This window comes from Cervus canadensis, chromosome 15 (assembly GCF_019320065.1).
Source record: "Cervus canadensis isolate Bull #8, Minnesota chromosome 15, ASM1932006v1, whole genome shotgun sequence".
In the NCBI taxonomy this organism is placed as follows: Eukaryota; Metazoa; Chordata; class Mammalia; order Artiodactyla; family Cervidae; genus Cervus; species Cervus canadensis.
This window is the reverse complement of record NC_057400.1, coordinates 8,054,236-8,125,648: the sequence shown is the minus strand read 5'-3', so window position 1 is coordinate 8,125,648 and position 71,413 is coordinate 8,054,236. Positions and strand designations below refer to the sequence as shown.

Sequence of the window (71,413 nt, the reverse complement as noted above, 5' to 3'; positions counted from 1 at the left end):
GTCATCAGATACGCACACACTACCCCACTAACTCTTCCCAGGGCCTGACCTGCAGAACACCAGACGTCCATCATCTTTACTAAACTAGGGCCCAGTTTGACACCTATAGCCTGAGTGGGAATATCACCAAAATCAGCTTGTGGTCCAACTCCAAAATTACTGAATGCATGCATCTCAGCTAGCAAGTGTCTACAGGCATAACTCTAAGCCTAAATTGAATAAATGCCAATCGTCCACCTTTTAAAACATCACAAACCCGTAAAGACCAAAGTTAGACCATCCACTGACTCAAGTAATTCCCTTCACTTCTATTTCTGAATAACTTAGTTTACCAGGATATAAAATATTTTCTTATATTCTAATGATTCATAAAGGATAAAGAAACTATATTCACCTCAGAGATCTGTTGGGAGCATATAACAATGCATTTTTGTTTTGTCTTTACAGCAGAAGATTTTCAATATATGCCTTGACAACAAATCATATTCTCCAGTGGCCATATGTAACCTAAAAATCATTGTGTGGGCTGTACATACCCACAGGTGTCACGCACATAGAAAAATATGAGTCAAACATCGTTCTACCTACACCGGGTCATTTTAGAGTGTCTTTGCTTTGTAAAGAAAGCCATAACGATATGCAACATGCTATTTTATAAGCAGTAATTCATAATGGCAACTAATAATTATTCCTACAACATCACGCATTCCTCAAAAAACTCAGCTAAGCTTTTAACCATTTTCCCTGTTTGGTTCAACTTTTCTTTGATCAGAAGAACAAAGTACCATTGGAGACTTACAGTTGGGCTGAGAGACACGGCGATCCAAAGGGTGGCCTGCCTATTACCAGACTTAAAATTAAAAGAAAAAATCTGGAGATGGGGCAGTGCTAAGGAGGATTGTAAGCAAAATATCCCAAAGCCACCTCCAGTTCAATTAACTCTTTCACATCATTATTGGAAACGAATGTTTAACCCTCTAGAAAACACCCTGTGAAGAGCCTGGTGCAGCCCTGGCTTCCTCCAGCCAGGACCACGGCTGCAGAGGGTTTCTCCTCTGCCATCCAGGGCTTGTCAATGGTGCCCTTCATTTGCATGTCAATCCTTTTACATGATTAATATGTATTTATTGACCAGAAGGCCTTCCCAACCTAGGACAAAGGCAGACAGGCAGTCAGTCCCCTTTTATAGGGCAGCTATAACTTTCCTGGCAGGACTGACAATTGTGCACAGAAATAATTCTCTTCCAGATAGAAAGTTCCCACAATTCAGACACATGAAGTGATGGAAAGAAAACAGTCTAAACTGGGCACCATAAGCTCATGTGCACCCTCCACCCCTTCCCCCTAAAGTCATCTGTCTCCATTTCCTGCCACCTCAACTGGAGAGTACGGACAGTTACTTTGAAGACCAGGAAAAAAAAAAAATGACCCAGAGTCTGAAGTTTTTACATCTCATTGGGCCCACAATGGCCTCTGAGGCTGAGGTCTGCCCACAGGCAAGACCTGACCAGAACCCTGAGTTACCTGGGGGAGGAGACTTGCCTTCTTTCCGACGAACGTGAATCTAGAAACGGGACGAAGCTGCACCCACCACAGCCAATTCAACTCTTCATCAATCTTTTATTCACTCAAATAAGCGTCACATTTCCCAGACTGACATGTAGAGTTTTATTTATTAAACAGCAAATTCCATTTTTATAAACAGATCAGCCTTGTATCAACCATGAAAGATTCCCAGAAATTCCCTCCTCTTATATCTCCTCACTGGTCCCACATACGAAACTAAATAAATAACAGCCTGGATGGTCAAGCAGTGGCATAAACTTCCACTTTCACTCTGGCATCTGCCTGTCTGAATGTCAGAGATGAGACTCCAGATAAGTTTAGAAAAATTGTGCACAGGATTACGATGACTTTTTTGTCCTGACGCCAAGGATATTGAGTCAGAACATCCAAGAGGGTTTTTTTTTGTCTTTATCCTGGGTGGTTCTGGGACTTACTCAGTTTGATTGTTGGCTTCCCATTTCTGAGGGTATTAAGTTCTCCACCCCACAGGGAGGCTGACAGCTTACTGTCTAGGGTTTCCAAGGAAAAGTGCATGGAACCATTTCTTCTATAAAGTCCTTCACTGCAGAAATTAATAAGAAAAAAAGGACTTTCCCTTTAGGTTGAAGTAGTTCATAGGCAGCCTCCATGTAAGCACTGTAACTTCTTGAAGGAAATGCACACACATTTATGAACACCAACAAGAAATTAGTCACCTTTTCACTTCAAGGCCAGCTCTGAATTCCTCCCCAAGATTCATCATCCTGGGATTTTATGAAAGGTACTCATTAGAGGTAAACTCACTTGATTTTAAAGGAGAATTCTGGGGTGTTGCTCCTCCCCGTCTGTCCCTTACCTACATCCTCTCGCACTCTAGGCAGTTGGGAACAAATGGTACGCTTTGCAGGAGGACTGGTCACAGGCTTACTCTCCACCCATAGTCTGGTCTGGACAAGGTGAGGGAGGGAAGCAGCTTAAACAAACACACAGCTGTCTGTTTGACTTCAACCCACCCCTGTTTCATTCACGGTGTCATTTTTACTTAAACTGGTTTACATGTATAGACTGTGCCTAAAAAAATCCCAGAAAGAGTCCTAGAATTCCAAGAATGTAAACTTCAAGGGCTAGGCCTGCAATGGTGAACTTACCACAAGCAATTTAACATAAAATGGCCCCAGTAGGATGTTTCAAATTTCTGCCCAAGTTTTGCCCATACAGAAATGTGATGTTTATGTTGAAGAAGGTATTTCCCTTAATAATAACCTCAAAGAACATTGCCCTGAAATAGACCCGGAGTCATTTCAGAGATGCTCCTCTAGCTTCATACATTTTATGTGATGCCCAGAATCACAGAAAGGATGTCAGGATTCACCCTGCATCCAGCCCTGTTCCCAATTCAAGGTTACACTTTCAAAAGCTACTTGAGATTACTCCATAAAACCACATTTCCCAGAAAAAAAAATCCACCAAAAATTCAGACATGAGTGTGGATAGCCCCTGAAAACAAATACAAAGACAAGGAGGGGAAGTATCATGAGAAATAGAATATAATCTCTAAATTCTGTACATCTGTGATTTATTCCACTAACCTGAACAGATCTATGTGTTAAAAGTAGGGAAATAATTTTTTCCTGAAGCTACTAACATAAAAACTAAGGTAGGTGTACCTAAACCAGCCTTTGTTTTCTCTTTCACAGATCATAAATTCAGCTAAGTTAACCAACTGGAATCAGTCCCAGAGGTATCGACTCTGACATTATTAAAGTTAAGGGATGGATTCCGACGGTGTTTACAATATTCTAAATAACCAGCCTTCAGGAATTCACGTGGCTAATCTGGAAATCTGGGCTATACCATACCAACATGGCAACCGGATGCTAAGAGTGCAGCCCACCGATGCCCACCTCAAGGCATCACAGGCACTTGATTTAGGTCAAGTTGAGTTGATTGAATAATTTATCAGGACACAACAGCAGTTTCCCTCTGATGTTTGTTATCCTTAGGAGCCAATCTCTGTTCGCCAAAGAATACCTTTTTTCAATTCACTGACTCCCACTTCATGCATTTGGTGGGGTAAAGGAGTAGAAATCACAACCCCCCCCAAAAAAAAATGCCCTCTAAATTTGAAAGAAAGACTGAAGACTCCTGAACACCTCTATTCTCTCTTTGACCCCCTCCTCATCTAATATTGCAGGCCATTAATCCATAATGGGCACTAGAGCATTCTGGTATTTGCCTTCACATTAAAATAACTGAGCAAGTAATGAAAGTTGTCCACTGTTTGTGCAAGCAGCAAGCCCTCTCCCCTCCTTCCCCAACTTAGTGATGTGTCATCTTATCTACTCACTGTCGCATCCCCTCCCCATCCAGCTGGCTCTGTCGTCCCTTACTGTATCAGTGAAAACTCCCCAGGCTCTGTGAGGTGACTGCCCTCAAAGAACCATTAAGACTGCCCCTCTTGACCACTGAGGACCTTTATGGTAAAAAAAAAAAAAAAAAAAGTCATCATCTATTAAAGGCAGGAAGGACAACTACAGTGGCTTGACTCCATTACAAGCTATAGACAAGTCACCAGCCACCTAATAAGGGAAATGCATCATTTCCAGGATGGTCCATGTTGATACCCCAGGGCAAGTCTCACACACACACACTTCCATAAGGTGGCTTCTTAAGAAAAACAAGCTCCTCTAAAACAAAAGCAGAATTAACTTCCACTTTCCCTGCAATCTGTGAGCTGGATAAGGTGAGAGAAAGAAGGACTGACAGTCCCTCCTGGTTATCCAACCCCCTCGCAAACAACAGCCTTTGTGGTGGAGGGGCTCCCAGCGTGGGATAACTGGAATGTGGGCCTGCCACTGTGATGGAGTTAATAACACAGTGTCACAAAGGAATTTAAGCCTGAACTTGGGAAATTCTCCTTCTAGGAGTTTATACTTCTTCCTCTTCTAACTTCACTGCTCTGTCTCAAAAGAATAAGAAATCTTTATCATTCCCCACCCCCACAGAGGTCATTTCACTTCTTTCCAACTGTCTCTTTGTGAAATGACCAAAGAATCCCTGATTAAGGAGAAGGCAAATTGCCTGCAATGTGTGAGACCTGGGTTTGATCCCTGGGTTGAGAAGATCCCTGGAGGAGGGCATGACAACCCACTCCAGTATTCTTGCCTGGAGAATTCCATAGACAGAGGAATCTGGAGGGTTACAGTTCATGGGGTAGCAAAGAGCTGGACAAGACTAAGCTACTAAACCACAACAACCACCAAGTCACTAGGTGAGTTTTGTACATCAAAGGTAGAAAGGCTCTGGATCCACTTCCAAAAGGACCCATTGAGGCTGCATATATGCATCAAAATAAAACTGTGGACAGAGAGTTGACCAACTGAGCATGGAGAAGATCAGGGGGGGCTAGAGGGTTGGAACGAGAAACTGAACGAGGTCAGGACAGGGTACATGAGTCTCCTGGCTCTCCTGGAACACACTGCAAATTCCAAGAAACTCCACTGTAAATAGAAAAGGGAGGTGAAGCATGACGGTTACCAGTGATTTGCCCTGCTTTTGCGACCCATAGACTACAGCCCACGAGGCTCCTCTCTCCATGGGATTTCTCCAGGCACATACTCTCAACATCGCAGGGATCCTCAAGAGTAACCCTCTGGACAGCCCCCTTCTCCAATCTCAAATCCCTCAAGTCAGAGGTACGTAGCTAGGTCTTTACCCCAACCAGTGGGAGCTTGCTGGCTGCAGCCCCAGAGAACAGAGCTCTTCCCTTCCCCAGGTAAGCCCATTGTAGGGGCTTTTCCCGACGATGCTGTCTCACAGCCAAGTGAGCTTGTGAGCCCGGAGACGGCGGAGGATCGGAGACAAGGAACTCGCTTGCTGGGTCTTTGCCGGGCAGTGTTTGCCATTTGCGGGAATAAATGAAGCATCGGTAATCTCCATAAAAGAGCTTTCACGCTTCATTCTCTGAAACTAAGTTGGGGCTTAGACAGAAAGAAAAAAAGGAGGACTTTTAATTTAAAGTAATGATCATCAACACTCTGGCTCTAGAGAATCTCTAGGGGAGGGGTCCCCACCCTACCCCCAGGAAGCTGGAGAGAGGGCCCGGCTCCCACGCCTCACCAGGCAGGTCTTTTTGCTTAGATAGGTGGGCCAAATCCAAACGCGGGCAGCTCTCCTGGAGTAACCGAGGAAGGAGAAAAGCCCCAAGAGGGAGAAATATCCTATCAGGTTGTCCGAGAGAAAGGAGAGCAAGCCCTCTCCACCGAGGCCAGGCCAGGACTGGGGGCAGAGGCGTCTTCCACCCAAGTCAGCAGTCCGCACTTGAGTTGTGCGGGGCGCTGTGGGGGCGCCTCCGCAAAACCCCGGACATCTCTGGTTACTTTCACCAGTGGCAGCTTCGGTTTGGGGCCTAAGTTTGCACGTGGGCGGCATGGAACACAGAATCTCGCCCACCTGGAATCCCCTGATCCTGCCTAGTCCGAGAGCCCCAATAGTTCTATCCCCAAAGGGAACTTTGTTCACTTCAGCTGAATGAAAGTGGCATGGGGAGGCTTTGTCCTTCCAATTCTCTCCTCCCCCGACACCCCGGGTCCCCTCACTCCCTTGCCGGTCGGCAAACCCACAACCCTAGACTTCTCACTCTGCACCTCCAAACAGCTCGACACTGTTAGGGCATTTTGGAGAACAGATAAGAAACTGAGGCCCAAGGAACATGGAACGGGGGTTTGGCCGTCCTCCCCCGGTAGGTACCTAGCGATTCCGACGGAGCTCTCTGTTTCCGCCCGCTGAGGATAGCGCACTTGAACCGACCCTGAAGTCGTGAGGCTAGCGTTGATGGCCAGAGCTCAGTCCGCAAGGGGAGGAGGCCGGGGAGTTGCACCAAAGGACCGAAGATCCTCGCCCGGCCTCCGTCCTTCTCACGCCCGCCTAGCCGGCCGCGCCTTCCTGGAAGCTCTATAGGGCCTGGGTGGGCGCCGCTCAGAAAAGATGCTGACCGAGGGCAAGTGGACTGCTCTAGTTTTAAAGAAATTTCGTGCAAATTGTTAATCTGAGCGGGAAACCACAGCTGTGCCTAATAAAGCGAATTGGCCAAATACCTCCAGAAAAGAAGGAAAGGGAAGGTGGAAAAAAGTCTGCCACCTGAAAGTGGGCGCTTTATTGTGGGAAGAGGCGGCAGGGGGCAGGGCTGCTGCAACAACTTTTTCTCTCGCCCCCAAAAAAGGATCCCGCATCGGGGATTTCGGAAGGCGCTCACCTAGTCCAGGAAAATGCAGGTGGCGGCCCTTCGCGGGCCAGGTTCGCCCCAGCCAGGCACCGAGCAGGCGGGCGCCCAAGCTCTCGGACGCCAGGGCCTCCGGGCCAGCCGGGGCCGCGCAGGGCGCCGAGCGGGCGGGCCGAGCCGGGCAGCCGAGCCAGCGAGGGTTTCGGCTCCCGGTGACAAGTGTGCGCGAACGCGCGCCTCGTCTAACCCTTCAGGACAAGTTGAAACAAATAAAGTCGGGTCTCCACAGCCTGAGAGGTCCACCCCTCCTCCTTCCTGGTTTGACCCCAGGCCAGGCCGCTCAGAAACACGGTTTGCGCAGCTCAGATTGCCAGCCGCTGCGCGATACCGCCAGGGCAAGGGCGCACCGCCAAGGGAAGGGCGCTTCCCCAGTGGCCACGACTTTGTAGCCGGGAGTCAAGGGGGCCGGGGTGACTGGGGATCATGGTGGGAGGGGGGGAGCGTGGCCGCCTCCGTGGTCAGCCCCGGTCCCCACGCGCCGGCCCAGGGAGGGAAGCAAGAGGTCGGAACTCCCCGGCCTCCCTCATAGCCTCCCAATCCCGGCAGCAAACTTGGGAGCCGGGCCGCGGACCAGAGGAGACGGAGGGCAGGAAGCCAAAGAGACTCCCAGGCACACCCTCCGCAAAGGCCGAGTCCGAGCGGTCGGAGAGGTTGACCGCAGGAGGGCAGTCTTCTGAACGAAAACGGAAACGTTGGCGCAGAGGACCGAGGAGGAACCCAGAGGCCGGGAAGCCCATAGAAAATGACTGAAAGGAGAGCGAACCCGGCCTAGACACAAATCGAAACTGTACAGAGACAGTCGCTTGGGGGAACCCGGGTGGGAGATGCGGGAGCACTGGAGCCTGCGGGTGGAGGGCGGCGGGTCCCTGTCCATCGGCCCGGAGCCCGGCGCGAGCAAGCCGCCGGGGCAGCCCTCCCTTTGGCGTCTCCACCGAGCCGGTGGGCAGGATCCCGCGCTGGGCCAGCAGAATTGGGGTTTCGAGGTTCCCCGAGAGAGGACGAGCCCCAGATGCTCTCCGATCTCCAGCCTGACTCGACAGGTCAGCGCGGTCCAGGCCTACGGCCTTCGCTGCGCTGACCGGAAGTGCATCTGCGAAGCGCCCTCCGCAGACCGCGCTGGGCGCGCAGGCAGCTCCAGCCAGGCGGGAGAAGCCCAAGTCCGAGACGCCAGGGGCGGGCTGAGTCAGCCGGGCCAGACTGGGCTCAGAGGGGAGAGGAGATTATGAGGGTAGACACTGCTGATTGTGGTGGGAAGGGGTCATCTTGAAGACCTCCGGGGAACCTAATCTGAGACCAACCTGGGTGGAGTGGGATTTGAGAGCAAGAATTCGAGCGTGAGTTACTAACTTGAGGGAAGAGTGGGAGGTTGGAGGTGGCGGCTGAAGACTACTCCTACTGAAGAGTTTAAGAGTCCGGAAGAGAAAGAATAGCCTTTAACCCAAATCCACCCCTATCCCTACCTTATGCAGAAGTTCTCTTACTGCGGAAACATCACAGAGCGCCGGCAGAATCGTCCTGGTATTTTATGACATATAATTACGGTGTAAGCTTTAACGTGGTTTGGTGTGACCTTGGCAAGAACGTCCCTGGACCTCACTTTTCTTATCTGTAAAATGGGGATGATAATATCCAACTCAAAGAAGTGTGTGAGGTTGAATAAATTGCGTCAAATGGCTAGCAACGTGGGACACTGGGTAGTGAGTCTGTTATTATTTTTTAATTTCTCGATGTAATGATTAATTTCTTCTTGTAATGATGAATTTCATCTTGGATGAAGGACTTTTAATGGCTGCCTCACTGCAGCTGGATGGGGGTGTGGGGCAGCAGCAGGGCTTTATTGGTCATTTCCCACTGCATTTCCTTCACCAGCAGGCACCACTGTGGGCCTTCCTGCCTGAGTCTGCTGGCCTCTCAGTGAGGGCCCTACCCCCTCTTGCAGTGGCCCGTCCTTGCGGAATGTTAAATTTTAGTAGGTCCTTCTCTTCCTTGGATTCCTTCCATCTCACCTACAGGGGTCTCCCTCCTCTCTGCGATGTCATTGCTGCTCCTGGGGTGCCAGGAGTCCAGGTCTGCCCCCCCTCCAGGGTGGGTGGGGGAGGGAGGGAAACAGAGTGGGGTACGGAGTGCACCCAGGATGGCGTTTCTGACCACCCCTGCACTTGCGCTTGTGTGGCAGCTGGGTCTGGGAGGAATCTTCTGGCAGCTGCTAGTCCCTGAGAGGTTGCTTGCATGTATACCCCATCCCCTGGCAGAATTGAGGAGTAGGGAGGCTTGTGCTCACAGCTTCCCCCAGCACAGGGCTCCTCCTGCATCCTCCCACCGCCACCCCTCACCCCATTCCCACATCTGAAAGGCGAGTCTGGAGCATGGATCCAATCCTCTCCTCAGGATAAGCTGGGTGTGTTTGAGCATGCACACTGCTCCGATCTCTGCTTTTCTGCAATCCATTATTGCAACCTGAAATCTTCCCAAATGTGCTCACAGCAATCTACCCCATATCTTTGGGAAGAATTCCAGAGTGGAGGGGCCTGCTCCATCTCCAGAATGGCATCTCTGGGAAAGGCTGTATTTAGAAGCAAACTCAAAGAGCAAGTTATAATAGCCCAAGACTTACCCAACTCCCTGAGAAATCAGTTTCAGAAGTCTGCCCTTACCTTCCCTGGATCTGCTTCACCTCCAGGAGGTACCCCTGGGAAGGCGCAGGGTAGGTGGGAGGGAGGGATGGAGACAGGGGTAGCAGCAGCATATTTGTGTCTGAGCCCAGAGTCTCTGGGGAGAGAGAAGGGGCTGCCTTGACTCCAGTCTTTCCACCCCCACACAATCAATCCACTCACCTCAGTCCCAGTTCTCCCTGGTGGCCTTCACGAAAAGCCGTGGGCAGTCTGGTGTGTCCCCAGCCCTGGAAACAATGCCCTGTCCCTAACTGGATAGGAGCGAAGCCCACTAGCTGGGGCATGAAGGTGTGTAGTGGACACCAGCAGGTGTACTCCTGGGTCATGTAAAAAAATGTGCCAGAAATTTCTACATGGACCGTGGCCATGTGCTTGCTCGGAACCCATCTCTGCATGTCAGTTCTAGATATCTAGATACTTGTTTGTATATGTGCACATACTTTACATAGGGGTACACGTATTATATGAGTACATTTTTTGTGCATTTGGATGTGCAGAAGTGTGTGCACATGTGCTGTGTGTCTGTGTGTGCATGGGTACCGCCCACTCAGTGACACTCTCGAGGCCGTTGCTGGACTTAGAGGAAATCTGAAGACTTTGCCTCTCCTTCCAGTATGCTCTCACACCCTGCCAGGCACTTTCCTTCCCATCCCCCATCCCCAGTTTTTTTTTTATTCGAGAATCCCTGTGGATCCCCTGCAGCAATTAAATGACTGGCCCAAATCATTTAGGGAGGAGGGGGGGCCGGTGGAGTCCCCAGTCTTGCCCCTTTCCACAAGTTGCCACAATCCTTTCACCTGGGTTCAGAGTTAGAGAGAAGAGGTCTCAGGTGGGGGTGATGAGGGATGGAGCGGTGCTTGGCCACCTCCCTCCAGACGGAGTGAACATGATTTCCAATTTAAGCCATAGTGACATAGAGATTAAATGGGCCCCAGGCTGTGAGGCAAAGAGAGGAGGGGGTCTTCAGGCTCCCCACCCCCTTCCCAGCCTGTGCCTGTTGGAAGATGGGGAATGAAGTTTGCCTGTATTGCCAGAGGAATGGCTTTCATGAAGAGGAAAAGCAAGGCTGACCTTTGGAGAAACAGATGGCCACCCCCAGAAAAGCCACAGCAGACACCTTCATGGGGCAAGGAGTTTGGGGAGGTCAGTCTCCCTGACCCTGGCCTTGGCCTCAGCTTCTTGGTGTCAACCAAGGTCACCCCTACCCCTGCAGTTAGGCTTTTTCACTGAGGGCATTGGGGCATCTGGAAGCCCTGTCACAGGTGACAGGTGTGGGGGCCAGGTAGGGGGCAGGTTAGTAGAGACTCTTTCTCTGTGCCCTCAGCAGCCTGGACACACACACACACACACACACAAACACCAATCGCTATTGGTGCCCGTACACTCAAAACACATACTTACACCTCCCAAGCCTAAATAAGTATATTTATTTATCAATCAATAGCACCTCTATACAAATGCCCACACGCAATACAACCCACAAACATACAAGCTAACACAGACCTACAATGCACCACCATACACCCAAATACCTCTTCTGTAGTCCACCCCCATCCACACCTCCTCCTCCTGACCCTACTGAAGGAATGGGAGTTTCTGGCAAGAAAACAGAGACCTTTGCCCTCAGAAAGAGCCAAGGATCAATACTGTTTAGACTTGGCTAGTGTGTGTTTCCTCCTGGGCTGAGGAAGATTTAAGTTTATGGTTCAATCCAATCTTAAAAAAAAAAAATAGGTAGAATATAAGGAAGTTGGGATAGCACACTCTAGTATTTATTTCGATGCAGCCCCAGACTTTAATACAGGCAGCTGGCTAAGCCAGACCCATAAATCAGAGAAATCAATGCCTGTTTATGATTATTATTACTTTCTTTTTTTAGAAGGGGTGCATGAAAGAAGTCTGACTGGAGTCCTCCTTACCTAGTCTCTGCCCCAATCAGGAGGAAGGAAAATGGGGATGGGGAATAAAGAGAGAAGATAGGAGAGTCATACTGGACCATTACTTGAGGACCTCAGCCAGATTTCAGAGATAAAGGCAGTTGTAATGAGTAGATGTGACAAAGAGGAAGACACAGGGGGACAGAGGTGCCATGGACCAAATGCTTAAGTTCTCCAAGCTTTAGTTTCCTCCTCTGAGTAAAGAAGAAAATTCTATTTACCTCTAGTGATTGGAAGATAAAAGGAGATAAGGGGCCAGAAATCAAATTACATAATAATGACACATCCATGCAATTTACCAATATAATCCTGTAAAGAGGTGACCACCTCTCTCTCCCCCAGAGGGCTTGGCTTTGATCTCCTGGTACAGATAAAAAGGAGCCTGAAGGAACAGAATATTTCTTGGAGTTACTACTCAAGTTGGCCCCTGACTCTGCATCTGTGATCTTGAGGGGCACAGGTACCCTAAGGGGCCACACTAAGGAAGGGAGAAGGAGGAGTAGCCCAGTTTCCATACATTTGGAACAGAAAGATTCTCTGTAGAACTGAGCACCCCAACATCCTATCTGCCTGTGGCCAGATTCCAGAAGGGGTACCCACAGCCTCAGGTCTCAGCCCCCTAACCCAAAGCCCTGGAGAGCTTGAAGATTCCAGGCTCCTCCCCTGCATCCCCACCCCAAGAAAAGCAAAGGATATACTTCCAGTTACCAGAAAACAACTGGCCCCAGGGAAGGGCCCACCTCACTGCTGTTAAGTTTTCACTCAAGGATTGGGAGAGCATCTATTATGTGCAGAGGTTACTCCACACACCCCAAAAAGATGTGAAAGGAATGCAATAAAGCTGGCAACCCATGGCAATGTCAAATGTGCTCTGCAACTCCAGGCCCCTGAACCCCAACCCCCCAAGCCCTTCAACAGGGACTTCAACACCCCCTTGGTTTCCAAGCCCTGACACCTGGCACTGTCATTTCACATCCAGCACAGGCCCAAACCAAGGCGGATTTTTCAAGAAAGGCAGACTGATCGGTCATTCCCACTCTCACAATAATCAATCCTGCAAAAACAACAGGAAAGAAACCCAAGGAAAGAGCACAGAAGCAGGGTTCCCCTATACACACAAACACACCTGCAAACACAAATAAGCACACGTGCACACACTGTGAACTCAGAAACATCCAAGTGTGCATCTAATTACAGAGACATGAATATCCAATCGCATAATGTTCACATAATGCAGAAATACACAAAGCCCAGTGGGCACCCAGATGTACCAGTATCCATCTACACATGATCACATATGCACCCGAGTTTTTTGGGACACCTAAATATCTGGCCATATGAGTATAGCTGCATACATATGTACTACAGAAGAGAAGGAAAAACGGGGAGAACAGAATTTACCATTAAAAAAAAAATCCTGGACCAAAGGGAGATTAGAAGGGACCTCCCCTTTCTCTTCCTAGTCCCTGAATAGCGGGGCCCAGTGGCTACCCAGGAAGGATAGGCCCCAGGGTGTCTGGGGCAAGTGTCCAGACATTTCTCTCTTGGAAATCTGGGGGTTCTGAGGGCCCAGGGGGCTGGTGTTTGTGCCCCTCTCTGTCAGAAAGCAAGCCAGGCTTTGTTGGGATTGTGAAAAGAACCTTGCTTATTAGGCTTTGGGCAGGGTCAAGGCAGGCCTGTGTGCATGTCCGAGATCTTGGCCCCAGAGCAATCCCCATAGCTGACTGAGGGGCTGCGGCTCCACAGAGCTTCTCCGCATCCGGGCCTCCACTCCGGACTTTGCCCACCATGAGTCCTGCCAAGCTCGGGTGCTGCCCTGGACCAGCCCTCTAGACAACCGAATCACCTCCATTGGAAGAGCAGTGAAGTCCAGGCAGGCCGAGGTGGCCCTAGCTTAGGATTCCAGGCAGCCCCTCACCTCTGCCATGCCCTGGGAAGTCCTTCTGCTTCTAAAGGAGAAAACCTCCAGCAAGACTGGCATCAGAAAAAAAAAGAAAAGAAAAAAAAGAAAAAGAAGCAAGCTGGAGCAAGGAGCAGGTTGAACCAGAGCATGCTGCAGCCGGGCTGGTCCTGGCTCCGCGGGAAGCAGACCAGCAGCTCCGCGGTGTTTCCGAAGTCAGGACTGGGGTTTCCAGCCTTTGGTCTCCTTTGAATGCGATCAGAGACCAGACGTGTCCCGCCAGACCCTCCAAACCCGGGCCATCCCCGGGTCCGAGCCATCCCTAGCGCCGCGCGCTCCTTATCCCCTGTATTCGTTGTGCGGTGATGGATCTTAAGGCCTGGCTGAGCCTCGGGGCTCGGCGCCCGGTGTGCGCCCGCCTTGCGCAGGGCCGCCCCGCGTCTTCGCCCTTCCCCAGCCCGCAAAGAGGAGGGCCGTCAGGCGCTCGTGAGCACAGTGTACACTTTATTTCAGACTACAGGTTTCTGAACATAATAAAATCTTTGGCTTGTAGCGGCGGTTCAGTCTCGCAGTCTGTGGGGTCGTATTTCTCAACAAGTCTCCGGAAAACGAAAGGGTCGGGGGGCAGGACAGACAAACGGACAGAAGGGGCCGGGGAGATGGGGGGAGGGGGAGAGGCGAAGGGCAGACACGCGAGGAAACACACTCTCACGCACACAAAGAAAAGTCCCAGAGAAACGGAGGGCCAGCGATGCGGGACGGGAGGCACCGGAGAAGCAATAACATTCAAAAGAAAACGAAACTGGGCCGGGGGCAGCGAGGCGGAGGCAGGGGATAAAATAATTATAATAATTATAATAATTATAACAATAATAATAAAGGAGATTAATAAAAAGTCCAGCAAATAGAGATCGCTACACATAATTCTTTTCCTTACCTGAAATTAAATATATACAAGGTCGTAAGCGGTTTGGCTAAATAGAGCTTTAAGGAGTTCGTAGTTTTCGTCCCTTATACTGTGAAGAGAGAACTGATCTTATTTTTCGATAGCACCTGTCTGAGTCTTTCTCCCTTTTGAAAAAAAGAAATGTCTCGTTGCAATGTGACTCTCCATTCTGGGAACCTCTTTCTCTCTCTTTTCCCTGTTGCTGTCTTCCTCCTTTACGCTGATTCTTTCTCCCCGGGGCGTGGGGCCCACACGGCGGCGGCCGCGGTGCCAGGAGGGGGCGCGGGCGCGGCGGCCGGACCGCGCGGCCTCTGCCGGCGGCGGCTACTCGCTCTCGTCTTTGTCCTGGACCGTGGTGGTTGAATGGTTGTACAGTCCCTGCGCCATGAGGTGCAGCGCCAGGCCGTTCTTGATGCCCGTGGCTTTCTTGATCTTGGCGCGCTTGTTCTGGAACCAGATCTTGATCTGGGACTCGTTGAGGCTGAGCTCCTGGGCCAGCGTCTGCCGCCGCTGCTCGGTGATGTAGCGGTTCGCCTGGAACTCCGCCTTGAGTCTCTGCAGCTGCTCGGCCGTGAACGCCGTCCTCGGCCGCTTGTCCTCCTTCTCGTTCTTCTTCTTCTTCAGCTTCCTGGTGCGGGGACCTGCAGCGTCGGAGGTGGGGACAAGGGGCAGAGGGGAGGGGGCAGAGGGCAGAGGAAGCCGTGAGAATTGCGGAGCGGAGCTGGGGGATCTTGCCCAGCGCTTCTGGGGCGATAGCAGAGTCTGTGCAGCCCCTCCCGCCCACGAGCCCCTAGATCAATCTGCTGGCTACTAGGGTCGCTGGGTTCCCCTCTGGGAATCCTCTGGGATGCCAGAAGGGTCACAGAGGAAAACTGGCCGGCCGAAGTTGTGTATACAGCTCACATCCCAATTCAGAACAGACCCAGCCATGATAGGCTTAAATCATAGAGTCCAAGATGGAAAGATATTTGGAGACCTATCTGGCCCAACCCAGAGTTGGAGGTCAGGGGCCTGCTGTCTTCACAGCCTTGGAATAAAAAGAGGCTCAACACTGGAGTCATGAAGACTGGGCTAGGACTGCCCTGAGGGAATTGCCAGCCTGCAAACTATTTTTCTTCCCCTCCTCAAGAAGCATCTCCACCCACACACCTACAATAAGACCACATCTGCTTGTAGCTACTGACTCCAGAAAACAAGGGGATGAGGAGGGCAATCTGAGAGGCTTGCCTAGCTCTAAAAGATTCAGCATCTGTTCTCTCTACCTGCTCTTCTTTCCCTCTGGCCTAAAACGAAGCCCCTTATAGAGTCCCAGGAAGACACTGTCCACCTGCTTCCTGGAAAGCGAAGAAGCCTTCCCCCAGTTGTATGCCTTACTCACGTGCCCAGGCCCCTGGGTTCTCTGCTTTGTCCCTTGGATGGTACCAGTAAGAAAGAGAGGACCCTCCCCATCCTACACCCAGTGGCACAGGCAGGTCTCTCTCCCTAGTCCTTAGGATACAGAAGCTGCAGTCACAGGATTGAAAACTGAACAACAAAAGCAAGTCAGAGCTGTCTTTCCTGCCCACCTATGGTGATCTGCAAGAAAACTGCATCCCCCTCCCCACATCCAGGAGCAAAACAGGGGCAGAGGGACAGAAAGGGTGGGACAATCCCGACAAAAATCTGTGCTATGCCCTAAGATGGTTATAGGAAGAGGCCACAGGAAACCTTCCTAGGAAAGTGAAGTGTCCCTCAAAAACTAGCCCGGGAAGTGGGCTGGCTATGAAGCCCAGCGCTGAAGACAGGAGGAAAAAGAGAGGCCTCCACACGCAAGTCTTCTCTAGCATTTACTTGCTGGGCCCTGTCATGTTTATGGGAGCTTCCTGAGCTGAGTGAAGTCCCTGTCAGGCCTGTTAACCTCTAAAATTGTCTGGAAAGAAGGGCCTGCACCGGCATCTCCAAACCTAGCGACAGAGGGGTAAACCAGGCAGCTGGCCTCTGGGGCAGACCAGCGCCAGGGGTCACCAGCTGTCCTGTGACAAAAGAGTCCAGGCCTGGCCGAGCACCACAACTCAAGACTGGGTTGACGTTCCTCTCCTTGAACTGCCTCTGCAGGATTAGAAACCAGCACCCTGCCTCTCCAGGCTTGTGAGAAGGAAAGCAGCCAAGAACAAAGACAAGGCCCACTCCTGAGCCCGGTGCAGAAAGCACTGGGAGGTGGGGTGAGGGGCCAGGAAGGCCTTGGCTTAGCTTAGTAATTAGCTGGTCCAGTAGAGGTGGCCCAGGAAATGTGTGCAACCTCAGAAAGGCCCCATTGCGAGATGGGCATCCCTTAGGTTGTTAGAGCCTTGTCGCAGTTGTGTTGTTGTTGTTACTATATATATGGGTGCCCTCGCAGAGGCATGAACACTTGTAATAAAATCGTAGCCTCCTGGCCAGCCTGAGCCGCACAGCCTGACAGCTCAATCACTCTATCCATCAGGCGAGTCAATCAAAGCAGCTTTTCGGAGGTTCAGGGAGCCCGATGTGTCAATAACGGGGCTCGAGATGGCGGGGGCTGATAGCGCTCATCGATCCGCGCCCGGCCAGCAGCGGTGGGAAGTCAGAGACCAGTCGGAGTGGAGCGCCGCACCGCGACGCCAGCCCGGCCTCCTGCCAGACCCGGCCGCTGAACCCCAGTCGTAGGCCAGAACCCCTGCCGCCCTTCTCGAGGCGCCCATCAGCCTCCTGGGAGCTGCGGTCCCTGGAGGCAGGCAGGCCACAGCCTCCTCTCCAGGGGCCTCATGGCTGCCCCTGAGTACCTCTCGGCCTGGGGTTCTCCAAGCTCAAAGAGGTATGTGGGGAAAGGGCCAAAGAAAAATCGAGAAAAATGGGCCTATGGCTGGCAGAAATTTGCTAACTGGCAGATGTACGGAAGGAAGGAGTGAAAAAAGGAAGGGGCAGGGCCGGGAGGATGTGCTAGGCGGGCCGCGCAGAAGCTGAGGTGGGGGCTGGCTCTCTTGCCCTCGGCCCAGATCTCTGGCCTGAGCCTAAGGTATCTTCTGTCCTCTCCCCCGTTTATCAGTCAGTTCCAGAGAATCGGGAGCCAGGGGCTCTCGGCACCCACTGTTTCCGAAACTGCCTTTCCCTGGATTCTACCAGGCGGGTCAGGCCCTTTTGGCTGCCAGGCTTGGGGAAGGAGGACAGCGATAGGCACTTTTCCCTTCCTGTTTCTCCTTACATCTATCTCTGTGCAAGTGATCTCTCCGCAGAAAGTATCGATACGGTGTCTATGTCTGCAAGGACACAAAGCGAAGATAGTTTCTCTAATGAAAGCCTTGCTCAGCTTCGGCCTCGGCAGGATTTCAGACCCAGATCGCTAGGCCCACCTTCCAGCTGATTCTAAAAACCCCTTTCCCTGGAAGAAAAAGCAATGACTGATTGGCTCTTTACTAAGAATAATAAAGAAGTGTTTTAAAAATAAAACACGAAGCAGGCCAGAAGGGCTCTGAGTTAAAAATCGAAGGTTCCCACTCCCTGAACCCTGAGCCGTAACCTCCCAGGCGGGAGTCGCAGAGCCCAGGAGCGGAAAAACTGGGTCTAACACTCGGTAGTGACTGGAATCGAAGGTGAAAAGGAGAAAGCAGGCGTGAGAAAAGAGAACCCTCGGGATCCGGCACGCACGCTCTCCCCAGCCCGGCGGCTGAGAGTTCTACCGGCGTCCGCCGGGTTCACCGCGCCGCCTGGGGCTGGGTACTCACCGGAGGACGGGCGGTCGGAGTAGCGCGTGCAGTAGACCCAGGCGGGCCACACGAGGGGTTGCTGCGAGTCAGTTTTCACTACGGGCCCGCCGTTGGCTGAGCCCATGAGCAGGATGGCCGGGTTGCTGTGCTCCGGGTACTTCGCACCCTGCGCACCTGGACTCCCCACGCCGCCTCCGCTGCCACCGCCGCTGTCCGAAGGCTTGGCCGCTGCCGCCGCCGCCGCCGCCGCCGCCACAGCCGCTGCTGCCGCCGCCGCCGCCGCCACCGCCGGGTTCCCAGCTTTGGACGCGCCCGCGCCGCCGGCGGTGGCTGGCGGGGAGCCGTCGGGTGGGCCACAGTTCCCGTCCGGGGTGCACAGGAGTGAGGCGGCGCCCGGCGCCCTCGTACCCAGCGGGTGGACGGGGTCTCTACCTGAGCCGGTCTGGCCTCTGTCACGCTCGACCCGGCCTCCGCCTGTGCCTCCTCCGGCCGCCGCCGCAGCCACCAGGAGCTGCGGCGGCGGCTGTTCCTTTTTGCAGCCGAAGTCCGGCCTCAGGATGTTGTCGATGAAAAAGTTGGTGGTGCGGTGCAGCTGGGCCGCGGGCTGCGGCTGGTGAGCAGGCGCCGCGAGATGCTGCTGCGGCGGCGGCGGCGGCGGCGGCGGCGGGGGCGGGGGGTGCGGGGGGAGATGCGGGTGGTGGGCCAGGGGCGGCAGGCAGGGCGCCGCGGGCGGCGAGGGGGGCGCGGGCTGCGGGGACACCGGCACGCTGTCTCCATCGCTGCCGCTGCTGCCGCTTGCACCGGGGCTGAGACTCAGGGTGAGGCTGCCAGGGGCCGCCGCCACCGCCGCCGCCGCGCCGAGGCCCAAGTCGCGCTGACTTTTAGGTTCCGGCTGCTGTTCTTCCATGCTCGGCCGCCCCGCCGCCTCGGCCGCCGCGCCGGCCCCCGCCCCCCCCGCCTCGCTCCCCACCCCACTTTGCCAGCGGCCCGTGGGGGTGCGCGGAGGAAGGAGGCCGGCAAAGCCCCAGCGAAGGCACGGGGCGGGTGCAGAAAAAAAAGCCCAGGCGCCTGGCCTGGACCAGCTCGCTCTTATCGAGCAGATCTCGCTGTCTCTCCCTCTCTCTAATTTGTAGACATCCAGATATGGAGACACTTGGCTATTTCTTTTTTCTTTCTGCGACCAGAATCAATGATTTGTTTTAAATGGGGAGTAAGCCACGGCTAAAAAGAAAGGAAAAAAAAAAAAGAAAAAAGAAAGCAAGAAAAAATCTCCAAGAATTTTTTTTCTTAAAGATAAAAAAAAAAAATAGTCTTTAAAGTCTAGCCATCTTCCTAGGCAGTAGTGAGGGGTTTGACTTCCCCGAGTGTCACGCTCAGCTGTGCCCAGAGCGCGAGGCTGGCAGCGCCTTTAATCGCCTTTGCTTTTTTTGCAGGGAGAGCGCGTCTCCGCCAGCGCCGGGGCTGCTTTTTTTTTTTTTTTTTTTCAAATCTCTGACAGCTCGGATCTTTGCTCAAACTCTCTCGCTTAAAAAAAAAATCACCCAGGCACACTTTTTGCCTTCAAACCGGAAGCACGTGAGTCAGGGCCGCACGTGTGCGGGGCCAATGGCGAGCCAGGACTCGCGCTGACACCCGGGCCTCGGCCCAATAGGCGCGCGCGGGACTTTGCGGATAAATAATCCGGGGGCGGCGGCCGCGGGCGGAGAGGGGGAGCCGCGGCGCGGGCCCCGTGTGTCCGGCCCGCCCTCCCCTACCCGCACCCGAGCCCCTCCCCCTCTTTCAGGCCAGGACCGAGGAAGGGGCACAGGAGACCGAGAAGGGGTGGATTGCGGGGTGTAGGCAAATAGACAACTCCATAAACAACTTGTTGGAGAAATGCAGGATTATGGGTGCGTCCGTGCAGGCGCAGGATCAGGAGGCAGGGGCATCGGCTCTTTTGGCAACCCCCATGCCTAAGAGACAGCCTTTTATTTTCTCGCTCTGGCTTTTTCTTACTTGTTATTAAGGGTGAAAGAGTGCTATCACTGTCGGAGTCTGTGTGTATATGGTGTGTGTTTGGGGAGTGGGGGGAGTGGGGTGGGGAGAGGTGAACCGAGGATGGTCAGAGATGTGAAACAGACTAGATTTGGCTACTTTCCGTGGAGCGGTTTATTTTTCACAAGTAGCAAACGCCAGAGGCCAGCTGCGCCTCGCTAGGTTTGTAGGTTTGTAGTGCGTGTTGGCCGGCTGCACTGCAAGCCCTTCCCGGGGTTTCAGCACCCATGTCCTTCCCTTGCGGGACCTTTGACAACCCCTAGGAGCTGTCCCGCCGCCATTAAGCCAGGTCCAGAGGGCGCGAGAGAGTCCTTTCCTGGCCGCCGGAGTCGAGCGGTCCATGCATCTTATAGTTGTCCTGAGCCAAGTAAGTCAGGGTGCGGATACCCGCGAGGCCCTGGCTTTTGAGCTCAGGGCAACCTCCGTTTTAAATTTGCATGAGAAGTGAAATCTAGCGGATAAAAGTACTGCACTCTCAGTATTTGCCCTAGCCAGCTGGACAGCGAATTTCCCCCAGTGGCCCAGATTTTCTTGGGATTGTTCCTCAGTCCTTGAAGGCCTCTCACTGTAGCCCTGCGTTTTCTTATCAAGTTTTTTTAGGGGAGGAGGGAACGGCAGGGGCTCCCGCCGTTCCCACGCTCATGGAGATCTTTCTTCAGTCGCTGGGCTCTTTTTCGCTGTTTCCTTGTTGAGGCACCCCGAAGTTTTCCCACTGCCAGGGACAGGGTAGGGGAAGGTGAGGCGCTGAACATCGGCGGGGTTTGGTTTGTCTACCGAGCCTTTTTGGAGGGCCGGGATCCAACTATATGGTAAAGCGTAGAAAAGCTCAGGCAACTGAGGCCTCCGAGAGGGTGTTATCACGGAGCTCCAGCGAGCATCTAGCCGGGACCGCCATCCTTAACTGGGGCGACGGAGAAAGGATCTTTTTGAGGATGTTGTCTAACGGAAGCATGCAAAATAATCCCCCTGTGCCCAGAAAAGTCACAGAGGGTTAGGAAGAGAATAAAACGAAAATGACAATAACCGGAACCCCCGCACTAACCGAAGTTTCTCACAAGGGGCTAGTGGAGAGCGGGGGTTGGTATTGCTAGCTGCATCTCCGGGTCAGCCAAGGGTCTTCCGATGCTCGGGGCTTTCGGAATTCCTAGCTGGACTTTCCCGCCGGTTCCGGGGCGGCGAGAACCATTTTCCCGAAGCGCAGCGCTAAAGCAGGCCCGACGTGATCTCCTCAAACCTCCCAAGTCGCCCCCCAGCCCCACCTGAGGGTCTCCCGGGTCCTCCTCAGTTCTGCACCCAAGGGCTCCCCGAAATCTCTCGGTACCCCCACCCATTCTCCCCGAAATGGGGGTGGGATTTTATTTATATTTAAGTTCGCAAAATTGAAATCTTTATCCCGCAAGCGAGCGTGGGTACTTAATTAAATTCTAATTAGGACACTATCAATATCCTATTTAGCCGCGTAGCTTTTGTGCGCCGCGGTCCCTTTCAGCGCCGTAAATAGGGTCTCGACGCCTTATCTCGCCTGCAGGAGACGCCTCGAGAAGGGCTGCGGAAGATAATTTATAGGTTTTAATTACTCTTCATTCCGCCTGATCAGCTTGGCGTTCATCACAGGCCTGTGAATAAAACCCTGGTCAAAAGCTCTGTCACATCGCGCTGGCAAGACGCTTAATCAAAGTGAGCGGCCCCGCGCGCCGCGCGGCCCGGCTCCTCCACGTAATTTCCAGCCAGCTGATAAAGCCAGCTGAATAATGCGGCGGCCCTTTGGAGACACCATTTACAGAAATGACTTTATTGACGGCTTAACGTCGGTAATTCATTTTACCTTTCATGTAGTGGAGCCCGGATTTGTTACAGTAATGGGATGATAAATGCACCCGCGGCCCACGAGCTCCGGGCTGGATTAGGCGGTGCTCCTCGCACTGGTTCGCCCCCTCCACCCCGCAACAGCATCCTCCCCCCAGGCCAGGCCTCCGCCGACGCTCCGCATCCAGAGCCGCCTGCTCTCCGAGACCCCTACCAGGGCCCGCGCCCTCCTCTCTTCTTCCTGAAAACGAACATATTATTGGAAACTTGGTGTTAGCGGGTCGGTGTCCTGGCAAGCCTAATAGTAGGGTGTCACAGTGAGCAAATGTTGATCCAGGTGGGTGTGTGAGGGTCCAGAGGACTCGGAGGGCGCCCAAGACTGGACATGCGGGTGAGGAAATACGGGCAGGATGACTCTGTGTAAAAGCCTGTAGGTAGAGGGGTTAGGTGTGTGTGGAGCAATGTGTGTGCAGGCGTGAGTGTGTTTCTGTGGCGGTCTTTTAAGGGGTACTGGTTTGTGCCTTTGAGGATTTCTACCAACATGATAGATGTCCAGGAAGGGGTGGGCAGTCAGGAAGCAGATTGGGAGAATTTTCACAAATCCAATGGAATCCTTTTCTTCAAATGCCCTCTGCTCCAGGGCCAAAGATTTGGAAGTTTAGTTCTGAGCTGTACCGCTCTGCTGGGGCCAGAGGGCTCACAGAAGGCCACTGACATAGCTATATCTCTGCAATAAATTGACTGTCCCCGAGTTCTGCCAGCCCACATAGAAGTGGAGAATGATGAGAAAGAAGAGGATTTTAAATGCCAAAAGGAGCATTTCTTTCCTCACTTCATTGAAGGGCGAAGGGAGCCGAAAGAGGCTTTCAATGGTGGGGGGTGGGGTAAGCAAGACGGGGACCCCTCTCAACCCTCCTGCCTCTCTCCCGCTCCCAGATTTCCTCCACTGAAGCTAACTAACCAGGGCCTGCCGCTGAGCAAAAGGCACCTGGCCAGAGGGGAAGTGTTTGTACGTTTGGGGGGAGATAGAGAAGTTTGGGGACCATAAGTAGGAACTGATGAGGAGTAGAGGCTGGGGTACTGTACCTTTGTTTTCCAATCTTGCAAAAACCACTTACGGATTTGGAGAGTGGCCCATGGCTATGGGGGAATGAGCCTATATTTGTGTCTATTGCTTGTGTATCTGAGAACCAGAGACAGAAATGAGTCCATAGAAGCTTTGTTTGTATGTCTGTGTATTTGTGTGCATGGCTGGAGGCTAGGGTATGTACACGTCAGTGTGTACACCTGAGTCTGCCCCACCATCTGGGTACAGTGAAATGTATTTGGGGAGGGTTTTGGTGTATGCTCTTCAGAAAAGAGAAGTCTCCCACCATCCCGCATTCCACAGAACTTTAGATTTCGTTTAGGCAGAGACAAATGTCATGGTCCTGCCTGCTTCCACCTGTCTTTCGTGGATGGGTGTGAGGAGGAGAATCCTGAAAGAAAACCTTGCAGCCTGGCCAGGCGAGCATGCATTGGGCCGAGAGGATGAGCGTGTTGCATGCACACGGTGGTAATCGCATTTTGAGTGTAGATCAGATGGCGGTGGGGCCTCGTGGCGCGGGACATGAATGAGTTGTCGCAACACAATAGCGCACAGCCTTCCTACGGGGACTGGGTGACCAGCGGTTTTGTTGGGAGTGAATGCGAGGAGATTTCTGCTACAAGTGCCTCGGTATTATTATGAGCCGGAAGGTCAGACTATACATCGCAGGTCCCCAAAGCCTATAGACCTTGGGAAATGTGGGGCCTCGAGCCACGTCATACCTGACAGTCCTTTCAATAGACTAATTCAATTAGCGCTCTGGGGTTTTGGTCTTCATTTGGAAGTGATAATAATGTAGGGGGTGAGTGGGTGCAGGGGGATTCAATGGGTATTGGTTAGGGATCCTAAGCGATTGTACCCAAAGTTTGAAGTGGGACTAGAGGAGGCAGGGGAAGGGATAAAGCTGAGGTAGGGGTATGTGGGAAACAAACCACAGAAATAAAATGCTCTGTTGACTCTAAAAATTGGGGCGGCTGCTTTGTTTATAGAGACCCTAGAAGACTGGAGGTGGGCAGGGGATATTTCTTTATTTCTGTGTGCAAGAAGTATACCCACAGATGTCCAGGTTCCTAAAAAGCCCCCTAAAAGCCCGCTGTTGGAGGTGGTCACCTTTGAGGATTTCAATATTTGAATTTATGCACCCATCATCCTGCCTTCCCTCAGGGTTTTCTCCCTTTTATCGCAGGGAGAGGCGGTTCACAGCACGGACTTTTTTGTTCTAGAAACAGTTTTGGTTTCGGAGTGCTTTTACCCCCTTTAAAGCTGGGCAAGAGAGAAAATGAAGCCCCTTCTCTGCTTGACTATGGGAAACGGGGGAAACAGCTCTGGCGACTCCCGACAACTGCAGACGCGGTCGGCGCCTGATTCCCGGGCACCGGGGTGCAGACACCAGACCGTCGTTGCGGGCGGGTAGGGCTGGATCAAGGACTTGGGGCGAGAGATAAAAGGCCCCTTGGCACAGATTACAGAAACGAGCCTTTACCTTCTCCTCTGTATGCTCAAACCGCCCTAAAGCTGTACCACACGCCCCCCGGAGCCGGGGATTTTAGAGCTCAGGCTTCCGAAAGCAAGGCAACTACATATCCTTCTCTCTATTTCTCTTCACTTTAATCAGACATCCCGCCTTTCTCCTTACAAAGAATTCCACCCAAACGCCAGAACCCTAATGAAACCCTAATGTTCATCCTCACAGCCCTCTACACCACCACCCCCGCCTAAAAAGAAAGCCCGGAGTCAATTCAGCGGCTACTCTCGAATTTTCTTCACTCCTTTATTTTGCTTTTCGCCCTCTCTCACTCCCTCCTCCTGCCCAGGAGGTTCCCAGAGCTTGGGTCCCCAGGCCGAGGGGGCCTGCTGCCCACCCAGGTCCCCACCTGTCCGAGTGGCGGCTCCCGCCTCCATCCGGCTCGGCGCGGGTCGGGGTCCACACGGACTGGCCTCCAGCGCGTGCACACCGGTGGATACGGATGTGAGAGTGCGCGCGAGGGAGGGCCGGGGCGGCTTCCGGGTTCTGCCGCCCCCCCCACCTCGGCTCAGTCCATGCTCCCCGGCAGGTCAGACCCAACTCTAAAGTTGGGAACAAAAAAAGAATAACTCAAGAAAAAAAATACACAGACGACATCCGAGTCCTTTGCATAGAAGTGCCCCTACGGCTCCAAAACCGCGGTCTCCGGCTCGCCCCAGCAGTCATCCTTCTTCCCTTGACTCCTACAGGGCTGAGCCCTGGTCCCACGGCTCTTCTGCCGCTGGCCCGGGGAAAGCAAGCAGAAGTCGGCGCACCAGGCTCTCGGCGCTCGGGCTCCCGGCCAGCGCCTTCTCGCCGCCCTCCCCACCGGCCCCCGGGCACGAGCCAGGCCGCGCCCTGCTTTCGTCCCCTGGGGTGCAACCTCCCCGACCCCTTCCCGGGGAGGGTGCAGGGAAACTCCGGGTTCGACCCGAGATCCGCGCTGCAGGCAGCTGGCGGGGAGGCGAAAGAGGAAAAAGTTTGGTCCGCAAGGGGGGCAGGTGGGGAAAGGAGGTCCGCCGAGCCTGGGAGAAGACTGGGAAAGAGGGGCGAGACCCCGGGTGCCTCCCCCCACCGCCCCCACCTCCTCGCTCAGACTGGCTCGTCTGCCGGGGAGGTGCGGGGGAGGGGTCACTGCCAGCTCTCGGCCTTCCGGGGCCACCTTCCCTCTCCCCCTGCTCCTGCAGGAACAGAGTTGGGGGCGCCTGCGTGTGTGTACGTGACTGTGTGTGTGAGAGACTCCAGGTGAGTGCGTGTGTAGTGTGTGCCAAGTGCACGAAAGGATTGTGTGCATTTTCTGTGCCCCTGGGACCCTCGCGCGGTTGCGCTGTGTCCGGGTTTGCAAGTGCAAGGGTTTGCATGGGCTCTGTGCCCTGGCTCTTGTGCCTGTCGGTGTGCAGGTCTCCAGGGGTGCGTTTGCGTGCCCGCTGGGAACCTGAGAGCAACTCCCTCCCACCGAGGCTGGAAGTGAGGTGTGTGATGGAGCAAGGGCCAGAGGGCTCTAACCCCAAGCCCACAGCTCACCTCCCACCCCATCACCACTCCCCCACCCCCATCATTGAATTAGGGGAAGGCAGAGGAAGCAGTTGATAAATCCTGATTAAAATAGCCACTGGTTTTCTGTTCCCCGCCAAAACCCACCTATGCCATCCCCAAACCGAAGTCCTCACTGGGGGAAACAGTGGCAACATGTGGCAAGGTCAACATCACTGGGCCTCAGAGAGAGAATAGTCTATAAGCCCACTCCACAGATGAGGCAACTGAGACTCAGAGCAGGAAGGGACTAGATCAGTGTCCCCCAGAGGCTGCCGCTGGTATTGGGAATCTTGGACATCTGAGTTTTGTCCCGAGGCCTAAGTGCCAAATGAGAGAGAGCACAGGGGACCGTGGTCTCCTTCCCTGGGTCTGCCAACTCCATTCAATTCACCTCAAGTGAGGTATATTCTCTCCCCAGTCTGTCTGTGCGGTGGGAGAGGCAGCATCTCCTGGGGTTGGGAAAGCAATGGGAGGCGAGCGGGAGACACAGTCCCTCCTCTCTTCTGTCCCACTGGAGGGCCTTAAGGTTCCTACTGCCTTTCGGGGAGGGAGAAGAGGTGGGGGTTCGCTGCTTCCTCTCCACCCCCCACTCGCCTTCGGAACTCTCCAGGCATGAATGATGCTGTTAGGGATGGGAAGTCACTGAGAGGCAGGCTGGCCTCAGTGCCAGGAATGAACTACGGGGGAGGGATGGAATACCAACCCCAAAGCCATTCCAGGCACGTCCCTCCCCTCCCTCACCGAGTACGCCCGCCCCAAAATTGTTATGCAAAGGAGTCAAGTCTGTGATCTTCTGGCGATCAAAGCGGCAAAACCAAATATTAGAAGAGAAGTCAATAATGGATGAGCAGACTAAGAAACCCATCTCGAGGACAATTATCGTCGCAATTGAAAAAAGCTCCCGGCTTCGCTTACTCCCCCCCACCCCATTCCCAATATTTGAAAAAAAAGGAAAAAAGTAGGCGGAAGAATGGGATCTGGGGATAGTGGTAGAAAAAGGCAGCAGCCCAGCTTGCGTGAATGAGCGGGTTCGTGGACACGCTTGTTGAGGGGAGATAACGCCCCCTAGGGGTGACCCTGGTGTTGTCTCTGGGCCAGTGAGCAGAGCCTTGCCCTCTGAGCTCGAAGCTCTTTGGCCTCTTAAAAGAGTGAGGTCACTCTGAGCTGAAGGGCTAGAATCAAGGTTTCTAGGGTCTTTTCAAACCTCCGGCAAGAGCCTGAACCCCTCTGCTGCACCCCTTTCTATCCGCTTTCTTTCGAGAGGGACCCTAGGCGGGTGGTTAGGGCAGAGAGCAGGGTCCTAGGAGCGCGGGAGGATTCCCGGCTGGTTTTCCTGTGAGGAACACGCCACCTATCGGTGCTCTCGGAGAACTGCACCTGTGTTGCTCTCGAGTAGAGGAGGCTGTAAGGGGGAGGTTTGATCTGAACTTCCAAGGCCGGGAGATCCAGACCGTTTCCGGACAGTCCACACCTGAAGGGGGAGAGACAACAAGGAAGGGGATCCTTCACGGAATCCCCTCGCCTTGTGAGAGCTAAAGCTGTTTGCTCAGTGATTCCTAAAGCAGCAAGCACCTGAGTCGGAGTAGGATGGGCAGTGCGCTGGGAGTCAGGATTGGATTCTTTCGACTCCTCTGCTATGCGACCTTGAGGGGGTGCCTGGCTTTCTCTGGGCCTGTTTCCTTATTCATAAACTGAGGAAATTGGATTAGATTGATCCCTTCTCGACTCTGACCTTGAATCTAACATTGAGTCTAAGAAGCATGTCTAGACATCTGTGTCCTGTGTTTCTTTTTCCAGCTCTTAATAGGTTCTGGACTTTTATATGCCATTTATATCCTAATCTCTTATATGTATTTAATGTGTAGCTGCTTCAATTAATATTGCTGTTTTCTCAGTTGTCTGGGGATTTCATTTGCATGGGGTCAGGATGCTTCTTGGTGGCCCAAATAATCCTGATAAATGCCTGTTTGAAATGAAGTCACTCAGTCATGTCTGACACTTTGTGACCTATGGACATAGCCTGCCAGGCTCCTCCTTCCATGGAATTTTCCAGGCAAGAATACTGGAATGGGTTGCCATTTCCTTCTCTGGGGAATCTTCCCGACTCAGGGATCAAACTCGGGTCTCCTGCACTGCAGGCAGACAAGGAATCCCAAATGCCCGTTTACTTAAACCTATTTTTTTTAAAAGAAACAAACAGGAAAACTTCAGTCAGTTTACAGTGTGGACATGGTCGGGGAGGACGGGTGTCACGGAGCGAGGGAGAACATAATGGATGTTCTTGCGGGACCCTGGATTGCAGTCATTGTCAGAGGGGTCAAGGCAGAAGAACAGAAGCTAGACCCGCTAGAAAAACGGGCAAAGCCATGGACACTCTGAGACTCCTGGGGTGGGGTCGGAGGAGCTCCTGACTGGAGGCTCCTGGATAGATGGAGCAAAAAAGGCAGGGCGTTGAGACCAAAGGAGGATCGCTCAGACCTTAAGCCACTTCCCCTGAAACTCACCATGAAATTAATAAAGAACGGAAAGAAGGGGGTGGGGGACAGTATTTTCCTCTGGTTATCCTGAGAAAGCCTGACTTCTGCTTGGAATTTCGGGTTTGTGAAGCTGGAGGGAAGCGAGGGTTTCCCGCTGTGGGTGCTTTTTGGAAGGCCCGGAGCTCAAGCTTGGGGCAGTCTGCCTGCGCCCAAATTAGACGTGCCGACTGGGGCGGCCCGGAAAGGTCTGCACCTGACCGAGCAGCAGGCAGGGCCCGCTAACCTCTTCAGCTTCCCAACGGCCAGGGGCAGCGCGAGGCTGGATCGGCTGCGACCTATGGTGGTTGCTCGGAGGCCGCGTTTCCCCTCCCCTGGGAATTGAAACTCCCCCTGGGACACCCAGAGGGGCTGCCACTTTGAACCTGGGACCCTTTTCATTCCGGATGGAGGGGACGTTTCTCGTCTTCCAGTCTGCGTGTCCAAGAATCGTTCTGGGCCGCCGGCTCCTCAGAAGTGGAAGTGGTGAATTTCAGCGTCTTGACAACCGGCGCACATTGAGAATCAGGGCCAGTGGTTAAAAGTTCTGAGTTGCGGATGGAAAAATCAAGGGTGTGGTCCCTTGTCCTCGTGAAGCGAACCGAGCCCTTGGTGTACTTGATGACCGGGCCCTGACGTCCTGGCGGTCTGGACGGCTCCGAATTTTTCTCCCGAGTCCGGGAGATCGACCTGCACTCAGAGGCCGGCGAAAAGTTCGCAGTCCGGGTTCTCGGCAGCGCGGAACTCACATTGCTTGTGACTCGGACGCTTCCCCAGCCCCTCAGATCTGACCCGTGGAACTTTGTGCTCTCTGGCCTGGGTGCTGAGGCCCCGGAGTCGGTGGCCACCCCGTTAAGCCCTGTCGGCCCAGGAAACGCGAGCTCCAAGCCTGGGCCTACCACGGCCGCGCCCTGGGGCCCGCGGCGCCGCGGCTGCAGCTGAGGGTTCAGCACGGTGGCCGCGTGATCGCTGTCGCCCAGCCGGCCCGAGGGGCTGCAGGGACCGCGTGTCCAACCCACCGCCTCCTTGGCTCTCCCAGGTGGGCCAAGAAACCCAGATTTCGGGAATCGCGAGGTGCCCGACAAGCGTGCGCCGCGGGGAGCTGACCGAGACGCGGGAACTTGGGCGGCGCTGGCGCAGAAAAGGCTGGCTCCGAAGTGCACAGCTCAGATTCGCCTCTGTGGCGGGACCGACAGGAAAAAAAGCATGGATTCATTCTGCACATTTCATTCAGATGTTGCGGGTCTACAAAGCCATCCATCTGTGGACAGACAAGGAGAGAGACTAGGGAAGGGGAGAATGCGGATGAGGGACGAGATGGGGGAGAGAGGGAAGGAGCGGGGCAAGGGAGAGAGACAGAGACACACACAGAGGGGCGGTCCCCTTAAGAGGAGGTGAGGATGCTGAGAAGGGTATCCTGCAGACGGCGGTGTGCTTTGGGAGCAGCTCTAAGCTCGTCATCGGGGTTCGTTCATTTAATGCTTACAGTAACTTTGAGAAGTGTGGCGCCGCCTCTCCAACTTACAAAGGAGGAAACTGAGGCACGGACAGTCATAACGTAGCCCGAGGGCATGCTCCTAGCAAGCGGAAAACGAAGAGCAGAATCGATCCCCAGCTCTTGGAGGAGCCGGGGAAAGTCTGTTCTGGGCACCCAGGGAGGACCGGGGTGTTATCGTTTTCTCCGCACCGAGGCGGCCTCGGTCGGTGCTCCCAGACGCTCCAGACAGGCGGGCTCGTGTCGGCTGCGGGGCTCCTTCGGGTGAACGTCGGCCCGGCCGTCCGAGTCCTCTCCGGGGGTAGGCAGATCTCTCGTCCTTGGCAGGAACTGGAATCCTGTCCAGGGAGATGACCTTCCGTTTCTGTCACTCAGACAGCCCCTCCGGGTGCAGCGCGGTCGGGCAGCCACTCACCGCGGCTGTTGGTGCTCTTCGCGCTTGTGAGCTCACTGACCTTGGAAGGGGCCCCGCGTGGACTCGTTCTTGGCTGGCTGCAGCGGGCGGCGGGGGCAAAGACGCTGGTCCTGGCAGGTCGAAGCTGCTGGGAATCCCCCACCACCAGCCCAACCCGCACCTCCATTGTCAGTGTCTGGTCTCTGCGGCTGCGGCTGCCGAGTGACGGCCAAAGCCCAGTCTTTTCCAGACTTGCTTTCCGGCAGCAGGCGGGGACCCCGGCTGGGGCGCGCAGGGAGCTCGAGTCCCGCTGAGAGGACGAGTCCCCAGGCTTCCCCCAGACCTGAGCCTCAAGTGTCCCACCGCCGCCTTCGGATGTCCCAGGGCCAGTTGAGGACAGTGGCAAAACCCGGTTATCCAGCCTTTCCTAGCCATCACCCCTCATCTCTCGGGATCGCTCTCCTCCCAGGCTCCAGCAGCCCTTCTTCCTGACCTGGAGTGCCCCTGACTAGGATGAGGGTGAGGATGGAGAGGGAAGGAGGGGGCCTAGGGTCAGAATTGATAGGAGATAGGGGTCCACTCCCCTCTACCTTGGCTCCACGTCACCTGCAGGCCAGTGAGAACCTTCAGCTGGTGCTACTTGGAAGGGGTTGTGCTGACGGTTGGCTTCCACTCACCCAGGCCCTGGTGAAAGAACTTTCCAGGCCGAGGAACAGGAGGTGGCCTCTCAGCTTGCTTCAGAAACGTGCAGGTGGGCTGAGAAGAGGGGGCTGGACCCCAGAGTGCTATCTCCCTCAGCTAACTGCCAGGAGTTTTAGTCTTTCAGCCTTGGTTCCCTCCTATTTCTCTTTCCCACAGCTTTGTCCTTGAACCCAAGGAGCAGAACTGGAGGCTGTGCTGCAAGGTCTCGTCTCTGAGGTGGCACCTGTGGTTTCTCCAGACCCCAGCAGGCTCTCAGATGAGGCGTGAGCGGAGAAGCCGCCCCTTTCACAGCCCAACGCTGAGGCCCACGGGCCAGCAAGAGACAGTGCCCACTGGCCGGCACCACTTTCCAATTTTGACAAACCTAATTAGGACTTGTCAAATGCTAAAAGTCTTCCTTTGGAGGCTGTCTTAGGTCTGGAAATCACAACTTTGTAAATTTGCAGTGTAGTTGAGATTTGGCAAGAAACTGAAGGTGTCAACAATTCTGAATGAATGTGAACTTGAACTTGACATGGGTCTCTCTCTTTTCTTTTTTTTTGAAAGTTATCTGAACCTTGAGCCAAAATACACCAAAGAAGAGATTCTCCTCACATCCTCTACCTCCTGGAAGTTACAGGTACTTTGACTGTGGGGATCAAGGGGTTGGGAGTGCAGAATTTGCAGGGAGTATGGGAGATTATTTATCTTCCCTAGGTCATCAGAGAAGGAAAGCCAAGAGACAGTGCTGCCATCCCCTTTTCTCCATCAACCTTTAGCATTTAACCCCTCACCTTTCCTGCCTGCCCCTGTCAGTCTCCCAGCTATCAAGTGCAGACTTGACAGGAATGTTGCAAGGAAAAACTAATTAAACGACAGTACAATGCTTTGGAAATATTAAGTGTCATGTAAATGCCTAATGCTAATAATAATCTTGATGGTGGTAATTATGTGCCAGGAAGCACATCCCAGACAGCCCAGCGCTGAGCCCCAGTGTGCTTGTCTATGAGAGTCCCAGGGAACACCCATTCTTTCTGCCGCAGAGCCCCAGCTTTGAGTGGCCAGGTGGGAGGTGGGAACTCCTTCCCACTCCAGGTCCTGCCCCCATCACCTGGGAAGCAGACTGGGCTTCATCCTGGCTGGGAGTCCTTAAGTTACTTCACTCTCTGACCCTGAAGTCCATGGCCTGTAAAATGGGAAGTTGGTGATTCCCAAGGTATGGCTACCCCCATGTTGGATTCTGCTTCTTCCAGGCTCTGACCAGCTCCACGATGCACTCACCTCAAGGTCTGACCTTTGTGAGCTGGGTGTCTTCCATCCTCCAGAGCTTGCTTAAGATAGAACCATTGGTGGTGGTGGTGGGGGTTACCTAGTTACCCTTCATGTTTAAATAGAAGAATGTCCTGTTAGGGTAAACATATCTCCCTCTTTCTCTGAACTCTTAATGGGAGGGGCAGGAGGTCTCAGGTCTTAACATTTTTCTAGTTTGATGAAACACCAGGCCTTCCCCAGGACTTAAAGTTGCCTTATAAGGTCATTTCACCACCACCCGTCCCTCAGCCCCATCCTCTCCCAATCAGAGCTTCCCCACCAGTGCTGGGCTGGAGATATGGGGTGCTGAGGTCTGCCAAAACCAGTGGAGGCTCAGGGGGCAGCAGACTACAGTGACTCATGATTGAGGGTTTCGGGAATTTCCACCAGAAATCGCTGGGCCTCTCAGGGGTTTTGAAGAGTCAAAACCTAGATACTTTACTGATACTTCTCGTCCTTGAACTTGCCCTAATTTTATTTCTCCGTGACTTGGAGAATAGGTTACAATTTCAGGCTTTTCCAGCTGCCATTTTTTGTCAGTCCTAATTTGGTTGGATTTTCAGTTTTTATTGCTATGTGATGACATACCCCTCCTTGTTGGAGAAGAAAATAGCTAACTTTTTTTTGTTGTTGTTATTCAAAGGAAACAAATTCTTGTCTAGTTAAGCTTTAAAAACGAAGTGCTTTGTATTGTTTAAACTCGGCTTCAGTAACTCAAAAACACCTTACCTTTAAAACTAAAACTTTTTACAGATTAAACAGAAACGGGTGGTTTCCTGAGTATCTTTTTAAGGCATCCAAATAGGAATGCTATTAACGGGGACAGTGTTAGGCTTTGGCATTTAGGCTATGTGATATTTCGTGGTCAAATTTGAGGAGAATGACAACATCAGACACTGACAACACACACACACATATAACACAAATGCACAGTTAGAAGGAATTCTGGACTTTGCCATTTCACTCCTTCTTAGATAAACATAGGCTTTACTTTTTATTTCTTCCTTATAATGAGAAGCTGGGTGTGCGACTCCATGGACTATATAGTCCATGGAATTCTCCAGGCCAGAATACTGGAGTGGGTAGCCTTTCCCTTCTCCAGGGGATCTTCCCAACCCAGGGATTGAACCCAGGTCTCCCGCATTGCAGGGGGAATCTTTACCCAGGGATGGGGTCCGGGGGCTGAGCAGAGCAGCACTGTCTGTGGGACACGGGCCTCAGCTCTGTGGGGCTGCCCCAAGCTATCATGCTAGCACGCCAGCTTTATTGGATCCCTTTCACTCACTGCCATCCTCCTTCTCATTACTCAGAACTCCCAATCTCTTTTCAGCATCTGCATTCCTGTACTGGCTGCAGTGTTTGCTGTGGGCACCCAAGCATTTTGTTTAATAACGTGCGTTAATTCTTCTGAAAGCACTCTGATGTGAGCAGTCTGTTCAGGAAATGCGGCTTCCATTCCAATGTGGCAGGGAAACCCTTCTCCTCCTCCGTGGGCTGTCAGCACAGTGCCAGGCAATGAGAAACAGTCTCTCCAGAAATTCAGATATTTCCACACTGTCGGCTATTTGGCCCTGGGAGCCAAAATGTTCAGCATTTCCTCCAGATAATAGTATGTTTCCAGGGCCCACAATAGTCTGGGAAATCGAGTCCCCCTTTCCCCTCTCCACAGGAGTCCTTACAGTAGACTGGGCCAAAAGCCTAAGGAACCACCAGACTGAAACTCTTCTCCAAGGCGGGGGTGGGGATGGGGAGGAAGTGTGAGGACATCATTCCCTTTTCTGTCCAGTGGAAACTGCCGAGCATGTGGGGATGAGACCACCCATTTCAGCATGGATGGGCTGTGTTGGTCCAGGGTGGTAGAAGGGATGCAGGAACTAGGCTCAGAGAGCCAAGCGGGCTGGCTTTCCTCTAGCACTTCTGGTTTGGAAGCTAGTTTGATGGGAGGGCTGGCAAATTTGACCATCTTGAGCATTTCCTGTGTGGGTTTAGGAAAGCTAACTAAGGATGGCAGAGTCGCAGGGGGTTACAGGGCCTTGAATTCCCTTTGCTATGACAAGTCTCTGGTGGGCCAGAAAAGCTGCTCCTCTGGAGAGAAGACCTCCTGGCCCACATCCTTCCATCAACTCAGATCCCAGGTCTCTGGCCTGTGAGTAGAAGAAGAGAAGAGTGTGTCGCATTTAGGGTTTAAAGGATATGAAGCCCCAAAGGAGCAGATAGTAGAATATCAGGAATTATCTGACAAGTGGCGAGGAATTTGGGGGAATACAAGCTGACTTGATACTATTTGCTAAATTAGCCTTGCACTTGGGATGCTTCTGGGCCCCCGTATCTCTCCAGTGTATGCAAGCTGCTTCTCAGAGCTGAGGCGCGTGACCTGGTTTCAGTTCTGGCCAGCACGACAGCCCCCGGCCCCACTGAGCACTTGGAGTATGGTTGGTCTGAACGGAGGTGGGCCGTCAGTGTAAATTAAAGTGCAGCATAACCAGCAAGACTTACTGTATAGTGCAGGGAGCTCTACTCAATATCTTGTAATAACCTATAATGGGAAAAAATCTTGGATATATATGTATATGTATAACTGAATCACTTTGTTGTACACCCTAAATTAACGCAGCATTGTAAATCAATTATATTTCAATAAAAACTAAACACACACACACAGCAGATTTCAAAGATAGCATGGCAAAAATAAAGTATCTCATTAATATTATTGTATTGATTATATATTGACATGACAAGTTTTTAATTTGTTGGGTTAAATAAATTGTTAAAATTATTTTCCTCTGTTTCTTTTTACTTTCCTTTGATGTGGCTGGTAGAGCATTTAAATTTACATTTTCAGCTTGTATTCAGGGGTCACATTATATTTCTATTGGACAGTGCTGGTCTAAGTAAATCCTTCCCTTTTGAAGTTATTTTTGAGGACTTGCTTATTAATTTCCTTCTTTCATTAGCCACATGCATGGAGGCCACTCAGAGCTCCAGGGAAATTTCCTTTCTGCTAGTTAGGCACTGAAAGATCAGAAGTAGCCCCGCAGCCCAGATTGACTTGTTTCCAAGTAATGGCTTCTGGTGACATCGTGTGGTCATTTCATAGTACTACACCAACCACAGGCTGTGAGCAGTCCCCATTTCCCAGTCCTGGTGTTACCCACTGCTCGCTGTAGTTACCAGACTGGCTGGGCTAATAGATCAGAAATCCTACACTTGCAGAAGAATGTTTTCCCCCCTGAATGTGTCCTGTTATCCTCTCAGCCTCCTTTCAGCTCTGCTACATCTGCAGTATTGGGTCAACCACATTAACCCACTTCGAGGTTTTCTTTACCCAAGAGAACAATTCTAGAAACCTCTCTCTGCTGCTGCTGCTAAGTTGCCTCAGTCGTGTCCGACTCTGTGCAGCCCCATAGACGGCAGCCCACCAGGCTCCCTCATCCCTGGGATTCTCCAGGCAAGAACACTGGAGTGGATTGCCATTTCCTTCTCCAATGCATGAAAGTGAAAAGTGAAAGTTAAGTCGCTCAGTCGTGTCCGACTCTTTGCGACCCCATGGACTGCAGCCTACAAGGCTCCTCCATCCACGGGATTTTCCAGGCAAGAGTACTGGAGTGGGCTGCCATTGCCTTCTCTGAAACCTCTCTCTAGAAGACAGATATTCCAACCTGGAAACCTTGCAAAAAGTTGAGTGGTCTTAGGGAAGTCTTTCTACTTCTCTGTGCCCCTTTTTCCTCATGTGCAAAAAGGTCATATAGCTGATGACCTCTAACCTCACCTCTGGCTCCCCAAATCCTCTTTGGCAGAGTGGACTCGACCCCTCACAGGTGGTCACCTGTAAGAAAGAGCTTAATGTGAAGTTCAGGGAGCTGACTTAACACAGAGCAGAGATAACTGACCATGATTTCTGAGGGGGCGATAATACAAACACAATTGTTGTCATCGGTGAAGACTAAGTACTTAACATATGCTATCTCATTTAATGCTGACAAGCATCACACAAATTAGGTATGAATACAAAAAGGTAAAGAATCTGCCCACAATGAGCGAGACGTGAGTTCAATCCCTAGGTTGGGAAGATCCTCTGGAGAAGGGCATGGCAACCCAGTCCAGTATTCTTGCTTGGAGAATCCTATGGACAGAGAAGCCTGGTGGGCTACAGTCCATGGGGTCACAAAGAGTCGGACGTGAGTCGGGCACACAAATAACAAGCAGACTTTTAATATACACGAATTTAAAAATTCATCTAGGAGACCAGGGGACCCTATAGAGGAATGCAGACTGTTCCAAGAGAATCTAACTGTATTGTAAATGAATGAAACATTTGCGTTTGAAAGGGGTGGAGAAAGATGCTGATCTAAGCAACTTTGGAAATAAGAGAGAATGGAGGCATGGAAAAGTGCACATAAGCACTGTGCTCTGGTTAATAAAATTGTTTCCCATGGGGGCATGCAATAATTATTCTGATATTATTAAGCATGTACACAGGAATTGGACAATCAAGTAAATGGTTGACAGATGATGGGAAACCAATTTCTTATAGTTAGAGTGGGAATTTACAAATAGTCAAGGAGAGGAAGCTGGAATGACCCATGTGGTAATGGATTACAGTGCGAGACATTAATATAAACCCATGTGTAGCTTATACAGATGATTACATATAGAAGTATTTGTATATACATATATATATATATATATATTATATACAGGTTAATATACACATACATATTTCCTGTCCTATAGGCTAAGAGGGCCTAGAAGCAATGACACCCCAATAGCAATAAGCATCTTAGCACCCAGATCTTGGTTTCTAATACCATCCTCCAATAAGAAACCAAGAGTCCTTGGAGAAATGGCTAATTCTAGAACCAGAAAAGGAAATGCACATGGTAAACCTGGAGCATTTTGTGCTGCTAGAATGTAAGAAAGTGCTCACAACTTTAAAAACCTCCACTGATAGAGGCATACAGGAGTCAACTGAAAGAATTCCCAATGATAAAACTGGAACACCAAACTACAAAATAAAGTAGTATTGTAACATTTGACTCAAAGTTTAAAATGAATATGTATTCATGGGTCCATACTGATATCAATGATTGAATATATAAATGAATGGGAGAGAAGGGGCAGATTTCCCTTGAAGAAAATTTCCAAATAACACCTTTCACCCCAAGGACTAAGACAGTGCATCCCCCCCCAGAAGTGTAGCCTGGGCACAGGGCTGTTGTTTAGGTGCTCAGTCATGTCCAGCTGTTTGCGACCTCGCGGACTGCAGCCTTCCAGGCTCCTCTGTCCATGGTATTTTCCAGGCAAGAACACTGGAATGGGTTGCCATTTCCTTCTCCATGGGATCTTCCCAACCCAGGAATCAAACCTGCGTCTCCTGCATCTCCTGCCTTGGCAGGCAGATTCTGAGCCATCTGGGAAGCCCATAGTGACTACCTTCCAGAGAGTCCAGTATGCAAAGGCAGAAGGTGAGGGGAAGAATCCCTGACAGGCAAAATCTGACAAACACTTCCTTAGGCAGGTGATCAAGGTCATTATCAGCAGAAATAATTCTTGTTAGCTGGTACTTCTGGTAAAACGATACTTTACCTCTCTGATCTTCCTCCCCAAAGCCCATAATCCTTATCGAGTCATAAGAAATACATCAAATAAATTCCCAGGGACATCCTCCAAAATATTTGAGCAGTATTCCTCAGAACTGTCACAGTGATCAAAAGCAAGGAGAGTATGAGAGACTCACAGACTTAGAGAATGAATTTATGGTTGCCAGAGTGGGGGAGAAGATGGGGAGAAGGGGTAGTCAGGGAATTTGGAATAGACAAGTACACACTGCTATATTTGAAGTCAGTAACCAACAAGGACCTACTGTATAGCCCAGGGAACTCTGCTCAATGTTATGTGGCAGCCTGGATGGGAGGGGAGTTTGGGGAAAAATGGATACATATGTATGTATGACCGAGTCCCTTTGATGTCTACCTGAAAATGTCACAACATTGTTAATTGGCTACACTCCGATACAAAATAAAAAGCTTAAAAAAGAAAAAAGAAAAAAACTAGAAAAGTCTGAGAAACTATCACAGCCAAGAGGAGCCTAAGGAGACATGACAAGTTAATGTAATGAGGCATCTTGAGAGGGACCCTGGAAGAGAAAAAGACAATGAATAAAAGCTAAGGAACTGTGAATAAAGTACACACCTTAGTTCGTTTGGGGGCTTCCCTTGTGGCTCAGCTGGTGAAGAATCCGCCTGCAATGCAGGAGATCTGGGTGCGATCCCTGGGTTGGGAAGATCCCCTGGAGAAGGGAAAGGCTACCCACTCCAGTATTCTGGCCTGGAGAAATTCCATGGACTGTATAGTCCACGGGGTTGAAAGAGTCGGACATGACTGAGCAACTTTCAGTTCGTGTCCATGTATGAACATGTAGCTGCACACTAATGTAAGATGATAATGGGGGGAAACAAGGTCAGGAGCATGTGAGAGCTCTCTGTACTACTTTCTCAACTTCCCTGTAAGTTTTAAACTGTTTTGAAAAATAAAGTCTATAAAAAATGTTGGGGCTTCCCTGGTGGGAAGAATCTGCTTGAATGCAAGAGGTACCAGTCCGGGAAGATCCCACATGCCTCGGAGCAGCTAAGTGCGTGTGCCACAGCTATTGAGCCTGTGCCCCAGAGCCCATGCTCCCCAGCAAGAGAAGCCGCTGCAATGAGAAGCTCATGCACCACAACTAGAGAAAGCTCATGGGCAGCAACAAAGACCCAGTGCAGAAAAAAAAAAAATGTGATAGGCGAAAGCAAGACGAGGCTGTAAAAATGTCTCTAGGTAAGGGTTGGCAAACTTTGTAAAAGGCTAGTTAGTAAATATTTTAGGTTTTGGGCCTTATGGTCTCTATGACAGCCACTCAGCTCAGCTGTCTTAGGGTAAAAGCAGGCACAGGCCACACAGACGAGATGGCTGATTTCCAATAAAATTTTATTTAGCAAGAACAAAACAAATAAACAAAAAGTGGCCTGTGAGCCATGGTTTGCCAACCCTGCTCTAACTTGTGTACTTAGAAGCGGAATTTCTGGGCCACAAACATCCAAACGCTCCATTTTGGAAACCATCAAATGGTTTTCCCAAGAGACTGCATCAAGTTAAAAAAAAAAAAGAAAGGAATGTATTAACATAGAAGCTGCTTTTGATTCATGTCTTGCCCAGAACTTAAGATTTTTTTCTAAAATGTTTTTTTGCTGGGTTCTTGTGCTGCGTTTCCCTGATTATAGCGGGCTTGTAATTTCTCCCTCTTCGGAGAAAGGCCTGTTCGTGGTTTTTGCTCAGTCCCTGCTGTGTTGTCTTTCTTTTAAGCATTAGCAGGAGCTCTTTATATATTCTGGGCTTCTCTGGTGCCTTAGATGTTAGAGAATCTGCCTGCAATGCGGGAGACCCAGGTTTGATTCCTGGGTTGGGAAGATCCCCTGGAAAGGGGAATGGCTTCCCACTCCAGTATTCTTGCCTGGAAAATCCCATGGACAGAGGAACCTGGTGGGCTACAGTCCATGGGGTCCCAAAGAGTCAGACACAGCTGAGAGACTAACATATACTTCAGATATTAGTCTTTTATTTGTTATTAATGTTCCAAATATCTTCTCCCAAGATATGGCTTGTCTTTTCACTTTTCATCAATATCTTTTGATGAACAGAGTTCTTAATTTTAATGTAGCCAGGTTTATTAATCTTTCCTTTTTATAGTTAGTACTTTATTTCCTCTCTTGTTGAAGAAATCCTCTTGCCTTTCACCTGTAAGTCCTCAGTACCTCTGGAATTTACACAAAGTCCAGAATATATGGAGGAGGAGAGAATTCAATTTGATTTCTTTCTGTTTGGATTGCCAGTGGCCCCAGTCCAGCCCTTCCTCCCCTGCTGTCTGCAATGTCACCATGTCACGTCATGTCCACATAGGACATCTAGAGCTGGTGTCTAGTTTGTTTCATTTGCCACATAATTTCATGATAATTCCTGATACCAAATTACCCCCAACCTAGTCTTTTTCAGGAATGTCTTGACTATTTTTAGCCTTTTGGACAGTCATATATGCTTTAAAATTATCTTGTCAGGTTTTCTGTGTGTGTGTGTGTGTGTGTGTGTGTGTGCCCAGTCGTGTCTGACTGTTTGCAACCCCAGTTTTATGAAAAAACAAACAAACAGTATTAGTTCTGGGAACTTACTGAGATTGCACTGAATCCATAGACTGGTGTGGGGAGAACTGACATGTTCAGAATGTTGCACCTTCCTGTCTCTGAACATACAATATGTCTCCTAACATCTTTGGGATGAGGTTTAAAAAGGTTAAGTGATCAGCCCCTGGGACTGTACAGTGAGGCTGAGGTTAGCCTGTGACCTCTGAGTTTCCCCTCTGCCCAGGTGAAGGGGAGCTCACCCACCTTCAATAAAAATTTTCTTCAATAGAAAAACAGCAAAGAGGGCTCCTGACTATACTAAGCTCGCTCACCCAACTGGGAACTCAGTCGATAGAAGCAGAAAGGGGCCCTGACCCTCTGAGAGTTGTAAAATGAACAACTGCCACTCCTGCTGCAGCTCAAGCTGTTTGCTTAAAGCACTTTTTAATAGGTCCTCAGACAGGGAGATGGCAATTAGGTCTTCTCAAGGCTCCAGGTGCCCCAGAGAGAGTGGTTGAGAAATCTGATCCCATGAACAGATAGGAAAGTTATAATTAACATAGTCTATGCGAACACATGTGATTGCCTCTATAGTAGTTTTCCAAACCATCAAGAGAGTTCTCAGACAAATCTTCACTCACAGGGCGGCTCAGAATGCCCACGCTTCATACTACCAAGTTCCTTGTTTTCATAAAAAACAGATAAAAACCCAACCTAGATGGTCTGTACATCTGCCAAGTCTAAAATCAAGGAACTGAAATGAATAGGCACTGAGTATTTTTGTTGTTTTTGTTATTGTTCAGTAGTTAAGTCGAGTCCAACTCTTTGCAACCCCATGGACTGCAGCACACCAGCCTTCCCTGTCTTTCTCTATCTTCTGGAGTTTCCTCAAACTCATGTCCATTGAGTCGATGATGTTATCCAACTATCTCATCCTCTGTCACCCCCTTCTCCTTCTACCCTCAGTCTTTCTCAGCATTAGAGTCTTTTCCAATGAGTCAGCTCTTTGCCTCAGGTAGCCAAAGTATTGGAGCTTCAGCTTCAACAGTCCTTGAAATGAATATTCAGGGTTGATTTCTTTTAGGATTAACTGGTTTGATCTTCTGGTATGTCTTTAAAATAATTGTCTCTCCACTGAGGCATAACTTAAATTCAGTAAGTTACAAACCTGGAGTGTCCAGCTTACTAAATTTTTACTCAAGTATACCCCGTGCAGCCACTACCCAGATCTGGCTATTCAACATTTCCTGACCCCAGGGGTCCCCTGTGCAAGACCCCCGCCCCAGCCATGTCTTCCCCCAGGAGGCTGCTACTCTGACTTCAATCACCACGGATTAGTCTTCCCTGTTTCTGAAATCCCTATGGATGGAATTCTATCACATGTATTTTTTGCGTATGACTTCTTGAGCTCAACATTGAAATTCATCAGGATATCACATGTCACCATCGTTTGCTTTTTTCAACTACTGTATAAAAACCCATTGTCTGATTTGTTGCAAGTCATTTTACTACTGGTAGACATTTTGGTTGTTTTCAGCTTGGAGCTATTGCAAATAAAACTGCTGTGAACATCACTGAACTTGCCTTTTAGTACACCTGTGTGCACCTTTAAGCGGGTATAAACCTAGGAGTTTAATAGTCCAGTTTCTGAATTATGATAGGTCTTGAATTTTCTTTCTTTCTTTCTTCCTTCCTTCTTTCACATGTTTAGCTGTAGACTTATGTCTGGCAAAAGAATGTAGCCCTAATGATTATGCTTTTATTGCCATATTTATTGTCATATTGGTAGGACATTAACCAGCTTTTATCTGGCCTGACAGTACTTTTCTTTTTTTCTTCTCTCCTTCCTACCTCCTTCGCCTCCTTCCTTCTTTCTTTCCAAAATCATCTTTACAATAAAATTTACAGTGTATAATTTACATATAATCAAATCCACCAATTTTAATTGTACAGCATAATGACAAATGCGTATGGTTGTATAACTACCACAATCATCAAGACAGGAGATAGTCTTGTTAGCCAACTGTCTTCTGTACCTCTGCAATCACTTTTCCCCATCCCCAGCCCCTGGCAACCACTCACTTGATTTCTGTCCTTATAGTTTTACCTTTTCTAGAATTTCATAAAAATTAAGTTGTAGTTTCTATAGTCCTTTGTACTTCCTCTCTTTCACTCAGCATAATTATTTTGAGTTTCATCTGTGTTACTGCATATGTCACAATTCAATCCTTTTTTTTTTCCATTTATTTTTATTAGTTGGAGGCTAATTACAATATTGTAGTGGTTTTTGTCATACATTGACATGAATCAGCCATAGATTTACATGTATTCCCCATCCTGACCCCCCCTCCCACCTCCCTCAATCCTTTTTATTGTAGAGTGATATATATATATTTCATTGTGATATACTGCATTTTATTTTCCTATTTATTAATGGACTTTTGGGATTTTTTTTTAATTTGGAAGATCTTATTAATAAAGCTGCTATGATTGTTTGCTATAGTTCTTTGCATAGAAGTGTGTTTTCATTTCTTTTGGATAAATACCAAGAAGCAGGATTATTCAGTTACAGAGTAAGTATATATTCAACTTTATAAAATAGAGAGCTAGTGGGAAGTTGCTATATAACACAGGTAGCTCAGCCTGGTGCTCTGTGGCAACCTAGAGGGGTGTGATGGGCTGGAAAGTGGGAGGAGGGTTCAAGAGGGAGGAGACATATATATATACTGATGGCTGATTGACATTGTTGCATGGCAGAAACCAACATTGTAAAGCAATTATCCTCCAATAAAAAATTTTAAAAAACATTAAAATAGGTAATTCCTTAAAGGAAATGCCAAACTGCTTTCCAAAGTGGTTGTACCATTTTGTTTTCCCACCAGCATTGTATGAGAGTTTAAGTTTCTCCATATCTTCACCTATACTTGATATTAGTAGTCTTTCTTTAAAATTTTCTTTATACTGGAGTATAGTTTATTGACAATGTTGTGTTAATAAATGTTGTGTTCGGGTACACAACAAAGTGATTCAGTTATACATATACAGGTATCTATTCTTTTTCAAATTCCTGTCTCAGCTAGGTTGCTGCAGAATATTGAGCAGAGTTCCCTGCAATATACAGTAGGTCCGTGTTGGTTATCCATTCTAAATATAGCAGGGCGCACATGTCTATCCCAAACTCGCTAACTCTTCCCCTCCACCCTTCCTGGTAACCTTAAGTTCTATGAGTCTGTTTCATAAATAAGTTCATTTGTATCATTTTCTTTTAGATTCCACATATAAGTGATATCATATAATATTTCTGAGTATTGCCAGTATTTTAATTGTAGTCAATTGTAAAAATGTGTAATTGTGTCTCATTTGGTTTTATTTATTTTGCTTTGTACCTATTGGCCGCTTGAATATATTCTTTGATTAAGGACTGTTCAAATCTTTTACTCTTTTAAAGGTTGAGTTGTAGTCTCATTAAGTTGTAAGAATTCTCTATATATTCAAGATATACAAGTCTTTTATCAGATTTTGGGAATGCTGTTTTCCCAGACTGTTATTTGTCTTTTCATTTTCTTAACAATGTCTTTTGAAGAGTGTAGATTTTTTATTTTGGTCAAGTCCATTTTACTTATCTTTTTCTTTTATAGTTTATGTATTTTGGGGTTTTACCTAAGAAATTCTTACATAATCCAAGACCAAGTTTATCCTTATATTTTCTTCTACAATTTTTGTAGTTTTAGCTATTACATTTAGGTCTATGATTGACTATGGGTTATAGCTGGTGTATAGTATCAGATAAGGGTCAAGGAATATTCTTTCATATGAAATTCCAGGTGGTCCAGCAGCTTTATTGAAAAGTCTGTCTTTTCTCCACTGAAGAACATTAGCACCTTCATCAAAAATTCACATCCATACAATGGGGTTGTTGTGAGAATTAACTAGGACTTTGAAAGCCCTAAGCATTAATAACTAGCACATAATAATTGAACAATAATTATTTTCAAATTTATAATCATTTATAATTTATCATTATTTCAGTTAAATTTTCTGTAAAATAGATGTAATACTACATATTTTGTAAGGTTTTTGTGAGGATTTGGTGACAAATATTGTAAATAGAACTTTTAGCAGTTTCTGCATGCAATAAGTTCTCACAATCTTCTCTATATAACATTGCCTACAAGTAGACACCCTCTAAACAATAGCTATTCTTACTATCTTGCATATGTCTGTAAACCCTCATTTGATGATTAATACATGAAAATATTTTATGCAATTATTAATGCTAATATCCCTTATGAATCAACAAGGAATTATTATTTTCTACCTTTCAAATTGGATAATTTTTTTTTTTTTAATGAAACCCAGTGTTGCTAAGAATGAGGGAAAATGAGCACTCTTTTATACTGCTTGTAATAGTGCAAATTAGCCCAGACTTCCTGCAGGGCAACCTGGCAATATAAATCAAAACTTGTTAAAACGTGCATACATTTTGGCCTCACAATTCAAATTTTAGGAATTTTAGCCCAAGAAAATAATTAAAATTGCGTGTTGAGAACTGTGTGCAAAGGTGCTCACTGTAATAATATGTATAGTCGGAGGAACCTTATAACCACCTAAATGCTTGACAAATAGTTAAATAAATTGCTGTACACTCATGCAATACTATACAAGATGCCCTCCTTTAAAATTATGTAGTAGAAAACTGTTTTATGATGTATTGAAGGAAAAGACTAGGTTACATACCAGAATTCATTTTTTCATTCAGCAAGTATCTGTTGCAGACAATGGGCTATGATGGAGAACTATTCAGACAGTGCAAGGCAGTAAGTGCTGGGACAGGTGATGGCAAGGGGCTAAAGGCCCACACACAAGGATGCTTAGGCCAGTTTGACCTGAATTTGCTGTCTAGGTCGGGTCAGAGCTCCCATAGTGAGTGACATCTCAGTAGAGACGTGAAGAATGAGTAGGGCTAGGCAGAGATAGATGTGGGGTTGGTGAGCAGATAGAAGAGGGTTCCAAGCCAAAGAAGCCATGTTACTACAAATTCCAGGAGATTACCGAAAGCTTTTATGCTAAAGAGTGAAGTGATCAGCCTTTGCATCCTAGAAGGTCTTCTCTCCATTGTGTGTGGGGTGGATTGAAAGGCATCATAAAAGTAAGTAGACCAGTTAGAGACTGTTGAAGTAGTTCAGAGATGATAATGGTCTGTTGGAAAGAAGTAGATGAATCCAGGAGATATTTAGAAGGGCTATTGGACAGGACTCGATGATTGATTGGGTATGAGAAGTGAGGAGGGGAAGAAGAGGGCACCAAACAAGGGTCTGGCATGACCACCTGGACCAAGAGTGACCCCCTCAGAAGATGGGGAACTCTAGGGAGGGCAACTGGGAGGAAAGAGGGGAGAGGTGTTGTGTTCTGCTTGGGTTACATTCACTTTGAGTTCCTCTTAGCAGAGAAGCTCCATAGAGAAGCTCTAATCCATAGTTGGGGATTAGAGTCTGTAGCTCAAGAGAGAGATTAAAACTGAAAACTCAACTCACATATAAGTGATGACTGGACACAAGAGAGTGGGTAAGAACTCATAGGCCAGTATTTTTGAAACTGCAGATCTTAATCCCCATTAGTGAACTATGAAATCAATACAGTGGGACATCTCCAGCATTGAAAACAAAGAAAACATAAAATACAAAACTCAGGAGTGCATTTATAAATAAGGGTAGGAGTTGTTTCATGAAACTTCTGTTGTAGATCATATATGAATAAAAGACTGCCACAGTGTGTGACATGAGTTTGAGTAAACTCCGGGAGTTGGTGATGGACAGGGAGGCCTGGCGTGCTGCAGTTCGTGGGGTCACAAAGAGTTGGACATGACTGATTGACTGAACTGAATGAACTGATAGTGTGTGAATGTACCCTGTCCTCCACTGTAGCTTGCCTCCATTTGACAAGTGAGAAGCTATCTCCATGCATATATTTAAATCAGCATTTGTGCTCCTTGACAGTTTGGAGCAGGGAGGTTCAACTGAAAAAAATGGTTAACAGTTGAGTCCTCAAACTCATCAGCTAGTAAGCAGATAAAAACATATGGAAAAGCACCTGAATTCTGGATTTCTCATAACCTAGTTTTTCCCTACTAAGATTCTTTTTAAATTTTAAGATAATGGAGGTGAGATTGATTCGATGAAGGCACAATTCCTCAGCGAGTGTTTCCTTGTACCTGGAGTCAGGAAACATTACTGTTGTGCTAGATGGTCCCTTTCAAGTCAATTTGCTGACATTAACTCTTAGAGGGCAATTATTTATGACTATAAACCTTTAGGTTCTAGGAACCCAAAGTAGTAAAGCCAGCCTAAAGTGGGTCAGGAAGATTGGAAATAAAGTTTGGAGTAGAATGAGGGGAGTTGATGGGGTAGCACACCTATCATAAAAGAAGCTGGTGTTCAAGTCCTTGCCATCTGCCTGCTGGCTGTGGAAGGCACACATCTCACTGAGCCTCCATCCCCAAACTCATAAAATAGAGACATAAAGTCCTCCTCTACAAGCATTACCTTTTCATTGAGAGTATCAAGATGAGATGCAATGTGGTGAAGGGTTTTGTTCATTGAAATCCATCTATAAATGCTTGGCAGTGTTTCTTGGGTTAACAGTCCTTAGATTAACTTTGAAAAACAGGAGATGAAAGCCAAAGGAGGATCAGGTTCTTAGGGTTCTTGTATCATAAACTCTGTTCTTTCTGCTACAGAGCAAGTACTGTGGAGACTCTCTGCAAGCACTGTGGAGCGCTCCTGTGGTTACTATATTATAGATGGCCACAGGGACAGCCAGCCTGCAGACTCAGACACCAGCTCCACCCCTGGCTCACTCCACCCTGAGTGCAAATATGTAATGGAAGCAATAGCATCTTATTCAAAGAGTTGTTTGAATGACACAATATAGTAATCATGTGAGCAAAGTATGTATGTTCGTTAAGTCTCAGTTCTCACCAAGGAAGCTCCAGTCTTTCGGCTCCATGCTGAGCAGAGGAGGCTGAACCTGCCGTTCTCAGCTCCCTCTGTCTCAGAGATGCCCCTTCTCTTCTGTCACAAGTCCCTAAACTTCAATGTGCAAATGCTCTCAGGTAACGCAATGAAAAATTCATTCTCTGGGACTCGTCCCCAGGCAACGAAAACACACCTGTAACAGTCTCACCTTTCCTGGTGTCCCCCTTGGCAGGTGGCCAGTGTTGAGGCCTCCAGGGCACTGTCTGCTGGCGAGAGCTTGGACTCTGCGTCTCCCCTGGATTCCCTCATTCAAGATCAAGAATAAAGGAAAGGACTTGATGCGGACAGAGCAACATGCAATTTGCCCGTTCAGTCATCTGCTCCATGGGTCCTACCCCTGGAGCCAAGAGGCCCCCATCAAGGCCGAGGCCATGTCCCCACCCATCTCACGCACACACACCTGGTAACACCTTAAGCCATGGAGCTTAATCTCTCACACTCTAGGGGAGGAAGGGAGAGACTTCTTCTTTCTCTATTTTAAGCAGAAATGTTAGGCTGGCCGTCAACCTCTGCAGCATCCCCACTGGGCTGGGGAAGGTCCTTGCCCACCTCAGCGGCAGGAACTCTAAGAAGTCCTTCCAGAGACTTCCCTGGTGGCGCAGTGGATAAGAATCTGCCCACCAATGCAGAGGACACAGTTTCAATTCCTGGTCCGAGCAGATTCCACATGTCGCAGAGCAACTAAACCCATGCACCACGACTCCTGATCCAGCGCTCTGGAGTCCGTGAGCCGCAACTCCTGAGCCCGCTCCCTAGAGCCCACGCTCCCAAACAAGAGAAGTTGCTGCAATAAGAAGTTCGAGCATCACACCTAGAGTAGCCCCACCTCGCAGCAACTAGAGAAAGCCTGCCACAGTAACGAAGACCCAGGACGGCCAACAAAAATTTAAAAAAAAAGTCCTTCCAGGTGCCTCCTCACACAGGCCTTCTCCTGGGCAGTCACTCTTGCAGGGGCAGCTCCAGAATGTCTATACCTGGGGGGAATAGAGTTGGGGGGGGGCTGGGCCTTGACCTAGCACCTCAACTGTTTTTCACCTAAGCTGCCTGTTATATAAATGCAGTTTTCTAGAGGTGTTTCCTTCCCACTTGAGTAAGATCGAGAAAGCAATTATGGATACGAGAGGATATTATTTTTTTCTTTTTTTTGGAAAAAAATTATTTTTAGTTGAAGGATAATTGCTTTACAATACTGTGTTTGTTTCTGCCATACACCAACATGAGTCAGCCATTGGTGCTCCTGTGTCCCCTCCCTCTCCTCCCTCCCAGCTCCCACCCCGCCCCACCCCTCTAGGTTGTTTCAGAGCCCTCGTTTGAGTTCCCTGAGCCAGTCAGCAAATATGAGAGGGTGTTATTATTGTTTTAACTATTATTGTAACTAGCACATTTTGACGAGCCCTTCTTTGTGATCATAAATCCAAAGGGTTCAGTAAACCATAATTTTGCACAACTTGTTTGGTGGTCAACTCCTTCCTAAATGAATGTGAAACAATTTATAGTCTTTCTGTCCCTGGCTAGGTGTGAATTCTCCTCTGTTTTGCGTGCTTGATTATGGGGTGCTGCCCCAGACCCCGCAGGGCTGCCAGATACCATACAGTCTTTACGCCATATTACTTTCCTAAAATCCCTCAAATTCTGAATTTCTGAATGCACCTGGATAATGGTTGGTGGGCCTTATTACAAGAATTATAGTTGAGGGACTACCCCGGTGGCCCAGTGGCTAAGACTCCATGCTCCCAATGCTGAGGGGTCCAGGTTCAATCCCTGTCAGGGAACTAGATCCCACATGCCACAGCTAAAGATTCTACGAGCTGCAACTAAATAAATTAATAAGTATTAAATGCTGCTGCTGCTGCTGCTAAGTCACTTCAGTCGTGTCCGACTCTGTGCGACCCCATAGACGGCAGCCCACCAGGCTCCCCCGTCCCTGGGATTCTCCAGGCAAGAACACTGGAGTGGGTTGCCATTTCCTTCTCCAATGCATGAAAGTGAAAAGTGAAAGTGAAATCACTCAGTCATGTCCAACTCTTAGGGACCCCATGGACTGCAGCCTACCAGGCTCCTCCCTCCATGGGATTTTCCAGGCAAGAGTACTGGAGTGGGGTGCCATTGCCTTCCCGAAGTATTAAATAAATATATAAATATTAAAAAAAGAATCATAGTTGATATTGTTGTGGAGATTCAGAAGGGGTGGAGGTGTATTGGGACTGGAGGCCTGTACCTACCCCCACCCCCTTACCTGTCTCCTCCCCACAGAGCTCTCCTGGAACGGCTGGTCTTCAGACACCATCGCCAGCAGCTTCTGATGGCCTGTGACCGGCTGCATCGGCTCCGTCTCAGGGCAGATCCTCGCCAGCAGATGAGCCCCCCATGCAGGAACCCCTAGCACAGTGCCCGCTTTCCCAGCCCACAGGCTTACAGGGTGTACTGTGGCTCTGAGCCCCAGGCAGGGCCCCGGAGGATGCCAGGGAAGCTGTGAACACCCTGCTGTCAGAATCACCATGATTATCTCTGGCACCTTCATCAGAGGTGCCCTCAGCCAGAACTCACAGGTACCTGTAGACGCTCTTGAGCCACCCTGCTCCGTAGCACATCAAGCAGGCTGAGAAGCGAAGGCGGAGGACCGTGGTCTCTCCTGAGGGTCCCAGGAAGGAAGCAGGGGCTGCAGAGGTGCCAGTGGGCCCCAGAAGGACAGAACCGTGTCCCTTTGATCCCCACTGTGTCTGAGCAGAGAACCTGGCCTTCAAGGGCAGCACGGCTTACAGCTGAATGAATGAAAGCAAGTGGCGCTCGCTGAACCCGTCAGATGACAGTCCAGACAGAGGTCAGCTGTAGCTGTGGGCGCTTTAATGCAGTACTGACTGTATGCAGAGCCCTGCTGAGTATCAGACCCTGTCTAGTCCAGACTTCATGACACCACGTGAAGGGGCAATTTCTATCCCTATTTACAGATGATAACTTCAGGCACATGGAGGTCAGGAGCCTTTCTGAAGGTCTTCCCAGCCAGCTTGGCTCCAAAGTCTGAGTCATTTCTGTCCTGGGCTGCTGCTCAAGGGCAGTCCACCTGCCCTCCCCTCACAGTGGGGCTGGACCACTGTCTACTGTCCTTCTCTCTTTTCTGTAGAGAAACAACTGCCGGAGCCTGGAGGAGAGACTCCACCGGCTTTCTCTGAGGGCAAGGAGCCAGGAGGCAAGGACTGGGGAGAGGCTGAGAGAAGGGAAGGTTGGGGGGGTGGGGAGGAAGGAGAGACTCCCCCTTTTCTGGGATGGGTTCCTGCTGCATGGTCCATCCTGCTTTCAAACCCTCTTCCCCCTTCATGATCTGAATCACAGCTTCTCTATTAGCTTGAGGATTCCCCTTAACACCTCCTTGTGTTTCTCCTTTCTTGATAGCTCAGCTATATCTGGCAGAGAAGGCAATGGCAGCCCACTCCAGTACTCTTGCCTGGAAAATCCCATGGACGGAGGAGCCTGGCAGGCTGTAGTCCATGGGGTCGCGGAGAGTCGGACACGACTGAGCGACTTCACTTTCACTTTTCACTTTCATGCATTGGAGAAGAAAATGGCAACCCACTCCAGTGCTCTTGCCTGGAGAATCCCAGGGACGGGGGAGCCTGGTGGGCTGCCGTCTGTGGGGTCGCACAGAGTCGGACACGACTGAAGCGACTTAGCAGCAGCAGCAGCTGTATCTGGAGACTTTTGTTTTTGAACTACATATTCTTTTTCAGATTCTTTTCCATTATAGGTTAAAAGATTATTATAAGATTCATTATAAGATACTGAATATGGTTCCCTGTGCTATACAGTAAATCCTTATTGATTATCCATTTTATATATAGTAGTTTGTATCTTCTAATTCCAAAACTCTTAATTTAACTCCCCTTACACTTTCCTCTTTGGTAACCATAAGTTTGTTTTCTGGGTTTGTGAATCTGTTCCTGTTTTGTAAATAAATTCACTGGTATTAGTTGTTTGTTTTTTTAAGATTCTACATATAAATGACATTATATGGTATTGTCTTTCTCTGACTTACTTCACTTAATATGATCATCTCTAGGTCCATCCATGTTGTTACAAATGGGCATTATTTCAATCTTTTTTATGGTTGAGTAATTTTTCCATTGTATTAGGTTGGTGCAAAAGTAACTGTAGTTTTGCATTGTTGAACTTTGCCATTTGTTACTGGTTAAAAAAGATAAAATAAATGTGGTTATGTTATACATCATTTTAATGCACATTTCTCACTTTATTATTATTTACTTTTTTGCTAATGACATTATTTGCTGTTTATTTTATATTTATTTTAGACTAGGGAAATATCTTAGACAAAAAGCAAATTTGAGCAATCTTATTTGAGTTCAAAATGGGTTGTAAAGCAGTGGAGACAATTCACAATATCCACAACGCATCTGGCCCAGGAACTGCTAAAGAATGTACAGTGCAGTGGTAGTTCAAGAAATTTTGCAATGGAGACAAGAGCCTTGAAGATGACAAGCGCAGTGTCTGACCATCAGAAGTTGACAACAACCAACTGAGAGTCATCATCAAAGCTGATCTTCTTAAAACTACATGAGAAGTTGCCAAGGAACTCAACCTCAACTATTCTATGATGGTTCGGCATTTGAAGCAAATTGGAAAGGTGAAAAACCTCAGTAAGTGGATGCTGCATGAACTGACTAAAAAAATCATCATTCAGAAGTCATCTTCTCTTATTCTACACAAGGGCAACAAACCATTTCTCAATGAGATTGTGATATGTGGTGAAAAGTGGTTTTATGTGACAACTGGCAATGACCAGTTCAGTGGCTGGACCAAGAAGAAGCTTCCAAGCACTTCCCAAAGTCAAACTTACACCAAAAAAAAAAGGTCATGGTCCCTGTTTGGGGGTCTGCTGCCAGTCTGATCCACTACAGCTTTCTGAATACCAGCAAAACCACTACATCTGAGAAGTATGCTCAGCAAACTGATAAGATGTACCCAAAACTGCCTGCAGCCTATATTGGTCAACAGAAAGAGCCCAATTCTTCTCCACAACAATGCCTGACTGCAAGTTTCACAACCAGCACTTCAAAAGTTGAGCTAATTGGGCTACAAAGGTTTGCTTCATCTGCCGTATTCACCTGACCTCTTGTCAATTGGCTACCACTTTTTCAAGCATCTCGACAACTTTTTACAAGGAAAATACGTCCACAACCAGCAGGAGGCAGAAAATACTTTCCAAGAGTTCATTGAATCCCAAAGCACAGATTTTTATGCTACAGGAATAAACAAACTTATTTCTCCTGGCAAAAATGTGTTGATTGTAATGGTTCCTATCTTGATTAATAAAGGTGTGTTTGAGCCTAGTTATAATGATTTAAAATTCACCATCTGAAACTGCAATTATGTTTGCACCCACCTAATGTATATGTACCACATCTGGTACATTTAGGTTGCTGGACATTTAGGTTGCTTCTGTGTCTTGACTGTTATAAATAGTCAGCTATAACCACTGGGGTGCACGTTTCTTTTCAAATTAGAGTTTTCATCTTTTCTGGATATACGCCCAGGAATGGGATTACTAGACCATGTGGTAGCTCTAGTTTTAGTTTTTAAAGGAGTCTCCAAACTGTGGTGGCTGCACCAATTTACATTCCCAGCAACAATGCAGGAGGGTTCCCTCTCCTGTATCTGGAGACTTTTGAAGCTCTTTACCGTGATTCTCTGTTACTGGAAGAAGTGATTGTCTCAACACCAAGCTCCTGCTGTCCTCATCCTGAAACCTCCATTCCTTGAGAACTCTGTTTTACATAATCACATTGTCTGTGGAGAAGTGGGTAGAGTGTGGTAGAACAAAATAATTAGACAGAGAAAGTATGAGTGGAGAGGGCCTCAATCACCAGACAAAGGAGAGGTCTTTCCTCCAGGTCCTCATGGCTTCTGCCTCTTGTTTTGGAGTGGATCCAGAGGCTTGCCTCCAGAGATTTTGAATTCACTCTGTTTTCTGTATGGGCAGATCCAGGGGTAGCATATCCAGTGCACTGGGGGCCTAGACTCTGAAACCGGCAGGACTACACCACCGCTATCCCATCAGTGCCTTTGGGCCAATTAGAAAGGTATCTTTTCTTTGGTTGGAGTAAAATACACCTGCAATGCAGGAGACGGCCTACAATACAGTAGACCCAGGTTCAATCTCTGTGTCGGGAAGATCACCCAGAGAAGAAAATGGCAACCCACTCCAGTATTCTTCCCTGGAGAGTCCCATGGACAGAGGAGACGGGTGGGCTACAGTCCATGGGATTGCAAGAGTCAGACATGACTGAGTGACTAAACCACCACCAGAGTGTAAGATGGGTCTTGGGGCAACTCATCCCCTGCAGGGGTTCCTCCCGGGGAAAGGCACAACTTTCCCACTGGAAGTGGTGGCCCCGGGCGGGACATGGCCTGACTGACATGTGCACTTTTGGTAGCACTCCCAAGACAGAGTCACAAGGATTGTCCACTGACGTGGACAGCCCCACCAAAGACATAGACTGGGGTGGGGATGTGTTTCTCTGACAGCGATGCATGATCTACCCCACTGTGGCCAGTATGGGCTCCGTTATTGCAGCTCTTGAGCTCCAGAGTGCAGGCCCAGTAGTTATGGTGCACAGGTTTAGTTGCTTTGAGGCATGTGGGATCTTCCTGGACCAGGGATCCATCCATGTCCTCTACATTGGCAGGAAGATTCTTATCCATTTTACCACCAGGGAAGTCCCATAAATTTACATTTGCCAAAACCCTTTGTGAACCCTGAGTTTCTGGAAATTCTGATAACTGTAGTGGCTCTGGCCTTGTGACTTCATAGCACTGTGGCCCAGATTTGGAAAGAGCGCGTTTCCCAGAAATAGTACCTTCTCCAGTCAGATGAGCCTCTTGCTGCTCACATGAATGAATGAATGAATGACTCAGTGAACCAGTCGCTCTCCAAACCCAGCACAGGGCCAACATGGAATCTCTCAGTTCATTGTCCTACTTGCTAACACAATGCATGCAGGAAGAGTTCATGCATATGCATGTGTGCATGCTCAGTCATGTCCAACTCTGCAACCATATGTACTGTAGCCTGCCAGGCTCCTCTGTCCGTAAGATCCTCCGAGCGAAAATACTAGAGTGGGTTGCCATTTCCTCCTCCAGGGGATCTTCCCAACCCAGGGGTTGAACCTGTGTCTCCTACATCTCTGGCATTGGCAGACAATTTTTTCTTTTACCACTGAGACACCTGGGAGACTCAGAGGAAGAGTCCAGAATCCTGTTCTACAATCAAACACAGAGTAAGAATGTTTCTAATTCAAATATCCGACATATGGGAAGCGATTGCAAAACACCAGTGTAATATGATGAGCACAGACTCTGGAGATGGGCTGGGTTGGTTAAACCCTCGTCCCACCATTTCATAATGGTGTGACTGGCAGGTTCTGCAACTTCTCTGAACCGTGATTCCCTCATCTTTAAAGGATGATATCTACTTCCGACAGTTGAAGTAGAGATTAAATAAGACACTGCATGTGAAGCACCCAGCCTGTCATAAGCACTTGACAGATTATTACAAGATGTCGAAATGGTCATTTCCTCCATTGACCTGGACAGAACAATTTTCAAAAGTTATAAATGAAGAGAAAGCAACTAAAGAAGAGGTGAAGGGAAGAAGACTATTGAAAGACAGAGGATGGGCCAAAGTGCCCCTTTCCTCGCAAAGTCTTCAGGCCAGCAGCCACTGAACGGTGCTGGGCTGTTTGTCCCTCCAAGAGTGTGACACTTGGATAGTGATGTTGGCCAGCACGGCCCCTGATTGAGTTTTAATTACAGCAGTTCCGGGAATGAAGTTAAACCTCTGTTAAACCTCTGTTCTCCTTGCATAATTAAATTTAGGTTAGCATATCTGGAGAATTCTTATCCCACACATGTACCGTGCCTCCTTGTCTGAAGAGGGATTTCAAAATTGGACATTGTTGTTTAATGGATGAAGTTTAAGAATGACACACGGGCTTTGTTCCACTTTAATTACTAATAGTTAATTGCAGGAAGAACCTAATTAGATTGCCACCGGAGGGAGATGTAGGTGGAGATGAAATGGATCTCTTCATTAGGTATGGTTCTAAGGAAAGAGGGGCCAGCAAGGTCTATGGGATTCTGGAGGCTTCCAGGCAGGGCAAACGTAATTTTGAGAGACTCGACTCTAATGAAAGGAGGCTGCCTTGGTGAATCTGTTAGCTGCTTTTCAGACCTCTGTGCCAATCTCCGTACTGGCTCTGAAAGCGGCACAAGAGAAGCAGGAGGCATGATGCTTTTCCTTGAGGTGTCTCCAGCTTGTTCAAGGAGAACAAAATTAGCATACCCAGGGCAGAGGAAAAGGAGAACTTCATCAGCAGCTACGCGAATGACAAATTCTAAAGGGCATCTGAGAAGTCTGCTCACTGGGGACAGTGGGGACTGGCAGAAGAGCGTGTGAAACCCAAGTTCAAAACTCAGTTCTACCAAGTCCCAGCTGCAAGGCCTTGGACAAGTTACTTGACCACTGCAACTCCATTTCTCATCTGCAAAATGACACCCACCTTGCAGTGCTGAGTGAGGAGGAACAAAGGCAGAAAAACAGCAGCATGGGGCTTGGTTCTTATTTCTTGAAAAAAAAGAAAAGAAAAACAACCATAGCTGTTCTTTTAATTATAGGCCCTCCTGAATCTGAGGATTCTGAGATGAAATCATCCAGGCCTGTCTGAAACAGGCTTTGTTTTCCACTGAAATATAAGAGATCAGTCTCAAAAACCCCTACATGTATATGGGCAATGAGAGACCCCATGGGTGAAGCTTGTGGATGACCAGGGCCCAGGGCTGGTTTAATCCCTGCTTCCTGGACCCCACACACTGTGGGTCCCAGGACCTGCTGCTGACCCAACTGGAGTCCTGCCCTCCTCGCCGCTTTGCTAAGAACTGAAATGTTTAACTGAACAGCTCATTTGTTGAACCAGGTTTTCAACCACTAGTTTTCAGCCAGGGGAAACCCCTCCCCAGCACTCCCCAGAGGACATTCGGCAACTTCTTAGAGACGGCCAAGGTTGTTGTAACTGGGAACTGGGAGGCGTTCCTAGGGCATCCAGTGTGTAGAGGCCAAGGACGCTGCTAGACTGCCCACAATGTGCGGGACAGTCTCCCAGTCTCTCATGACAAACTTATCTGGCTCCAAACATCAAGAATGCCGAGGCTGAAAAACTGGAGTAACTTGTCCTGGATCCAGGGCAGCAAGCCTGGCAGAGAAGTCTCTGAATATGTGTCTAAGTGTGGCCTGAGGAACGCACCCCCAGAAAAGTGCCCCCAAGCAGCCTCTGTCAGCAAGATCATCAGGGGTCCTGCATGAGGGGTCCCATCCTGAGGTTTTTGTCTCATAAACGGCCTCAGGGTAACTGCCCACCTGTTTGGTCATCAAGTTGTCCAAGGAGTGTGTTCTACAGTGTGGCCACCAGATGGAGATCTTGGGATGATCTTTCCCAAGGAGATAATGAAGACAAGGGCGATCTCCTTCAAAAGGCCCCATGCACGCCCTGCTATACGCAGTGACCCCATCCCAGCAGCAGGCCACCGCCAACCCACACCTCTGCCGGAGACTCCTGGACACTCACGGGCAAGTCTGGGCCAGTCTCTTGTGGGGTCACTGCTCCTTCCCCCTGGGTCCTGGCCCTCACAAGGTTCTGTCTGTGCCCTCCCAGAGTCTGTTTCCCCAGTCCTGTGAACGTTCTGGAGGCTCTATGGTGGGTTAATGGTGACCTCCTCCAAGAGGGCTTCTGCCATGCCCAGGTCGACTGCACCCAGAGCCCCTGTCCCCACAGCAGTCCACTGCCGACCCATACATCCTCAGGAGACACCCAGACACAGTTCTGTCTCAGTCTCTGTGGGGTCTCTGGGTCCTGGTGCTCACATAGTTCATTTGAGCCCTCTGAGCATCTCTGGCGGGTATGGGGTTTGATTCTAAATGTGATTTCACTCCTCCTACTGTCTTGCTGGGGCTTTTGCTTTGCCCTTGGATATGGGGTATCTCCTCAAAGATGCTCCAGCACCATGCAGCCACAGAACCACGAGTTGAGTCTCCAAAGACCAGCAGGACACAATGACTGTTTTTTTGTTTGTTTTTTTAATTATTTGTTTATTTGACTATGTTGGGTCTTAGTTGTGGCACAGATGACAATGTGGCACATATTATCTTCATTATCTTCATCACCTCCACCATAGTTTGGTCTCAGGTCAAACAACAGGGAGGGAACACAGCCCCGCCCATCAACAGGAAATTGTATTAAAGATTTACTGAGCATGGCCCCACCCATCAGAACAAGACCCAGTTTCCCCCTCAGTCAGTCTCTGCCATCAGGAAGCTTCCATAAGCCTCTTATCCTTCTCCATCAGAGGGCAGACAGAATGAAAACCACAATCACAGAAAACTAACCAAACTGATCACATGGACCACAGCCTTGTCTAAAATTCAATGAAACTCTGAGCCATGCCGTGTAGGGCCACCCAAGATGGACAGGTCATGGTGGAGAGTTCTGAAAAAATGTGGTCCACTGGAGAAGGGAATAGCAAACCACTTCAGTATTCTTGCCTTGAGAACTCCATGAACAGTATGAAAAGGCAAAAGGATAGGACACTGAAAGATGAACTCCCCAGATTGGTAGGTGTCCAATATGCTACTGGAGATCAGTAGAGAAATAATTCCAGAAAGAATGAAGAAACAGAGCAAAACAACAAAAACAATACCCAGTTGTGGATGTGACTGGTTATGGAAGTTAAGTCTGATGCTGTAAAGAGCAATAGTGCATAGGAACCTGGAATGTTACGTCCACGAATCAAGGGAAATTGGAAGTGGTCAAACAGGAGATGGCAAGAGTGAACATTGACATTTTAGGAATCTGCGAACTAAAATGGACTGGAATGGGTGAATTTAATTCAGATGACCATTATATCTACTACTGTGAGCAAGAATCTCTTAGCAGAAATGGAGTAGACATCATAGTCAACAAAAGAGTCCAAAATGCAGTACTTGGATGCAATCTCAAAAACAACAGAATGATCTCTGTTCGTTTCCAAGGCAAACCATTCAATATCATGGTAATCCAAGTCTATGCCCCAACCAGTAATGCTGAAGAAGCTGAAGTTGAAGGGTTCTGTGAAGACCTACAAGACCTTCTAGAACTAACACCCAAAAAAGATGTCCTTTTCATCATAGGGGGCTGGAATGCAAAAGTAGGGAGTCAAGAGATACCTGGAGTAACAGGCAAATTTGGCCTTGGAGTACAGAATGAAGCAGGGCAAAGGCTAATAGAGTTTTGCCAAGAAAATGCACTGGTCATAGCAAGCACCCTCTTCCAACAACACAAGAGAAGACTCTACACACGGACATCATCAGATGGTCAACACCGAAATCAGGCTGATTATATTCTTGGCAGCCAAAGATGGAGAAGCTTTACACAGTCAGCAAAAACAAGACAGAGCTGACGGTGGCTCAGATCGTGAACTCCTTATTGCCAAATACAGACTGAAATTGAAGAAAGTAGAGAAAACCACTAGTCCATTCAGGTATGACCTAAATCAAATTCCTTACAATTAAGCAGTGTAAGTGACAAATAGGTTCAAAGAATTAGATCTGATAGACAGAGTGCCTGAAGAACTATAGATGGAGGTCCATGACATTGTACAGGAAACAGTAGTCAAGACCATCCCCAAGAAAAAGAAATGCAAAAAGGCAAAATGTTGTCTGAGGAGGCCTTACAAATAGCTGAGAAAAGAAGAGAAGTGAAAGGCAAAGGAGAAAAGGAAAGATATTCCCATTTGAATGCAGAGTTCCAAAGAATAGCAAGGAGAGATAAGAAAGCCTTCTTCAGTGACCAGTGCAAAGAAATAGAGGAAAACAATAGAATGGGAAAGACTAGAGATGTCTTCAAGAAAATTAGAGATACCAAGGGAACATTTCATGCAAAGATGAGTTTGATAAAGGACAGAAACAGTATGGACCTAACAGAAGCAGTAGATATTAAGAAGTGGTGGCAAGAATATACAGAAGAACTATACAAAAAAAATCTTCATGACCCAGATAACCATGATGGGGTGATCAGTCATGCTGGAATGCAAAGTCAAGTGGGCCTCAGGAAGCATCACTATGAACAAAGCTAGTGGAGGTGATGGAATTCCAGTTAAGCTATTTCAAATCCTAAAAGATGATGATGTGAAAGTGCTGCACTCGATATGACAGCAAATTTAGGAAACTCAATAATGGCCACAGGACCGGAAAAGATCAGTTTTCATTCCAATCCCAAAGAAAGGCAATGCCAAAGAATGCTCAAACTACCACGCAATTATACTCATCTCACACACTAGCAAAGCCACGCTCAAAATTCTCCAAGCCAGGCTTCAACAGAATGTGAGCCGAGAATTCCAGATGTTCAAGCTGGATTTAGAAAAGGCAGAGGAACCAGAGATCAAATGGCCAAAATCTGTTGGATCATTGAAACAGCAAGAGAGTTCCAGAAAAACATCTACTTGTGCTTTATTGACTATGCTAAAGCCTTTGACTGTGTGGATCACAACAAACTGTGGAAAATTCTGAAAGAGATGGGAATATCAGACCACCTGACCTGCCTCCTGAGAAATCTGTATGCAGGTCAAGAAGCAACAGTTAGAACTGGACATGGAACAACAGAGTGGTTCCAAATTGGGAAAGGAGTATGTCAAGGCTTTATGTTATCACCTTGCTTATTTAATTTACATACAGAGTACATCATGAGAAATGCTGGACAGAATGAAGCATAAGCTGGAATCAAGATTGCTAGGAGAAATATCAATAACCTCAGATGTGCAGATGACACCACTCTTATGGCAGAAAGAGAAGGACTAAAGAGCCTCTTGATGAAAATGAAAGAAGAGAGTGAAAAAGTTGGCTTAAAACTTAACATTCAGAAATCTCATATCATGGCATCTGGTCCCATCACTTCTTAACAAATAGATGGGGAAACAATGGAACCAGTAAAAGACTTTATTTTGGGGGGCTCCAAAATCACTGTGGATGGTGACTGCAGCCATGAAATTAAAAGATGCTTGCTCCTTGGAAGAAAAGTTATGATCAACCTGAACAACATATTAAAAAACAGAGACATTACTTTGCCAATAAAGGTCCATCTAGTCAAAGCTATGGTTTTTCCAGTAGTCATGTATGGATGTGAGAGTTGGACTATAAAGAAAGCTGAGCACCGAAGAATTAATGCTTTTGAACTGTGGTGTTGCAGAAGACTCTTGAGAGCCCCTTGGACTGCAAGGAGATCCAACCAGTCCATCCTAAAGGAAATCAGTCCTGAATATTCATTGGAAGAACCGATGCTGACGCTGAAATGGAAACTCCAATCCTTTGGCCACCTGACGCAGAGTTGACTCATTTGAAAAGACGGTGCTGGGAAAGATTGAAGACAGGAAGAGAAGGGGATGACAGAGGATGAGATGGTTGGATGGCATCACTGACTCAATGGACATGAGTTTGAGTAAGCTCTGGGAGCTGGTGATGGACAGGGAGGCCTGGTATGCTGCAGTCCACGGGGTCACAAAGAGCCAGACACGACTGAGCGACTGAACTGAACTTCCCAAGGAGGACTTGTACCTGGGTGGACCAGTCTTCCCAGAGGGTGGCTTTTGTTCCACTGCCCTAAGTGCCTATAGCCTTCAGGAAGCAGGAATTTAGAGGAGGGAGGCACGGATTGGAGAAAGGATTCAATATGTACTGCTTGCTTAGCAAGTATAGGACACTTACAGCCCTGATCCTTCTCAAACAAACTGAGATTCAGCCTCCCTGTTAGCAGTGATGATCCTGAAGGGTTATTGCGCTCCACCATTAGAAAAATGCATCCTTAAAGACTGAGAACACGTGATGGGAAACGGGGAGGTGTGCAGATGGAGGAGCTACTTGATGGGGCTGCCGGAACTCATGCCTGATACCCTGCACACATTATCTCCTTTTATCATCTCAGCGCCCCAAGCTGGGGGCCTTTAGAGAGAGACTCGGTAACCAGGCAACGTCACACCGCTGACCTGAGTCCCATCCTCCCCACCACCCAAGAAGGGTCTCTTGTTTACCATCAACATGCGGGAGTTCCCCACCTGTAACCCAGGGAAGCGGATTGACTGCTGGTCACAAAGAATCGGACATGACTGATTAACAACCTTCACACTACATGTGGGGGACCATGTAATTCACTGCCTAAAGCAGGACACTTTGGAGAGTGAAAACGGACAGCAGATGGACAGTAGCTGGGACCACAGACACTAATCTGACATGAGGTCACTGTAGCTAAATTACTTTCCTCTCTAATGCCCTGAGCTTCTGAGTCCAAGCAGAACTCTTGTTTTTAAAGCTTTCATGACATTTGTGCGATCATTCAGTACACAGTGCAGCCCCAATGGGAAAGCTGAGGGAAGAAAGTGGGTCAGAAATCCCAGGCCTTGGGATTCTGCCTGCAGCCAAGGTGGGACAGGTTGCCTTCCTCAGTGAGAGCAGGCAGGTAGAAACTGGGCGCATGCAGGAGAGACTGAGCTAAAGGAAAGGAGTCTTGTTTTGATAGCTCTTACCTGGACAGCTCTTACCTGTGTTACTTTGATACGTGTGTGTCGTGTGTGTATATAACAACCGTGATCGTGCTGCTGATTGTGAAAGTGTTTGGCTTATCGGTTCGGCCAGAATGTGACGCTGGAACCGAAGCTTGCAAATGCCCCTCCTTCGCCAGCAGGCGCGATGCTGCGCTTCGCCAGTAGAGGGCGCGGGAGGAGCGCTGCCGGGCGAAGGGCTTCCTGGTCGCTGGCGCGGGGCTTGTTTCTCGCTCCTGCGGTGTAGGTGTGCGGGGCACCCCTGGAGCCTCCTTCACCCTCCTGAGCATGACTTTCTGGTGAGTTCTGCAGGCAACTCATCCGACTTCCAGTGACTTCAAGAGCACTTCGTTGGGGTGGTGGGGTGGCTTCCCGGAAGCTTTCTGGCAAGTCCCTCTAGTGCCACAGTCGGTTTTCCAAACAATTCAACCCCTTTCCTTCCAGGCCCCTTCTGCAAAGCTTTATTGTCTCTCAGGGGACAGTTTCCTGCTTGCCTGTCACCTCGGCAAACTTCACCATCCAGTAGGCCAAGCGCCCACCCTCTCCAGCAAGATCTGAGTCTCAGACTAGTGTGTTAGGGGTTAGTTAGTTTTTTCTGGGGTGCTCTGCCTCAGCCCTAGGGCAGTACCTGCTTCCTGTCTGTATCAGCCAGTCCCGGATTCTTTATAGCTCTCCTCTTAGTAGTCGATGCCAGTTACTACATCCCCCAGTTACTAGTCAATAATTCTTTACTTGACGAATTCCCTTTTTAATATACTGTGTAGTTTGGGTCTCCTGTCTATGCCAGTGATGGTTTTTTTGTCTTTCAGCATCTATCTGCTCTTGATATTTTTTGTGTCTTTGTCCTGATTATCAGTGGACTTGTTTGTAAAAATACAGGAAATGAATTATTTCACTCCACCAAGGACAGGAACCATGAGTGAGTGTGCCGAGTGGTTTCAGATGAGGGACACTAACAGTGCCTAGAACTGAATAAGGCGTAGCACCTCCAAAAATCAATTCTTCCTATGCTTTCAAGTCCCCTGTATTTAAAACACCATGTTGATTATGCCACTTTTCATTAAGAGGTGGACAAGTTACCCTCCGCCTCTCTAGGCTTCAGGATTTCCTTGAGAGTGTAGAACAAGGTGTTTTCTATACCATGCAGCTGTGAGGGTCTTACATTCCGTGACTGAACGCATGCTACAGAATCTTCTATGCTTTCTTATCTTACATAGATGTAGAATCTGGCATTCAAGGCTAGGTGTTTCTTTGCCTAGTGAAAGCATCATTTCCAATAAAGGTGTGGCCACTTCCTTGTACACTGTTGCCCTATTGCACATTATTGCAACAAATATGCAACCAACAAAACTTTGTTATTTACCCATTAGTGAGAATGAGTGCAGAAAAATCGTCTGAGCCAATCCTCAGCTTTGTGGAGGAGATGATATAGGTCCAGATGATTAACTGACTTTCTTAGGGCTCCACAATTGGTTGTAACAAAGCCAGGACCAGCTCCCAGGTTGCTTGGGTTCCAGTTCAGTTCCTTGCATCATATTGCTCCTGTTTAGTCGCGAAGTCATGTCCGACTCTTTGCGACCCCATGGACTGAAGCCCGCCAGGCTCCTCTGTCCATGGGATTTCGCAGGCAAGAATATGGAGTGGGTTGCCATTTCCTTCTCCAAGGGATCTTCCTGACCCAGGGATCAAACCTACATCTCCTGTGTCTCCTTCATTGGCAGGAGGATTCTTTACCACTGAGCCACCTGGGAAGCCCGTTCCCTATAAATTAGTCCAACAAATTTCATCTATCTAATATAGCCTGCTTCTGTACCATCTTTTAAATTCCCTACTAGTTCTTTTCTTGAAATTATGTTTGGATGGCAATAGGAAGACAAGCTACTGTATTCCTGTGAGTAGAAGTGAGGGGTGGCAGTCATGTATAGGAGAAAAATATAACGGGATACTGAAGGGGAGGGTAAGGGAATTCTGAAGTCAAAGTTTGCTGTTGGTAAACTGTAAAACAGTTCTTTAAACCACCATATTTTAAGGATGCCTTTATTAAGGCAGATCTCTCATCAACTTTTTGCAGTAAGCAGGCTCTTCATTTATTTGTGTGACTGAATCCAGTGGTTTTCATCTCAGGGCACCTTGGCTTCCCAAAGGACATGTAACAATGTCTGGAGACATTTTTTATTGTCATGACTAGGGACGGAGAATAGTACTGGAATTTAGTGGGCAGAGGACAAGGATGCTGCTAAATATCCCGAAATGCACAGGACAGCCCCCTAACAAAGAATGACCTGATCCAAAGTGTTAGTAGTGCCAAGGCTGAGAAATCTGGATCTACTCAAACATGTTTCTTAACAACATTGACTCACAGTGCCGATAGTAACCAACCTAATGTGGGTGAGATAGTGTCTCACCGTGGTTTTCATTTACATTCTCCTAATGATTCGTGATGGCCAACATTTTTTCACATGCTTGTTTGGCCATTTGTATAGCTTCTCTGGAGAAATGTCTGTTCAAGTCCGTTTGCCCATTTTTAAATCAGGCTGTTCGTTTATTTTTGTTTTTGTTCTTTATGTATTCTGGATATTAAATCCTTACCAGCTGTATTATTTGCAGATGTTTTCTTCCAGCTTATACGCTGCCTCTTCATTCGGGTAGTTGCGTCCTTTAATGCGCAGCTTTACGTTGTCATGCTGTTGTTGTCCAGTCGCTCAGCCGTGTCCAAGTCTGTGCAGCCCCATGGACGGCAGCCCGCCAGGCCTCCCTGTCCTTCACCAGCTCGCAGGGTTTACGCAAACTCATGTCCGTCGAGTCGGTGATGCCATCCCCATCTCATCTTCTGTCGTCCCTTTCACTTCCTGCCTTCAGTCTTTCCCAGCTTCAGGGTCTTTTCCCATGAGTCAGCTCTTCACATCAGGTGGCCAAAGGATTGGAGCTTCAGCTTCAGCATCAGTCCCTCCAATGAACACCCAGGACTGATCTCCTTTAGGATGGACTGGTTGGATCTCCTTGCAGTCCAAGGGACTCTCAAGAGTCTTCTCCAACACCACAGTTCAAAAGCATCAATTCTTTGGTGCTCAACCTTCTTTATGGTCCAGTTCTCACATCCATACATGACTACTGGAAAAACCATAGCTTTGACTACATGGACCTTTGTTGGCAAAGTGATGGCTCTGCTTTTTAATATGCTGTCTAGGTTTGTCATAGCTTTTCTTCCAAGAAGCAGACATCTTTTAATTTTATGGCTGCTGTCACCGTCCAAAGTGATTTTGGAGCCCAAGAAAATAAAGTCTGTCACTGTTTCCATTTTATCCCCATCCATTTGCCTGTACTTTTGGTGTAATATCCAAGAAATCATTGTTGAATTCAATGTCATGAAGTCTTTCCTCTGTTTTTTTTCTCAGAATGTTGTAGCTTTAGCTCTTACTTAGGTCTTTGATCCATTTTGAGTTAATTATTGTATTAATATGTAGTATAAGCTAAAAGTTCAGCTTCATTCTTCTGCATGTGAATGTAGTATTCCCAGATCCAATTATTAAAAAGACTCTCCTTTCCCTATTGAATAGTCATGGCACCTTGTTGAAAATCATTTGACCATATATGTGAGAATTTATTTCTGGGCTCTCTCATCTATTCTGTTGTCTATATGCCCTTCTTTCTGCTGGTATAATACTGTTTTGATTATTGTAGTTTTATAGAGTTTTTAAATTAGGGAGTATGACACCTCCAAATTTACTTTTTGTTTTCAAGGTTGTTTTAGCCACTTGAGGTCCTTTAAGAGTCTAGATGAATTTTAGAATGAATTTTTGTATTTCTGCCAAAAATGCCATTAGGTTTTTTTTTAAGGATTGCATTGATTCAATGAATTGCTTTGAGTACTTTGGACATTTTAATGATATTAAGTCTTCAAATCCATGAACACAGAAAGTCTTTCTGTTTATTTGTGTCTTCTTCAGTTTCTTTGATGAGTATTTTTTAGTGTTCAGTGTATATATCTTTCACCTCCATGATTAAGTTTACTCCTAAGTATTTTGCTGTTTCTTGATGCTATTGTAAATGAAGTTATTTTATTTCCTTTTAAGATTGTCCATTGTCAGTGTACAGAAATGCAACTGATTTCTGCATGTTAATTTTGTATTCTATAACTTTGCTGAATTCATTTATTAGTTCTAACAGATTTTTTGTGTGTGGAATTTTAAGTATTTTCTGCATATAAAGTCATATCATCTGCCACCAGGGATAGTTTTTCTTCTTCTATTTGGATGTATTTTATTTCTTTTTTTTTTTTCCTCCTTGTCTAATTGCTCTGGCTAGAACTTTCATTCCTATGTTAAATAGAAGTGACAGAAGCAGGCATTCTTGTCTTAATGCTGATGTTTAGAGGAAAAGTTTTCAATCATTTGCCACTGAGTCTGATGTGAGTTGTGGACTTTTTGTATATGGTCATTATTATGCTGAGATACTTTCTTCCATTCTTAGTTTGTTGAACGTTTTTTTTTCTTATCATGGAAAGGTGTTGAATATTGTGAAATGTTTTTTCTGCATCAATTGAGATGAATTTTCTCTCTTTTTCTTAGCCAGTCTAGCTAAAAGTTTCTCAATTTTGTTAATCTTTTCAAAGAACAAACTCGGTTTCACTGATTTTTGTCTATTGCTTTTTTTTATAGGGGAACCATTACTATTTTGTGTTTTTTCTTTTTTCAAATGCAAATTTTTTATTTGTTCTTTTCTTTTTTAAATGTGTTTATTTTTATTTGGAGGATAGTTGCTTTACAATGTTGAGCTGAATAAGCTCATAGGTATACACTTGTCCCTTCCCTCTTGAACCTTCCTCCCACCCCCCACCCCATCTCTCCCCTCTAGGTTGTCAGAGCATCAATTTGAGCTCCCTGCATCATATATCAAATTCCCACTGGCTATCTCTTTTACATATGGTAATATATGTATTTCAATGCCACTCTTTCAGTTCATTTATCTAGATAAATAGTCCGTATACATGTGTTAATGTATGATATTTGTTTTTCTTTTTCTGACTTACTTCACTCTGTATAACAGGCTCTAGGTTCACCCACATCACTAGAATTGACTCAAATTCATTCCTTGTTATGGCTGAGTAATATTCCATTGTATATATGCACCGCAGCTTCTTTATCCATTCACCTATGAATGTACATCTAGGTTGCTTCCATGTCCTTGCTATTATAAGTACTACTGCAGTGAACTTTGGGGTACATATGTCTTTTAGAATTGTGATTTTCTCAGAGTATATACCCAATAGTGGGATATCTGGGTCTTATGGTAGTTTTATTCCTAGTTTTTAAAGAAATCTCCATAGTGTTCTTGACAGTGGCCGTATCAATTTACATGAGTTCATTATCAGTAGGTGCTAAGGCTGAAAAACTGTAATGTAGAAAGAATTCAAGATCTACCACAATCTGAACTATAATAAAGCAAACATGTGAGACATTGAGAAGAGCATGTGACCCAGGAGGGAGACTAGGGGAATTGCCCGTTCCCCAGCCGCCACAGTTGCTGGTAGCACTCCAAGTTTCTATTTTCACTCTGTACATAACTTAGCAATAATCTCCGTCTTCCCTAGGGTAAATTGAGTGAGTCTCTGATAGTTCTAACACAGAGATTTCATGTATACTATGATCTCAATTAAGACACATAAAAATGCATTTATTTGGCTGTGCTGAGTCTTCGTTGTGTGTGGGCTTTTGTCTAGGTGTGGCCAGCAGGGGCTTCTCTCCAGTGGCAGTGCATGAGCTTCTCACTGCAGTGGCTTCTCTTGTTGCGGAGCACGTGCTTGTTGTGGGCATGCAAGCGTCAGTAGTTGCAGCACATGTGCTCAGTAGTTGCGGCTCATGGGCTCTAGGGCACAGGCTCAATCGTTGTGGCAGGCAGGCATAGTTGCTCCGTGGCATGTGGGACCTTCCTGGACTAAGGATCAAACCTGTGTTTCCTGCATTGGCAGGTGAATTCTTTACCACCGAGCTACCAGGGAAGCCCCTTCAGTTGAAACACATATTTTTAAAATTTAGTTGCGTTAAAGGCCAGAAGAGAAAACCCCAGGCTGTTAACAGTGGGTATTTCTATGGTGATGGTATAACTGGCAATATTCATTTCTTGTTACATGCTATTATGTAGTTTCCAAATATGTGCAATGTGTGTATTGCTGTTATAATCTGTTAACAAAACTGTAAACCTATCTACATACGGAGCTCTGTGTCCTTGCTCTAGGACACAGATTATCAGTCTCTTTGTCTTCAAGGAATCGACGCTTAAAAATCAGCCACAGCATTGACATATATACACTACCATGGCTCAGCTGGTAAAGAATCTGCCTGCAACGTGGGAGACCTGGGTTCGACCCTGAGATGGGAAGAGCCACTGGAGAAGATGAAGGCTACCCACTCCAGTATTCTGGCCTGGAGAATTCCATGGACTATATAGTCCATGGGGTTCCAAAGAGTCGGGCACAGCTGAGCGACTTTCACTTTCATGTGTAAAATAGATAGTGAACAGAACTGCTATTTAGCACAGGAGCTCAGCTAGGCGCTCTGTGATGACCTCGAGGGCTGGTGGGATGGAGGAAGTGGGAGGGAGACTCAAGAGGGAGGGTTTGTATGTATTGCTGTTGTTGTTTAGTAGCTAAGTTGTGTCCAACTCTTTTGTGACCACATGGACTGTAGCCCACCAGGCTCCTCTGTTCATTGGTTTCTCAGGCAAGAATCCTGGAGTGGGTTGCCATTTCCTCCTCTAGGGGATCTTCCTGACCCAGGGGTCAAACCCATGTCTACTGCGTTGGCAGGAGGATTCTTTACTGTTGAGTCGTCAGGAAAGCCTGGTTACATGTTTACTTAGAGCTGATTGGCGTTGTTGTACAGCTGAAACAGCATTAAAAATCAACTATACTCTAATTAAAAACTAAATTAAAAAACAGCCACATAGCCATGATCAAAATGACTTGGGATGGATTCTGGCAAGATAATTGTAAAAGCATAGTTTTAAAATTTATGTAAGTCCCTCACTATGGTATATATGGCCACCAGGATAGCAAAATTAAAAACCTGTGAACAATATCTGTAACAAAACTGAGTGAAAAGATACGCTTACAAGCTTGGAAATACGAGTGGGAGGGAGATAAGTCACCAACAGCTATAAGATCTGTCTGATATCAGCGTCTATGCAAAATGAAGAAAAGGGGCCTCTGATGGCCCTAAGGACAGATGCCCTAAGGACCGCAGGTGCTCACTGGAAAACAGAGTGGACCAGTCTGCGAATGGCAGCGTCAACTGGAAGGGGTTCTGCAGAATCCATTATGTGGAAAAGCACAGAGACGTCATGAGGCCTGAAAGTACTGGCGTAGTGTGGGTCCTGTGAGCTTATGAAAAGTAAATGCAGAATGGCTTCCAGGAGAGACCGCTACCCTGAGAAGAAATTGCTGAGGGTGGAGTTGAAACTGAGCGAGACAGGGACCCTGGAGGCCTGGGAAAGAAAAGATCCAAGGGGAAGGAAGTGCAGGAGGCGGATGTCACATGGTAGAAACTACATTTGTGACTGCTTCACAAAAACATCTTACATTCTTAAGGAAGCTCACATTGTGGAAAGCTGGCCCACTCACACTCCTGAAAGTACAAGAAATATTACCTCCCCTAAAAGTGAACAATAGAAAATTGAATTGCCAAAGAAAATAAACAAAGTCAACATAAGAAGAGGGGAAAAAGGAACAGAATAATGTCCCTACACAAATGATAAAAGCAGGCCAAAAAGGCATGCTCATAAACGGTGTGAAATTATACCCTAGTATTCCAAGTGACCTAAAGTCATTTTTAAAGTAATAAAGGAACACATAAAAATGAATTGAGAAAGCTCAGAAATGAGGTTGCTAAAGAAAAGGAAGTTTTGAAAAGAGAGATTAAATTCAGAAAATAATTAGAACTAAAATGGAAAGCATTGTAAATGAAAACTGAACCAAAATGAACACAGACATGATCAATGACAATGGACAGTGCCTTGAGAAAAATAGAAGATGGAACTTAGACATTTTACATGTAAAGGAGAAACAAGGAAATATTTTTTAAAGAGTATTCAGGGAAAAAATTATAGCTATAGAAGATATGGAAAGAAGATCCAATCTATGTATAAGAGGCATTCACAAAGGAGACCAAAGCAATGGAACAGAACAAATATTGTAATCTATTATATAAAATAAAGAACATTCTTGAATTTAAAGAAAAACCAAAAGTTTGAAACATGTTGAAAGGACACATCACATACCTAGGAAAACTGACCCAGAATGTCACACTGGGACATAGTCTAATAAAATGACTGAACTTTATTGGAAAAAAAATCCAACAAATCAATCAATTAAATCCAAAATCAATTAAAAAATAAATAAATTTTTAAAAAGAAACAGAGGACTCTATTATGTTAGAGTTCATAATTGTTGTTTTTGTTAATCAGGTACCTGTACGACTCTTGTGACCATGGACTATAGCCCGCCAGGCTCCTCTGTCCACAGGGTTTCCCAGGCAAGAATACCTGAGTGTGTTGCCGTTTCCTTCTCCATGGGACTTTCCCAACCCAGGAATTGAACCTGAGACTCCAGCATTGCAGGCGGATTCTTCACCACTGAACCACCAGGGAACGCAAAGTTCATAATGCTGGTACCCAATTATACCTCAGCCATGTTTACAAAGCAGAAGCCCCTGGAGATAAAAGGAAAAGTATAGATGTACATTATGTAATACCATAAGGACTTTAATATATCACTTTCAGTATGAGAAAGATCAAGTGTACAAAAGATTGGTAAGGATATAGAAGAATTATACAACATAACCAATGAGATGAATCTAAAGATCGATATCAAACTCTGAAACCTGGTAATAGAAACTACACATCTAACCTTCACAATAACTGACCATGTATTGGGACTCAAAGAAAACCTCAATATATTCCAGTAAATGAAAACTATATAAAACCAATATTCTTTGATCATAATTCAATAAAACTAGAAACTGATAGCACATAAAGGCCTTTACACTTGGAAATCAGAAAAGAAAAACAACTTGTCCTTAAATAATTGTTGAGTCAAAGAAGAAATATAAAATTGTAGAATTTCTTTAAAATAATGATAATGAAAATGCCATATACATATCAGATTGTATAGAACCAGGTAAAGCAGTTATCAGAAGGAAATTTATGCCAGTACCTATCTCCACTGATAAAAATGAAACCATGAAAATAAATTGAAGACCA

General features: G+C 47.9%; 1 protein-coding gene and 1 long non-coding RNA gene across 2 annotated transcripts; one reads left to right on the top strand and one right to left on the bottom strand.

Moving 5' to 3' along the window:
- Positions 1 to 13,816: 13,816 nt before the first annotated feature.
- Positions 13,817 to 19,492, bottom strand: EN1 (engrailed homeobox 1). Its single transcript, XM_043488169.1, has 2 exons — positions 18,001 to 19,492; positions 13,817 to 14,922 (listed from the first exon to the last, which is right to left on the bottom strand). The coding sequence occupies exons 1-2, from the start codon at positions 18,887 to 18,889 to the stop codon at positions 14,606 to 14,608; spliced, it is 1,206 nt and encodes a 401-aa protein (XP_043344104.1). The 5' UTR covers positions 18,890 to 19,492; the 3' UTR covers positions 13,817 to 14,605.
- On the top strand, positions 16,637 to 51,003 carry LOC122453871. The gene is made up of 3 exons (XR_006273205.1): positions 16,637 to 17,093; positions 31,600 to 31,672; positions 49,784 to 51,003. It is a non-coding gene; the product is annotated as an uncharacterized LOC122453871 (long non-coding RNA).
- The last annotated feature ends 20,410 nt before the right edge of the window (positions 51,004 to 71,413 follow it).

What these genes read in the sequence shown, in the direction of transcription:
- EN1 (XM_043488169.1), bottom strand. Translation starts at nt 18,889, where the DNA reads ATGGAAGAACAGCAGCCGGAACCTAAAAGTCAGCGCGACTTGGGCCTC. An exon ending in CTCCGACCGCCCGTCCTCCG is followed by an intron (nt 14,923 to 18,000) that starts GTGAGTACCCAG and finishes CCGACGCTGCAG; the next exon opens with GTCCCCGCACCAGGAAGCTG.